General features: G+C 46.2%; 1 long non-coding RNA gene across 1 annotated transcript; it reads right to left on the reverse strand.

Annotated features, from left to right (window-relative positions):
• Window positions 1-18,450: 18,450 nt before the first annotated feature.
• Window positions 18,451-55,030, reverse strand: LOC144366329 (uncharacterized). Its single transcript, XR_013425358.1, has 5 exons — window positions 54,113-55,030; window positions 27,418-27,531; window positions 24,457-27,058; window positions 21,558-21,723; window positions 18,451-20,401 (listed from the first exon to the last, which is right to left on the reverse strand). It is a non-coding gene; the product is annotated as an uncharacterized LOC144366329 (long non-coding RNA).
• Between the last annotated feature and the right edge of the window lie 17,059 nt (window positions 55,031-72,089).

Consider the following 72,089-nt stretch of genomic DNA (forward strand, 5'->3'; position numbering starts at 1 on the left):
AGTATAGAACTGAAATATCTTTTTGAGAATGACAATGAATCTATAGGTCTACTTTGGAAAATTGACACTTCTATGTTGAGTCTTCCAATCAATGAACATGGTGGATCTCTCCTTTTATTTAGATCTTCAATTTATTGGTGCCTTGTAGTTTTTTCTTTGCATAAAGATCTTGTACATGTTTTGTTAGATGTATTCATGAATGTCTCATCTTTTGTGAGGCATTGTAAATATCATTTTTAGACAACTGATCTCAAATAATAGATTGCTGATGTATAGAAATGATGGAATTTTGCCCACACTTACTTTTAAGCCCAAAATATTTAGGTCGACTTACTTTTATAGAATATTTCCAAAGCATTTTATCTTGTATCCGTGGATATAAAAACTCTTGGTGTAATGTGTGATTAAATTGTGTTAATTGCTATAATATGTATGAGTGGCACAAACAGGTTCGGGAACCAACTTAATCAACTCTTGGGAAGCACACAAATCCACTGGTAAAGCAGAGGAACGGCAGGTATCATATCATCCTCTATGGTACTACGAAAGGATGGGCCATGCCCAATGGACAGAGTCAAGAGAGCCCATGATCCTGGAGAGTTAGGTAAGTGGTCCGTTGGGAGGTCTTCTACCGAAAGATCTACCTAAAAGAGACAAGAACAAGGTAGGAAGGCCCAGCTTCTGTGATTGTACTTGAACAAAAAAACACTAATGATATACCTTAAGAACACACCAAGTATATTTTTTCACTCTCCACCACACTTCTACGGAAGAAACATTTATAAAAAAGAAAGAGAACGATGATGAACATGTTTTTGAAGAATATTTGATGATAGTGGAAAAGATCTTAATTATAGTTAATAGTGAAAAAATTTAGACTATAAAATGTTATCTACATTGTGACCCCAGATATGTAAAAAAGTATATTTATTTATAGAAAAAAATGGGAAATACATCAGAATGTTTGTAATATTATATATGTATCTATTGAGAATGTGCCTGGTTTTTATTTATTTTCTCTTTACTTTTTGCACAATTTTTTTTTTGCAATTGTTACAATGGCTATGTATATGGAGAAGAAAGGTTACAATCATCAGAGAGGTTATTTTCTTTTTTTAAGGAGAGAAATTCTTTCCCTGCTTTATTGGCTTCATCCAAGTGTCTGAGAATACTTACATTGTTCTCTTGGGTTGCAATTTAAAAAAAAAAAAATTACGGGATTTTGGCATTTCCTACCAATTTCCTACGCCTTTTAAAGAAATAAGCAAGCTGCAGTGGTTTCTACCATTTGGTAAATTACATTAATGATGATGACAGCTGTAATTATACAGCCATTGCAAAGCTATTTCTTTAATAGAACCATTGCTATAGAGATTTTTATGGAATTACGAGTAAAGGTCAGGGCCAGCTTCACATTTATCCCCTCTGTAGTCACCCAGCCCCTCTGCTAAAGCTAAGGTCATGAGCCCCGTGTGGGGTGTCAAAGCACAGACCATGAAATACAGTCATTTCGCTCTCCTCCTCGTTTCCCTGGACAGACTACCCTTAGAGTTTGATGACAAGTGTCAGTGCTGCACATGAGATTCCATGGCCGTGACAGGGACATTAAAAAGAAGCTCCAAACCATCGGTTTCTAAGGCAACTCTCTCTCTCTCTCTCTCTCTCTCTCTCTCTCTCTCTCTCTCTCTCTCCTCTCTCTCGTGGCTGGTGGATCTTTTCCTTGTTAGTTCTGAACTTTCCCTGGATCATCAGATTGTCACTCACCAGCTACAGGAATTAAAATCTCCCTGAATTCTCCCACCGCCAAACGCTCCCTCCCTGCAATCTATCGGCCGTCACGTGGATTCTGCCACCTACATGTCCTTGGTGTTAGTCTCACTGTGGTCCTAGATCGGCTGCCTGTCCCCCATCTTCACTGTGCTAGTGGCTTCCAAACTGGTCTCCATCGTCCACGCATTTTCCTAAAAACAAACTCCATCGCGTCCTCCCTCACTTGGAGACCGTTCTGGGTGAAGTCCCCTTCCTTTATTTTCTGTGGTGCAGGGAACGTGATGGTGTTTTATCAGCTTACAATCTCACAGCCAGGCGGAGAAGGTCAAAGGAGAAGGCATTTCACCCACCAAGTGAGCCTGGCTGTTGATTCTCCCTCTCAGAGTAATGAGGGCTGGCTGGCGGCTGTATTTCCAAGAGAAGGATCATTTCAGGAAGTCATTCTGTGCCTCTCTAAGAATCACTTTCACCCGGGACAGATCTTTTGATCTACTCAGGATCAGAGCTCAGGTCCAGAGAAGTGAATCGTGGTGCTATGGGCTACATCTGTGAATGCACCAGGGCGCCCCAGCGGCTGTGTGGAAGGTAATCAATAACAAGCTCATTAGAGCAGGGTAAGCTCTGAGGAGCATGGCAGATGGTAAGAGAAAGGTGAAGGGAAGCTCATGTTTTTAACAATGGTTCTTGAGCTTCCCTGTACCTCAGAATCACCTGGGGAGTTTTGAGACAAGCCCATGCCCTGGCCCACCCAACCCAATTAGATCATGATCTCTGAGCTGGGACCAGGCATCTGCATCCTATTTAACACTCAGGTGATGGTAATGTGCAGCAGGTTTGAGAGCCAGTGTCTTAGAAAATTTAGGTTTGCCCAGAAGGTTTCCGGTTGGAGCCAGGGAACTGATCTCTTTATATATCATTAACCAAAAATTGCAGAAAGCTGTTATTTTGTACTAAACTCTTGCAGCAGGCTCCAACCAACCAGGTGTGTTAGTCAGCATTCCATTACTGTAACAAACACCTGAGATAACCAGCTTATAAAGCGAAAAGGTTTATTCTGGCTCATGGCTTTGAAGGTTCCAACTCATGATTATATTGGCCCCTTTGCTTTGGGCCTGTGACAAGGCAGCAACTCTTGGCAGGAACGGGTAATGGGGCAAATTTACCCAACTCATGGCCAGGATGCAAAGAAAAAAGAGGAAGGGCCTGTGGTCCCAGAATCCCCCTCAAGGGCACTACCCCAATGACCTGAGAACCTCCCACCAGGCCCCACCTCTCCAAGGTTCCACCATCTCCCAATAGCGCCCGCCCTGCAGACCAAGCCTTTAAGACCTGAACCTTTGGAGAAAGTTCAATGTCTAAACTATAGCACCAGGTTAAAAACCAAACTGGAGTCCCCCATGCTAACGTTTCATATCACCAACTTGAAACTAAGCTGATTATCTAATCACCCAAGAAATCATGATTGGAGACCAAATTTCCCAGGTCAGTTTCAATTGGGATGATAATGAAATCCCCTCTGTCTTTGTCTTAAAAAAAAAAGTACCAGAGCCGGGCATGGTGGTGCATGACTGTAATCCCAGAGGACTGGGAGGCTGAGGCAGGAGGATCTCTGGCTCAAGGCCAGTCCCAGTAAAAGCGAGGTGCTAAGCAACTCAGTGAGACCCTGTCCCTAAATAAAATACAAAATAGGGCTGGGGAGGTGGCTCAGGGGTCAGGTTCCCCTGAGTTCAATCCCTGGTGCCTTCCACCCCAAAAGTAACAGAAATGACCTGATGTTATTTTTCTATTGTTTTATCTTCCTGTCTCTGTCTTGCAAGAAAAAATAACTTTGCAGTGACCAAATCCACATATTTTTTTAACTTTGGTTTCTGTTTTCTTCAACCCTTATCTCTCCATAAAAGCAACCTCTTCGTCTCCTCTGCTCCGAGAAACACGCATTCTGTTTTATGAAATGAAGCATTGCCCAATTATAGAATTAGAAACTAAACCCAATTAAGATCTTTAAAGGAAGCCGTGGTAGTTTGGACCTCTGATAGCCCTACTGGGTGGGACGGGCAGATAAAGTCCCACACACCTTGGTCCTAGGTCTTTGGGTGATCTTTTTTTTTTTCTTTTGGTGATTTTTTTTTTTTTTTAAAAACAAAGGCTCTCATTGTTCCTCTCCCCGTTCAGCAGAAGCATTTTCGTTCATCTGCCCTTTGACACACATTACCTTTTGAAAAAAATCTGGTCTTATATCAGTTGTCAAGCAAATCTAGCTTCCTCTGTCACCAGGCAGTTGGGAGAGAAGGGAGAGCAGGCTGCCATCTCCCTGCCCCTTCCTCTTTAGCCCCCTGGAAGCAATCCCCAGCCCCCGGAGGCTGTTCTGAGCCGTCTCCGGTCACTTCCTTCCAGCTGCCCGCTGGGCAGGGCTGCCTGCCTTACTGCCCCTTATTTCCTGCCAGACCTCGGTGTGGGGTGACATGGTGGGGCAGGAAAGGGAGTGAGCATGCGAAATCAGGATCTCCCGCAGCCCCGATCCCCTCGGTGGCACCCCTTTTTGAGGAAGTGGCCCTGTGTCTACCCAGCAGCTGGTGCCAGGGCAGGGGTGTGGGCGGCAGCTATCATTGGCGTCCTTCCTGTTTCAGTACCTCCAACCCTGAGCAGGCTGCAAGGGAGGGTGTGATCTGTCTTCAGGGGGGAACACGGAATAGCAGGAAGTGTCGCCCCCAGCAGCACCTGCACCACACCAGCTTGGAAAGCTCTCATCTGGGATTCCAAGTCACATGGATGAACATGGTGTTGGGTGCAGAGCAGGCTGAACTGTGTTGTCTGTAGGGCAGGCTGAACAGATGTTGGCTGCAAGATAGCCCACGCACTCAAACCCCCCTGTCTGGTCCTTTATCACCTGTCTGCCTCAAGTCTGAACATTCAACCCCGCTCAAGGCTGAGCACTCAACCCCCCCTTGGACCAACAAGGCAGCTTGCAGACCCAGAGGCCCCATTAGATTTGGGCTATAAAAACTCCCTCCTGCCAGGCGCCTCTCTCTCTCTCTCTCTCTCTCTCTCTCTCTCTCTCTCTCTCTCTCGCTCTCTCTCTCTCGCTCTCTTTCTTGCTCTTTATCTTTCTTGTGCGCGCTTTCTGTCTCTCTCTTGCTCTTGCTCTTTCCCTGTTCATCTCTTCTTTCTCTCTCTTTCCTTCTTTCTTTTCTCTTTGTTGCACTGCTGAAATAAAGATTTTTTTGGTTGCTCCGAGTGTTGTGGTCACTTTCCTTTCACATGGCATGTCCAGGCAGTCCTCTTAGACCACCTGCTGCCCGTGAGAACCCAGGCTTTCTACACGAGAAGACCAGTCTCTGCGGCTCACCAGCCCTGGAAGGAGAACTCATGTCATCACAGGCATGCGTAGGAAAACCAGGAGAGCGGGCACAGTGGTGCACACCTGCAATCCCAGGGACTCGGGAGGCTCAGTCAGGAGGATCGCAAGTTCGAGGCCGGCCAGGGAAACCTGTCTCAAAATAAAAAATAAAAAGAATTGGGGTTGTAGCTCAGTGGCAAAGTGTCCCTGGGTTCAATCCCTAGTACCAGAAAGGGGGAGAAAAGAAAAAGGTGAGATGAATTGATTTTGGCTAGACTGGAGTCAAGGTTCTGAAAATATAAAATGCTTAGATTTCTGGGCCAACACTGACACTGGAGTTGATGTCCTGGGGATGTCATCCGACACTGATCATATTTCTTGGTGAGGACATAATGTTCTTGTTCATTTCTGTTTTCCTATGAACAAGACAGCGGTTACGCACATCTTAAAAAAATTACATTTGTTCTTTGTGATGAGAACATTTGTTCATTTTCTGACACAGAGCTCCTAAGACTCTTGTAATTTCCTAAGTGACAGGGGGACGTGAAGCCTCTGTTGTCCTAATATGTGGTCTTTGACCCAGTTCCTAGCACCGAACCATCTTTTGTTCTAACGGGGTTACTCTTGGAGTGTTCCTGGAAGGGATCAATCTCTGAGGATGGGCTGGAGGTTGAGATGACTATTTATCATGCTTATGTGATGAAGCTTCCATAAAATTTCCTAAAGTATAAGACTGGGCGAGCTTCCAGGTTCCTGGACACATCCACATGCCCAGAGGGTGGCACTTTTCAGCTCCCGCAGGGACAGAAGCTACTAAATTAAAAACCCTTCCAGGCCTCATCCTAGATACTTTTTCATGATTATTCATCAGTATCCTTTGCAATACCCTTTATTAATCAAACAACAGCTGTTCTAGAAATGCCCCAAAGGAGGGAATCATAGGAACTTCCAATTTGTAACTCAATCAGGCCAAAGAGGTGTGCATCCTAGAGATGGGCAACCCTTGAGATTAACGTGGGAAGTTAGGGGGGACTTTGAGGGACTCAGCTCTCAACACGTGGGGTCTGTGCTCACATCCAGTGGATAGCGTCAGAGTCGATTAGAATCATGGGGCATCTAGGTGGTGTCTGCAAAGAATCGGAGAATCGGCTGGTGTGGAACACTCCCATATTTGGTCCAAGAAGTGCTCTGGGTTGAGTGTGATTACAGGGAAGGAAACAAGAGTTTTACTTACAGGCTTAGAGTTCATGCATTATCTTTCCTGAAGAAAATAAAATGTCAGTGGAGTCAGAATGTATGGGTTAAACCACTTTCGAGTCAGGGTTTAAGTATCATTAAAATGGTGGCGTCTGAGGGTGGACCACCTGGGGCCGGTGTCCTTTGGCATCCAGGAGGCTGGGTTCTTCAGCTTAGAGCCAGCCACTGTGGACAGGTGACCTCAACTTCCATTCATCTAAAAGGGCAGGGACATCTCCCTGTTGGGGAGGCACTAAATGAGTCACAAGGAAACGAGGAGTCGGAAGCCTTTAGCCCACATCCAAGTGGGGAACTCGCGGCACTGCCTGGGAAATCTTCTCCAGCGCCGAGAGCCGCGGGCACCAGGAAGCTTCTTCTGTGACCCCTTCATGAGGGCTGAGAGGGGATTTTGCTCAGGCTAGCAATATACTCATGGGAAGACAAGAGAAAGGGAGAAAAGAAAGAAGGGATGAAAAGCAGGAGATAAAAAGGGATGATTCAAAGCCCTTGGAATTAGTATTTGTTAAATAAAAAAAAAAGGTGAAATGGAATATCTGCTAACAGATGCCAACGATATAAAGGAGTCAGTGAGCAAACACTGAGCTCTTCCTTTCTAACTGAGTGGCTCTGAGAAAGTTATTTAGCCCTGCTGAGTCTCAGTTTCCTCATCTATAAAATGAGTCTTTCTTCACGGGAATTTTCTGAGGATCAACCAAGTAGAGGTCTTGTCCATTTGGAATGATGCCAACAGCAAGCACCACATCACATTGATCAGCACTTTCTGGAGGGCTCTGTGGATGTGACCTCATGCCGTTATCACAAAAAGGCTACGAAGCAAGTTCCATCCCCGCTTGAAACAGAAGACAGGCAGCATGGCCACGTGGCTGAGGCCCTAAGTGACGGCTGGGATTTTTGCAGGGTCCCCTCTTGACTATTTTACCAGGAAGATGCTCATTCTGGCAATTTTTAAGATTTCAAGCCAGGATGAAGCAAAGTTTGGTTGACTAAATTAAGCTCTGGGTAATCTGGGAATGATCAGAGAATTGACTTTTTCAGGCTGAGTTCATTGTTAACCAACATAATTGAGATATATCCAGACCTTGTTAACCCAGCCTGACAAGTATAAAAATCAAACACACTAATCTATTTCAAAGTTCAAATGTTTTATTAGTAAACCAGGAAATAGAAACATCACAGTAAGGGGGCAAATTTCCAAGAACAAATAACTTAGTGTGGAAAATTGACTATTTAGGTCACCTCACTTTAACTCTTCAAGGAAGAACAATGCTACAAAATACACCATAATTTGTGATACGGAACAGCTTGGATCTATGATATTTTTTAAGCCAGTGTTTATATATAAAATCAACACACAAAAATCAATAGTTTTTTCTATACCCCAGTAAGAACCCACTGAGAAGAAATCAGGAAAACAATTTCATTCACGATAGCTTTTAAAAACACTTAGGAATAAATCTAACCAAGGAAGTGAAAGACTACTCTGAGAAAAATTGCAGAACACTGAAAGCCAAGTGTGGTGGTGCACACCTGTAATTCCAGTGGCTTGGGAGGCTGAGACAAGAGGATCACAAGTTCAAAGCCAGCCTCAGCAACTTAGCAAGGCCTTGAGCAACTTAGCAAGACCCTGTCTCAAAATAAAAAAATTAAAAAGGGCTGGGGATGTGTCTGGGTTTAATCACTGGTTATCCTGTATCAAGAAGAAGGAGGAGGAGAAGGAGGAGGAGGAGGAGGAGGAGGAGGAGGAGGAGGAGAAACTAAAAGATGGAAAGACTTCTCATGTCCATAGTCAGGCAAAATTAATTTTGTTAAAATGACCATATTACTAAAAGATCTATAGAGTCAGTGTAATTACCATCAACATTCCAGGACCTTCTTCACAGAACTAGAAGAAAACCCTAAAATTCATACAGAAGAACAAAAAACCCAGAACAGCCAAAACAGTCCTTAACAATAAGAGGAATGCTAGAGCTATCACCATACCCAACTTCAAATTATGCTGCAGAGCTACAGGAACAAAAACATCATGGTTACTAGCAAAAGGACAGCAGAGAGAGAAATGGAACAGAATAGCAGGTGAGGGACAAACCCACACAGCTACAATCATCTGATTCTTAACAAATGGGGCTAAATACATACCTTGGAGAAAAGCCAGCCTCTTTAACAAATGGTGCCGGGAAAACGGAATATTCATAGGTAAAAGAATGAACCTGGGTCCCTACCTCTCACATGGTACCAAAGTCAACTTGAAATGCATCAGAGACCTAGGTATAAAACCAAAGCTTGCAACTGCTAGAAGAAAACAGGGAAAACTCTCCAACATGTTGGCACAGGCAACAATGTGCTGAATAGGACTTCTACAGCTCAGAAAATCATACCAAGAATCAGTGAATGGATGGCTACAAATTAAAAAGCTTCTTTGCTTTCCAGAAGAGGAGACAATTACTGGAGTGAAGAGAAAGTCTACAGAATGGGAGAAAAACTTGGCCAGCTACTCTTCTGAAAGAAGATTAATATTCAGAATATAACAAGAACTAAAAAAAAAAAAAAAGCAACTCCAAAAAGCAAACCATTCAATAAACGACGAAATGAACTAAGCAGATACTTCTTAAAAGAACTGAAAATGAGCAAACGGAAAGTGAGCAACGTGACAAAGTGTTCAACATCTTTGGCCATCAGGGAAATGCAAATCCAAACCACACTGAGATTCTGTCTCACTCTAGTCAGAATGGCAATCATCGAGGATATAAATAAATGCTGGTGAGGAGGTGTGGGAACAGGAAACCTTATACACTGTGGGTGGGGAGGAAGATAGTTACAGCCACTGTGGGAAACAGCACAGAGGCTCCTCAAAAACCTAAAAATGGAATTACCATACAATCTAGCTATACCCAAAAGCATTAAGGACAACATATTTGAGAAATACGTGTATACCCATAAGATAGCACAATTCACAATAACCCATTTATGGACCAACTCAGGTGTTCATCAGCAGACGAATGGATAAATAAAACATGGCACATACACAATGGAGTTTCATTCAACCGCAAATGGAACAAAATCCTGCCATTTTCAGAAAAAAAAAATGGATGGAACTTGGAGAGCATTATGCTAAATGAAATAAGCCAGACTCAGAAAGACAAGTGTCACGTATTTTCTCTCATCTGTGAAAGCCAGAGGGAAAGGAAGGAGAAAAGGTGTCTCATGAAAGCAGAAAGGAGACCCATCAAAGTAGAGGAAGGGAGTTATTGGGAGGGAGGAGGCGAGAAAAAGGGGAGATACCTGGGAAACAGAATTGATCGAGTTACATTCTATGCATATATATGCCACAATGAAATCCACTGTCCTGTATAATTAATGTGCACCAATAAAGATGAAATAAAAACAAATCCTAACCTAAACATATATATAATCAATTCCTATGATGGGAACTGATAAAATCCTAAGGGGAAAGCAACCTTGAGGAATCTGGCCTCCTTGGATCCTGTCTGCTGTGATTGGTTTTCTAACATCAGGACGTTATGCAAATGAATGGATGCTGCATATTCTAGAAAGCAAAGTGGTTCACTGGAAACCTTTTGGCAATCACAGCTTCTTTCAGGTGCCTGCTCAAGAGTTATTTTCTCACATCGAGGATTTTCTTTTTTTTTTTTTTCCAACTAGGCTGAGATGGGAGAAGCCTGGACTTGTTTGGGAATAGGATCTCATCAGTTCTGTTCAGAGTGTCTCTCTAACCCCGGCCCCTTACAGTGCTCATGGAGAATTAATACCTCCAAGTTTCAGTATGTTAAAAATAGGAAGGTTTTAGGATCACACACGTGGAATGTAGCTTTATTTTCGGTATCTGCTAACTTGGGTTAAAATGGATCTGATGAGCGTAATCAAAAGTTCGGCCACTCTCAGCAGAGTATGTGTTTATCACTTGGGCTTCTGAACGTCTCTGGTCTCACGCAGAGTTTCGTTGCTTGTTCTCTCTGTCCCTCTTTCTCACGCACATATTCCCTCACAAGTTCAGATTGGCACCATCTTTTGCCGTTTGCTTGCTCTTGCCTTGCAACCCCAAGAAAACATTTTATTAGGTAGAATTTCTCCGGAATCAGTGTGGAGCTGAAAATTGACTTGAACATGAATCATGACAATGTGTCTTACTGTTTACGCAGCAATGAAGATTATCAAGATGAATGGAGAGGAGCCAGCTCCTCTCTTTATTCATCACAAACTCGCTCAGCCCTGTTATTTCTCATGCTGAGAGATTTATTGCTAATTATTGCAGCAGATAAGCTGTCTTGAAGGGAGAAAAAAAACTTTCAAGAATTGAGGTGCTTTGGGTTTAGAGGGAAACCAGGGTCTGTCTCAACTCTGATACTAATTTACATGGAAGAAATGCGAAAGACTCCCAGGAATTAAAACAAAACTAAAACAAAACAAAACAAAACAGTAATCAGTATGTGTTGATCATCTCCACCAGAATGTGGAGATGACTTCCACTACATATTCCAGGGTGATCTATATTTTCATGTTTCACATGATGGAAAAGTGTATTTCTAACAAGTGCATGTTAGAAAATGTGTTTGGCCTTCATTTCTTTTTAACCTTATAAATCCAGGGCATGTGTCCGCTCAGCACTCACACTTACTACCCTCAAAGTAGTTTCATTTTAATTTCTCTAATCCATCCAAAGATTTGGAAAAAAGACAAAGTGAACACTTTTGAGTTCAGGAGAGGTTTCTAATTTTTTTTCCTAAACATTTATATCAATGACTAGGTAACAGAGATCAATTTGCTAATGAAGACTGTCCAATAGAGTCATCCATCAGGTGTCTGGCTCAGAACTAGGACACAAGTCCTTCTATTCTCTGAACCTGTTTTCCCAGCAGACCTGCAGAGACCCAGACGGTATTCTTGGCCTGTCCCCTAAGTGTCCAATTAATAGAAGTCTATTAACGATCTATTATTTGACACTAATGGGCAAGCTGGGAATTTGGTGGGTAATTTCTGCCGGCCACGATGAATGATTTGTGACAAGAGAAGGCTGTGTTCAAGGAGAAAGTACTAAGGATACGTCCCGGAACAATTCACAGCATTTCACTTGGCTTCCAGCTTGAGGCTGAAACACAGTTTCCAAATCTCTCCCTCTTTCTGACCTAAAGCAAAAAATTTGGTCAAAGAGTAGGGTTCATTGGGCAAGAGGATTCCTCAGGAGTCTTCCACCCGGAGCTGTTTATCAATTGCCAAATTGGTGAAAGGCATATGTGCTTTGCACAATCAACTCAACCTGACGTTGAGAAGCAGGGACCAGAGGTTGACCTGGTGCCTGCCTATTTCGGGGTGCAAGCTGGCAGGAAGCAGCCTGCTGGGGGAAATGACCAAGTCTGAGAAATGATGGGAAAGGCGAGGGGTCTTCATGACACAGTGGGTTGCAAAGACCCTACTGAGAGGTCATTTTCCGTGATCTTAGATTATTTTAGACTCTTTCCTCCCCAAATGGAAAATTTCTGGAAAACGTGCTACTTCCAAATTCACCACCACGAGAAGACCTTGAGGCTACACTGAGCACAGATGTGAGTGTCGTGAGAGCGGGATTCTGGACTCAGTCGGCAATGACCTCCTCCAACACCAGCCATTTCCTGTGTCCTTGGATTTATTTCTTCAACTATAAAACGAGCAGGCTGGACTAGGATAACCGTGAGTTCTGCTTCGGCTCCAAGCTTCCAGCCTCCTCTACCTTCCAAATCGCTCTTGACATTCTTGACAAATCCCGTGCTCTGTGCACCCCCATCTCCAGCAGCTTTGTGCCTCCCCCCCCCCCCACCCCGGCAAACTTTGCCTTTTAAGCTTGAAGCAAGAATGCCAGATCAAAACACTGCAGGATCACCAGGCCTCTCTGTGGCTTCCTCACCGACTACAGAAAACATCTCCTCCCTGGTCAACCAATGTCCCCATGAGTTTGACCCACACCCAGCCTGCCAACTGTACGGCTTATCACTTATTCTACCAAACTGGGTTGCTCACGTCCCAAACACATCCCACCCATCCCTCTTCTCTGCGCCTTTCATTGCGCTACTCTCTGAACCCAGACTTCTCTTCCTTTCTTGACTCAGTGGAGCAGCACTCTGGGACCCAGCTCTTCCGGCTTCCAGCAGAATGGCTGGTGACTACTTCATCTCTTCATAAAAAAATCCAGATCCAGGTTTTACTCAAACAACAACAACAAAATTCAAGACAAAAAATTAATTTGCAATTCACTTAAAAGAATGGGCTCCTTTCTGGGAAATGCTACCTAAGAACCCAAAAGATCACTGATAGTTCCCAGGACCTTGTGCAAAAGGGGTGAGAAATCTCTGGGAGGACAAAGAGAGCCTGGTGCTGGGGAAATGGGTTTTGGAAAGCTCTGCAGTTCTGTCTCCCTCCACCTGCCCTCTGCTGTTCCCACTCCCTGGGTGTTTATCGCTCACGTCACAAGAAGTTCCTTCCCAACCCTTGTCCCTTCTCCTCATTCTTAAATTTAGGAAGAGTCACAAAAGCGACAGTCTTAACTCTTACTTGTTTACTGTTAGCGCTATTTGGGGTCTAATTTACGTAAAATAAGATCTACTTGTTTTAAGTGTTTAGTGAGTTTGACAAATGGCTACATTTGTGTAATTCTCCACACAATCAAGACACAGAACCAGGGTTCCACCTAAAAAAGTTCACCGGAGACTCATTATGAATGGGTCTTTCAGCTTGCTATAGTCTGGATAGTAGATGTTTTCTAAAAGCTCATGTGTGGAATAATAGGAGAAAGTTCAGAGGTGAAATGATTGGGTCATGAGAGCCTTAACCTAATCAGTGCATTGATCCACTGACTAACGGACTGAAGGCAGGTAGGGTATGGCTGCAGGAGGTGGGTCTTTGGGGACCTGAACTTAGTCTCTGTCTCTCTCTCTGTCTCTCTCTCTCTCTCTGTCCTTCCTGGTGCCAAGTCCTGAGCCACATTCCTCTGACACACCCTTCCTCCATGATACTCTGCCTTACCTCAGGCCCAGAGCAATGGAGTCGACCATCTATGGACTGAGACCTCTGATACCATGAGCCCCAAATAAACTTTTCCTCCTCTAATTGTTCTTGTCAGGTCTTTTAGTCACAGCAGAAAAAAAAAAAAGATGAATGAAACAATTGTGCATTCTTTTGTGTCTGGCTTCTTTTACTGAACATAATGCTTTTGAGATTCATCCAGTTATTGCATGCATCAGCAGCTGATTTCTCTGTTGCTGAGTGATATTACAATGTATGGATATAACAAAATTCACTTAACCAGTTGATGGATACTGAAGTTGCTTACTTTTGGGATTATTACAAGTAAAGTTGGCATAAGCACTCATGTATCATGTTTTTCTTTTTCTTGAGTAAATTCCTAGAAGTAAGAGTGCAGAGACATATGGAAATTTTAGGTTTAATGGTATAAGAAACTGCCAAACTGTTATCCAAAGTGACTGTACCACTTGGCAGTCCTAACAGTCATTTTGAGAGTTCTAATTGCTCCTTATCCTAGTCAACACTTGGTATGGTTAGATTTTTTTTTTAACTTCAGACATTCTAACATTGCATACTAAGTATTTTATCATGGTTTTAATTTGCATTTCTCTAAAGACTAATGATGTTGTGCATCTTTTTATGAGCCTTTATTTTTTCCTGCTGTATCTTTTATTCTTTCATTTGGTGAGGTATCTATTCAGATTTTTTTTCTATTTTTTTTTGTTATGTTGCCTGTTTTCTTGAGTTCTAAGAGTTCTTAAAGTATTTGGAATACAAGCACTTTATTTTGTTTATGTTACTCAGATATTTTCTCCTTATCTGTTGTATCCCTTCTTAAAATTATTTTTTTAGTAGCATCTTTCAAATCTTTGAAGTTTTCTCTTTTGACAGAGTTGAATTTTTCAGTTTTTTCTTTTTCTCTTTCTTTCTTTGAGAAGATGGGGTCATATCTCCGAAGGATCTGCCTATCAAGGTTCCAAAGATTTTCCAGGTATTTTCTTCTGGAAGATTTAGTTTTGTATTTTGTATGACCTATTTGGGGTTGTTTTTTTATGGGGTGTGAGATATGAATTGAAGCTCTTATTTTTTCCATATGGATATTTAGTTATTCTAGCACCATTTTTGAAAACGCTGTGCTCTTCCTTTTGAAATACCTTAGTGGTTTTGATTGTGTGTGGTCTATTCCTGTACTCCTTCTGTTCCACTGATCCCTATGTTTATCCTTACACAACTGCCACCCTGTCTTGATTATTACAGCTTTGTTGTAAGTCTTGACATTAAGTGGTGTTGAAAAAAAGAACAAATTTGTTCTTTTTCAAAATGTGTCTATTCTAGATATTTTACATTTCCAGGTGAATTTTAGAATTTATTTGAAAATTCATTTACATATTAAAAATCTTGCTGTAAACTTCATTGGAATTATAGTGAATCTATAGACCAGTTTTGGGGATAATTGGTATCATTATAACATTGAAGTCTTCCCAATGCATGATCATGATATGCCTCTCCCTTAAATGAGGTCTTCTTTAATTTCTGTCAGCAATGTATTATAGTTTTCCGCATATAGGTCTTAACATATTTTGTCAAATTCATCTCTCAATATTTCATATTTTAGATGCTACTACAGATATTTTTTGAGGTTTTTGATTACTAATTTTTTGTTGCTAGAAGATAGAAATAAAGGCAAATAACCACAAAGTTCCTGCTTTCAATGTTTGAAGGGTATTTTGAGTATTTTAGCACTTCATCTCTCTGAATTTCTTATGTATTGATCATATCCTGGTGTGGGAAATAGATTTAAATAAGACTCAAGCCTGCATGATTTCAGGAAAGGTTAGTTAATGCAAATTAAAAAGAAATTTTAAATATTGTACAGGAAGAATTTTAGCTAAGTGAAAACTGGATTTTGTTATATTCCTGTGAAGAGTGTTGGGCTGTGTTCATGCTGGTAAGTTACTTGCAGATCAGATTTATCCTTTCACATGGGTAAAGGCAGATCCAGAGCAACCTTTACATCAGCCTCACTAAGGTGTGGCTCTTCTCAAGGCTGCATCAAACTGTCCTCTCCATCCTGAGATCTCTCCCACTCCATGGGATTCCCAGTTCTCTGAGAACTCTTGGAACCATTCACCCTATTGTTTACCCATGGTTCTTTCCCCAGGCTGTGAAGTTCCCCTCCATGCATGCTTGAATCATACTCCATCCTCTTTGCAGATTCTGGCTGTTTTTCCTCCCCAAATTCTGATCTCTAGATTCTCCCTCAGGGAGACCCCTGGGTTTGTTTTGTTCCTGCCTCTTGCTCTGTAGCCTAGAAACTGCCTCCCGGCAGCAGGCTGGCACAATTACACAGCTCACTTGGGTCACGGTCTTGTGTTGCCCGTCGTCCGACGTCTGAAAACCGTCGTTTAATGTATTTTGTTTTCCAGTTTCCTAATTATTTAGGGTAGGAGGGCAATGACCAGCTTTGAGAGAGCCAAGGAAATATGAGCTCAGAGGAAAACAGAATGACACTCTTAGAGAGTGCAAATACCCATAAAGTCACCCAACACACTGAATAAATCACACGAGACAAATAAGAATTAATTGACCAAGCAGGGCAAAAAAATTATAGAAGTTTATACAGACTTTCAAGTAGCTAAGAAGTGATATTCAAAGTGTGTGTCAGTCGGGGGGAGGTAGAATAATTATTTCAGAGGAAGAACTGAGTGAAGCTATTGGGTTTGAAGAATAAAATACTGGGCAGCTTACAGTAGCATTGCAGACTAGACATGCTGCCAAACTTTCCCGCGGAAGACACCTCCATGCTGGACAGCTTTGATAATGTTTTAAAATATCATTCTGAATCCCAGAGCTGGTGAGACTAGCCTACACTCTCACTTTCCTCAACAGATAGAGGTGAAACAGGGTGCAGTCCATGTGGACGTGCAGCCTGCCCTCTTAGCCTGTCATCTTTATGAAACGGAAGTTTCTGATTGCTCTCCTGAATCCAGCCCCAGAACGAAGCCTGGAACACAGTCCGTGTTGAGTGCATGTATGTTGAATAAGTGGATGAGTGACCACTAGGGACCATTTCAAGAACAGAGAACTTTGAATGTTGATGGCTGATCAGGCAGGGATTGGGAGGCCACACTTGGGGCCCTGGAAGGCTTGTAGGAGCTGACCACTGTACCTCTTCCTATGAGGCCAAGTGTCAAAGTGACCATGTTGTTAGTGTATGGTTGGCTCAAAAAAAAAAAAAAAAAAAGAAATCCATCGTCCCAAAGCACAGAAGTCATTTAGGAAACACATTTTCCTCCAGCATGATGCTAGGGGGAAAGAAAGTCCAGCAATAATGCCCGGAGAATTTTCAGCTACACGCCTTTTTTTTCACTAGAGGCTGGTGTTGAATTTATACTTTTTGAATGATCAGAGAAGCATCCATCTATAATGAAATTAAAACGCTTCCAGTTTGTAGCAACCTAGGGATTACTGCAGAAGCAAACAGATTCTCTTTGGTGGAGAACATCCTAGAATCAAGCCCGTTAGGTCTCCCATGAATTAAACTCAGTCAAAGAAAAGCTCAAAATTTTTAAAAAAAGTATAGATATATATATATAAAACATGAGGAACCAAGCTTCTTTCTGAATGATTGAAAGAAAACCCAGAATAGATTTAGATTCCAAAGGCTTCAGGTCCTGGGGTTATCGGAAATAATGTACGCAATCACCAAGAATAATCTTTTTAAAATTAAAAGATTAAATGAAAAATAAGCAAAACTAGACCATGACATATAGTCAGAGAGATTTGAGGAAAGCAAACAGAGATTCTAAACATGAAAGCAAGGAACTTCAAATGTAGTGTTATATATAACTAAGATTTTTTTTTTAACACGAGGATAAAATAAAGATATTCTCAGTTGCACAAGTGTTTATGATTTTTAACACACAAGGGAAGAATTCTGCAAAGAAGTACATGTACCAGGAAGAAGTGAAACACAGGAAGAAAGGGTAAGTAAATAACTTAGAAAAAAAAAAACTATTTGGGGGATATACTGAGTTAAACAAAATGTACTCTCGGAATAAATTTCGCTTGGAGTTTTTGTTTGCTTGCTTTCCAATGTGGTTACGAAAAACGCAATAGGGCTAAGTCTAAAAGAAATATAATAATTAAAAGGGAAGAGACAACATGTTCACTATTTCCAGATGATCTGTACATAAAATCTACCAGACTCAATAAGCAAACTATCTACACATTAAGAAAGTTCAGCAAGCCAGTTGAATACAAGGTCAATTTATTTTTTTCCAATTTTTTTTGTATTGGTTCTTTTTAGTTATATGACAGTAGAATGTATTTTGACATATCACACATACATGGATTGTAACTTCCATTCTTGTGGTTGGACATGATGTGGAGTTACACTGGTCGTGTAGTTACATATGAACATAGGAAAGTTATGTCTGATTAATTCTACTGTCTTTCCCCACCATTCCCCCCTGTCCAATTGGATGAACCTCCATTTCTCCCTCCATGATGCCTATTGTGAGTTAGCATCTACATGTCAGAAAGAATATTCAGACTTTGGTGGTTTTTTTTGGGGGGGGGAATTGGCTTATTTCACTTACCATGATAGGCTCCAATTCCATCCATTTACAGGCATATGCCATATTTTCATTCTTCTTTATGGCTGAGTAATATTCCATTGTGTATATACATCACATTTTCTTTATCTATTCATTTATCGAAGGGCACCTAGTTTAGTTCCACAGCTTAGCTACAGTGAATGGAACTGCTATGAACATTGATGTGGCTGCATCACTGTAGTATGCTGATTTTAAGTCCTTTCAGTATAGAAGGAGGAGTGGGATAACTGGGTCAAGTGGTGGTTCCATTCCACGTTTCCTGAGGACATTTCATACTGCTTTCCAGAGGGGCTGTACCAATTTGCAGTTCCACCAATAATGTATGAGAGGACCTTTCTCCCTACATCCTCCCCAATATTTATTGTCACATGGATTCTTGATAATTGCCATTCTGACGGGAGTGAGATTAGACCTCAGTGTAGTTTTAATTTGCATTTCTCTAATTGCTAGTGATGTTTTAACATTTTTTTTCATATGTTTGTTGACCATATTTCTTTGGTGAAGTGCCCATTTATTGGTTGGGTTATTTATTTTTTTTTTGGCGTTAAGTTTTTTTGAGTTCTTTGCATATCCTGGAGATGAGTGCTCGACGTGAGGTACAGGTGGCAAAGATGTTCTCTACAAGGTCAATTTATACCTGCACTTAGATTAGATAGAACCATCTAGAAAATTTACTGGAAAGTGTGACACATTTTATGACGGCACCAAAAACAAGAAAATATTCAGACGATATGGAAGACACCATGGAGTATTTGAGTGTGGAGTTCAGAACAGGCAGGAGGTACATGTTAGAAAATCATCAATGACTAAGTGACCGTGGAGCCATTAGACCAGACGGGCTCCCAGAGAGGGTGAGTGTGACTGGGGAGTATCCAGGCGTCCAAGGATTGAGCCTTGGCTCTCTCCAGTATGGCCAGAGAGAGCGGCAGGAAAATGAGACAGAAAAACATGGAAACAACCTTTCACGGAGGGATCCATTATTTTACTTATTGATTTGTGTGTGTGTGTGTGGTGCTGGGGATTGAACCCAGGGCCTTGTGCATGTGAGGCCAGCATCCGGCCAACTGAGCTCTATCCCCAGCCCTGGGACCCATTATTTTAAATGATAAGTAAAATAAGGACTGAAACGGACCCTTGGATATGGGACTGGACCAAGAACTATTTATCAAATTCTAACATCTCGACTCTCAGTGCAGTTGGAGGCAAAAACATGGTTGGGGTGTGTTCAAAGGAGATTAAAGGAGAGAACAGGAGACGGCGAGGGGTATCTGCAGATGGGAGTCTTGATGGGTGGCTGCAGGTTTTAAAGGAGAACTAGCAACATGTGTGCAGTGTGGTAAGTCAGACCCAGCAGAGAGGGAGAAGGATGGATGGTGGGGGGAGCACTGGGTAGACCAGGAAGATGGGGCCAAAGGTTGGATTAACAGGAGACAATGAGAGGGCACAGACTCCGACTCAGACAGGTGGATAAACGTGGAGGCGAGTAATCCCAGCAGCTCTGGAGGCTGAGGCAGGAGGATCGTGAGTTCAAAACCAGTCTCAACAAATGCGAAGCACTAAGCAACTCAGTGAGACCTTGTCTCTGACTAAAATGCAAAATAGGGCTGGGGATGTGGGCTCTGTGGTCGAGTGACCCTGATTTTAATCCCCAGTACCCACCCAAAAAAACAAAAACATGGAGGTAGCCAGTTTCAGGACATTTTTTTTTTTATTATTATTTGCTTCTTTTTCATCTGTGAAGTAGGAAACATAATATGGGAAAGCGAATGGGGGAGGAAGGTCTGAGAGGAGACAGAAGGTATAAAATCTTCCAGACAAATGGGAACACGTCTCAAATTATACATGCAAATAAACAGGATAAGACTTAAATGCAAATTCCAACCCCATAGGTTCATGAAAGAAGATATAAGAGAAACATGCTGTCCCTTTGGGGCAGTATGGAGTTCTTAAATAAGATCTTGCTATCCTTTAGTTATGGTTTGTCACTCCCAAAACACATGCTGAGACTTGGCCCCCAGGGGCCAAGTGTTGAGAGGTGGGGCCTTTTAAGAGGTAATTGGGTCATGGGGCTCCACTCTCATGAAGAAATTTACTTAGTTCCTGAGCCACAGGGTCAGTTACTCTGAGAGTGGGTTGTTGTAAAATGATCCTTACACCTCCCCTCAGTCTGTCTCAGATGTGTGCCTCCTCTCTGCACATTCTGGCTTCTCCTTCCACTTCTTACCTTGTCGTGATGCATCTTGAGCCTTTTGCAAGAAGTCAGGCAGATGCCGCCTCCATGTTTTCAAATATCCCGTTCTCCAAAAAAACATGAGCCCAAGTAACCTCTTTTCTTTATAAAGTACCTGGCCTCAGGTATTTTGTTACAGCAACATAAAACGACTAAGACAGATCTCTAAAGTACCAGCTGTAAGAGGAAAAAAATGGATAGATGTCACTATAAAACTTCTTCAAAATTGTACTGTTTCTGTCTCTCTCTCCTTTACTGGGTTCCTAGAACACCATTAAAACTGAAATTCTTAAGGTCATTAATGCCCTCCATGGGTACAACTCTAATGGGTAATTCTCATCCAAATTTACCTCCACCTGGAATAGCTTTGGACACAATGGGACATGCTCTGCTTCCTCCATGAGTTTATGGAATCCCACACCCTCATGGGTTTTCCTCTTGTATCCTCAGCTTCTTTCGCTAGGCCCTCTCCCTTTCCAGACTTGAAAATGTTGAAGGTTCCCCTGTGACAGTCCTTAGATTCTCCAGCAGTGCTTACTTAAGTGATTTCATGTGGCTCCATCATTGTAAAAACGTCATCTTTACACTAATGAAATCCAAATTTATGACTCTGGTCAGAGTCTCGCCCCCGAATTCCAGATTCATAGACACAATTGCCTCTTTGACATCTCCGTTTCTATCTCCAGTTCACAAACTCACAGTGTTCCAAACCAAACTTTTTATTCCTCTCTCAAAACGGTTCCCGTCTTGAATGGGCCACATTTCATAAAATGAGGTCATGATTCAACAAACCTCTGTATGATCCTCTTCCTTACCCCGTTTCATATTGAAGGCTCCAGCAAACTTCATCGGCTCTACTTCTAAAATATATGGAGGTGGGAGCACGTATGAACATGCCCATCCCCACCGCCCTGGCCCAGACCCTGTGGCTGTCCTCTGCTCAGGGGACATTGTCTTCCTGGATCTCTTGGCTCCCATTCTTCTCTCCCCTTTCTGCATTTTTCCTCACAGAATCAGAATAGTTTAATACATAAACCAAATCCTACTCTGCTCCTGTTCAAAACCCTCCGATGCCTTCCTAGCATCTTTAAAGTAAGATCCAGCCTCCTTCCCTGGGTCTTTAGGGTCCTGCATGACGTGGTCCTTGGCCTAATTTCTCACACTCTACACCTCATTCCTTTACATCCTCTGGTCACTCTGACCTTGTCGCTCTTTCAGGTGCATCAGCTCGGCTCAGGGATTGATAAAGACTGGACTCCCTCTCTCATTCATCTCTCTGCTCAAATATCACACTCATCGGGAGAGAGGTCTCTCAGCCCACCGCCCTGCTTACCTAGCACCTCCTCTGTGTCTCTCTTTCTCTTGCTGGATTTTTCCTTACAGCTCCCATTTCTGCCTTTTTGTGTGCATGAATTTGTTTTTCTCCGTGTCCCAGGCTAGTTTATAAATCCCGTGAACACGGGGCCATCTTCTGGTTTCAACCATTGGATGTCAATTTCCTGAATGATCACATAAAAGAATGAATGAAAGTCTGAATAACAAAGGACTGAATGATCAGCGTGGTGTTACGTGAAAATTTAAGAGACATAATCTAAACGGTCACACAATCTTCTGGATGGGAATTATAAGCGTAAGCGTCCAAGAAGTTCAATGGGGAAAGGAAAACCTTTTCCACAAATGGTGCTGGAACAACAACTGGCTACACCTGGGTGAAGAAAAATGGACCTCAACATGTACCCTGTACCATATGTAAAAGTCAACCAGAGAGGGGCCGTGGAGCTAAACACAACAGGATCAACTATGAATCCTGCAGAAGATAATATAGAAGAATATCTTCATGAACTTAGTAGAATATAGGCAAAGATCTCCTGCCAAGTACAAAAAAGCACCAACTCACAAAATAAAAAACAAAAGCCCTGGTACAACACACTTCTCTAGGATTAAACCTGTCTGGCTTGGGGCTGGGGTACAGCTCAGGGGTACAGCACCTACCTAGCATTCATGAGGCAGGCCTGGTGCTCCATTCCCAGTATTTTAAAAAAATTCCAGATGATCAAAAGGTACCATTAAGATATATTGCTATATTGTGTGCAAGTTTGAGGATGTAACAACAAATCCCATCATCAGGTACAATTGTAATGCACCTCCCAGACATGGTCTGGGAGAAAAATATTTGTACTATATAAGCTTAAAATACATAAGGAATTTCTAAAAACCAGCAGTAAAACATAAACAATGCAGTTTTCTTTTTCATTAGAGCTTTATGGTTATACATAGTCGTTGGGTTCATCCCAACAACGATGCCGTTTTTTAAATGGGCAGGTGACCTAGATTCTAAGAGAAGACGACTCTCTGATAAGCACATGGAAATATAATCAAGACTCTAAGTCATGAGGGAAATTCCAGATAAAAATAATATCTTTGTACCCATCCCCGAGAATGGAAAGTTCATACATCACTGGTGGCGGCTGGACAGTGGGACAAAGACTTTGGAAAGCAGATTCCCAGTTTCTAATAAAGTTCAGCAAACACCTCCCTAAAGAACCAGCAACTCCATTTCTGTGTCTTTACCCCAGGGATCTGAAAACCTATATCCATGTAGAAACTTGTGCATAAATATTCACAGCAGCATTGTTCATGATAGTCAAGAAAAGTGGTGTCAAGCTAACAGTTCATCAACGGATGACGAGATACAGTATGTCCATTCATACAACGGCAAACAGCTCAGCAGCCACAGAAGCTACGTGGATGATTCTGGAAGACTTAGGGTGAAAGAAGCCAGACATAAAAGACTGCATGGTTCCTACTGAAGAACATGCAAACCCAGTGTCCCACTGCAGGGTGATAGAAATCTGAACAGTAGTTGCCACTGGAGAGAGATGGACCAGAGAGGGGCATCAGGAACTCGGCTGTGCCTTGGTGGCAGGAATAGACATTTGTCAAAGCAAATCAAACTGAACAACTTAGTAGCTAAGTTCTGTGCATTCAACAACAGCAAAAAAAATCGTATCTACAGAAAGATGCATGTAGGACGTCTCCCCGCATTTTCCAGGGACCATTGCTTATCTAAGAACATACAGTGAGCACCTTATAAAATGGGCCCTTTTGGCGGACGGGGGGTGGTCTGAGGCTGGCATATGGTATAACACATCCTAAAACAATAAAGTGAAAACAAGACTCTTGAACTGATGGAGAAGGTGGACCGTGAACTGAGGAGAGAGCCTCCAAGTCAAATTGGCACCTATGGTGACCAAGGAGCACAGATGGGCAGGCAGGAGGAGAGGCAGGGAGCCAGGAAAGCTGGCCAGAAGGGAGACAGGTAAGGTGGGAAGGAAAGGAAAATGGAAAAGGAGGTGAGTAGGGAGGAAGGGGGATGGAGAGGGGGAGGGGGAGAGGGGGAAATTAACTGAACACCATCCCTATTCTGCTTCTCTGTTCTAGACGTCCTCTCCCCTTAGCAGATCAGAAGCTCCTGGGAGGGAGGCAGGCAGGGAGGGAGGGAGGGAGGAAGGCAGGGAGTGAGGGACTGTCTTTAATAAACCCTTACACCTGCCAGGGGGCCGGCCCTGATGTCTGGCTGGCTGGTTCACAGGCGGCAAGAGACCAGAGACCGTATATCAAACGCCAGGTGTGAGTTTGGAGGCACAGACGGCCCTTTCATGGGGATTCTGGGGAGGAGAACCTGGTAGCATTTTATTGGAAACACTTTAAAGACGGGGCCTCTGTGACTCCGTGCAGCAAGGCGCCCACAGGCTGCAGGTGGCCTTTTAATGACTGGGAGGGGCTCCAGGCGGCCTCACTACAGGTGTGCGATGGCTGAGTTTTAAACACACAGGGCGGGCGTGTATGTCTTTGGTGGGACCCGTCACACTGAGCCACCACCTGGCTCTCGCCTTCACAGGCCTTCTCTGGGGGCCTGCTGGCCCTCTGCCCTGGGTGATCACAGTTGTCCCCTGAGTCTGGCAGCTCTGCGCTCCATTCCGGGCCTGTGAATTAGCTGGCCTGGGTCCGTTCAGGTCAGCCCGCTGAGGGGGCCCCTCCTGATGCAGCCCTGAGCCAGGTGCGGCAGGTAAGAGCTCAGGCCCAGAGTGGAAGACAGAACAGAATTCTGAAATGAGGCGACGAATGCTAAGGAGGAGAGTCCTAGGTGCACAGAATCAGACGCTGGACCCTGGCTGGGATCCCAGGACCGCCCTCCCAGACAGAAGGTCCCAGCGGAACCTCCAACTCACAGATTTCTCGACTCCCTTGGTGTAGTTCTGAACTCGCTCCGCGGCTCCTTGTCTCTAGACATCCTCGGCCTGCAGTGTGAGATCCGGCAGGGCCAGCAGAGGACCTCCTAGCCTGGCTGCCAACCCTGTCAGCCATCACAGAGAATCTAGTGTTCTGTTCCCCGCAAACTCCAGACCTCACATGGAGCAAAGCATGAGCTAGCACACACTTCAGGGCCTGAGAATTCAGGTTCAGGTTCCAGTGCCACTGTCCCCAGCTGGGTGACTTGTGACAAGATACTCGGCCTCTCTCAGCATGCATTTCCCCACCTCGGAAAGGAGTTGCTTGACCCTGTCCTCAGAGGTGATGGTCAGAGGATTAAGGAGGTGATATTTACAGCTCACAGCCCCCAGGGGCACGTGGAGTGTAGTAAACACCGTCTTCCTTTCTTCCTGAGCTTTACAGAGGTGACAGTGGCACCAACTAGCTGGCAGTGCCAGGGTATGTTCGAGGGGAGCGAGGCGTCCACATCTCATGAAAGTAATATATTCATCTTCTAAGCATCTGTGGAGACATTATTTATGAATCCAATTTCTCTTTTTATTCTATCTGCAAATTACATTCTTGTTATCACCCTGGAGAGGTGAATTTATTCCCAAACATAATCACAGATTACCAGAAATCAAAAAGTTAAGTATTGTTACCTATGGATAGGGAATTTATTACATTTGTTTTACAATGACCCAGATAAATGCAATGAGAGAGAGAGAGAGAGAGAGAGAGAGAGAGGTGTCAGATGATGCTGTTTTCCAAACTGCTGTGTCTACTACCTACGACCCTGGTACTTAGTCACATCCCTCACCTTCACAGACCTCGATTGGCATGCTTTCTAAAACCCTGGCTCCAGGATTCCAAAATATAAAAGCACTCTAGGTACTCCAGCTCTGGATTATTTACAGAAAATCAATTCACGGAAAGTCAGTTTATCAAAGGATCTGTTTCCATAATAACCAATTCATCAAATTTTCCAACTTATAAAATATGTATTAATTTCAACCGACTCTAAAGCTTATGGCGATTCATTACAGATGCATGAGCAGGACCAGGAGAGCCACAGGGGCCGGAACCTCAGGATCGTTGCCTGTCTCTCCTTTGTTCCACAGTCTCCTCCTCCATCTTCAGAACCAAATATTCCTAAGCGTAATGCCTTCAAATAACAACAAACACTCATTATCTCGCCTGGTTTCTGTGGCTCAGGGGTAGGTTAGCTGTTTTGGCCTGGCTTGAGTCTCTTGTAGGATTTATAGTTAAGATTCTCACCATTTGACACTGGGGCTGAAACACCCGTCTCCCAGACAGCTCGCTCACACGGCTGTGGGCAGGAGGCCTCAGTTCCCCCACCGTGTGCACCGTTTCCTCGGGTAGATTGAGTGTCCTCCCAACATGGTGTCTGGCTATGGGGGGGGGGGGCAAGTGGTCCAAGAGAGCACCAGCGGAAACTGCAATGTCATTTCTGCACCATCCTCTTGGGTACACAGAGCAGTCTTATCCACTGTGGGAGAGGCCTTCGCAGGAAGTGGGGAAGTGAGAGTGGGGCTCCTTAGAGGCGGGCCATGAAGCTTTCCCCACTCCTCATTAATTACCCTTTCCCTCTCTGACCCTTACACACAGCCTTGTTCTCCTCTCTCTTTGCCTCTCTTCCCTCCTCTCTGCTTCTCAGGCCCTCCCTTTTGCTGTCCTTCAGCGTCTGCCTTCTCCAGGAGGGGCAGCCTGGCAAGGCCTTGTGCTCATTCTGTCTCGGGAAATTGTTCCCCCTCTGCCCATCTCAGGGCCTCTTCCTGTCCTGCTCCCCTCCAGCGGCAGCTGACAACTGAGGCAGCAAACTGACATTCTTTACAGTAAAAAGCCCGTCAATTAAAACCTACTAGAAATCGCTGAATCGACTGAAGCCATTCTAAATCTATTGCTGGAGACTTAAAAAAAAGTTAAAGCAAACTTCCTTTGGGTCAATCAGTAAATCCAGAGAAACTGCGGAAAGAGTCATCAAAAGGCTAAAATGTTGACAAGACAGAAAATGCCTTTGACCAGGACTAGAAAGGAATCCGTGAACATGAAAACTTTCCTATGCAAATCCTTTGAAATTTTGGTACCAGGCCTAAGAGGAACAGTACATTCAAATTCACTGAGTAGGGCCGGGACCACTCTTCCTTTAATGCAATGCAAATAGGCCACATTTTTAAATTTGAGCAATAGTCATTTCAGGAATTAATCCCTCTGCAAGGCAGTTTTCAGAGAATTGGCCTGTTGGGAAAGGGCTTCTTCCCCTTATGGATGTGACAGGTGACTGTCACAGGACTCTGTAAGGGGAATCAAGGGGGATGCACCACCACCCCAGCCAGGGTTTCAGCTCCCGTCCTTTCCCCAACCCTCAAGTAAGCTGCAACCCTCCAACCCAGCTCTTGGCTTTCCTAAGTCAGTTCTAGCTCCCAGATAGAGCAATCCAGGGTTCACGGGTTCCACAGGTACCACGGAGCAGCTTTGGATTTCTCACAGCAGCACGGTTACAAGGCATTCTGCTTCCCACAGCTGCTGGGAGAGTTTGGGTGACATGTCACGCAGACCCTACAAGAAGAGACCATGTGAGAATTCAAATCTTGGTCTGTCTGACTCCAGCCCAGACCCGGCCATCTGGACTTTCCCTCCAGCCCTGCCTGAGCGTGGGAGAGCTGCTGCCTCTGCTCTGCCTGCGGTTGAGTCATGGGACTCTGGCTGCTGACCCTGGGTGGGTCTGGGCCCTGCTTTGAAAGGAGACCTCCTTACACCTTCCTCACCGTGAATGCTGTGGCTTGCAAGTGCCCAGGCTTGTCGCCTGCTGGCTACAGTTGTTGAGTGTGTGTGTGTGTGTGTGTGTGTGTGTGTGTGTGTGGAGCCCTTAGGGCCACCCAGAGCCCAGTGAGCCAAAGACAGCATGTTCTTCCCACCTGCTCAGGAGGCCTCTCTCCTGGGGCCAGACAGCCCAAGGCTCATGGGTTTGGGCTTTGTCTTCTCAGTTGCAACTGGGCCTGGGCGGATTGATTCATTATGTCAGCTGCTCTCTGGAGAGGAAAAAAGAATGAATCATTTTAAAGGAACTTTCCAGTCAGCAGAAAAAAAAAAAAGACAGAGAGAGAGAGAGAGAGAGAAAAAAAAAACCTTTTCCAATCTGCTCTCTTTTCCCATTCTCTATTTCACCTCTCCTTCCTTTCCCTCTCTCTCCCTCCCACTGTTTCTCTGTGTGTCTGTCCCTTTGTGTGGCTGTCTTCTCTATTTCTCTGTGACTTGGTTTTCTCTCTTGTCTAGGTTTCCCTTGACTCTCCTGTTGGGTCCTCAGGCCATTGCCTGACACCAGGGACCACCCTGGAGCTCACAGATGACAGAAGCTGCACAGCATGGTGTTGGGGGGGGAGGTCACGCATTCCACCCACCAAATAGGATGGGGTGGCATCTTTGGATCTGGTGCCATTGCTGCGCTGACCCTCAGCATAGTCTGGAACAGGGAACAGGGGATTTTGAGCCCTGGCTTTGGCTTTCCAGCAGGCTCCATGGTTCTACAGAACCTAATGGGGCTTTCCTAACACCACCTCCGCAGGCCACGGACGAACATGGTCATTGGGAGGTGGCCATCCAGTGGCTGCTGTCTGTTGATTGCACTCAGAGTGGACAGAGGAGACCCGGATGCCCCACAGGCATGTCCCAGGCTGCTCTGACCACCATCCGGGCCCTATAACCTGGGGACAGTGGGAGGCATGTGCTCTGAGCTCCTTTTGTGCACCGGCTCACTGAGGGGTGCCATGGCAACAAAGGGGCATCCTCGTCAGCATCCTTAGAAAGCAAAAGCACACGACAGGGGCGTTACAGGAGTGCATTGCTGATGCTCGTGGTTCCGAAACGTATTGAAAGCACTCAACTTTTATTTAAAATATATCACTAAAAATTATTTTCCTATTCATAAAGCTTTATCTTTCCTTCAGACAACAACTACCCTCTCTCAAATTCCCTGAAAGTCCCTGTGTGTGTATGTGTGTGTGTGTGTGTGTGTGTGTGTGTGTGTGTGGACAAAGGCAGTCATCAAATTTCCACTCTGGAGGTGATTTCTAGAGCCTGTCCTCTGCTTCCATAAAGATAATTTATTTCTTCCTAAAAGTGACTCTGGCTCCCTTTTATCTCTCTCTCTCTCTCTCTCTCTCTCTCTCTCTCTCTCTCTCTCTCTCTCTCTCTCTGTCTCTTCCTCTCTCCCTCTTTTTTTTTTTTTAAGGAAAAGCACCCAGCTAGCTCATTATCTCCATTTCTGCCCAATTAGGAGGGTCTACTGCACTTCTATTTTAGAGTGAAAGATTCTGTGGCAATGACTGCCACTGGGGTCGACCAGAGAGCAGGAGAGGTGGAGTCCTGGAAGAAATCAGAAGAAGAGGAAGTGATCTGTAGAAGATGAAATGGAATTAGCAGAACATTACTTTCAAACTCAATGGGCTGGGATCCATCGCGGGGCCAAAGCTAGCCCCAGGGCAACACTGTGAAGCAGCGAATTTTATTCTGAGCCTGGCTGCTCCTTTCTCTGAACAGCTCTTGCCCCATTTTGGCACTCCTTGGTTGCTTTATTCCTGAAGAAATGTTGAATATCTGCATTTTATGTGTTTGCAAGGCTTTAAAAAAAAAATAAAGTTCCGGTCTCCCTAGGGCGGTAAGTTGTCAAAGGCCTCTGTGGAGGTGTGTTCTGATGGGAGGGACCACGGGGTTCTTAGGGGCAGACGAGACTCCTATGTGCATAGAATCCCAGTCAACACCCAGAGTCGCCCCTTAACCACAAGGTAGCACCACCCCTGACAAAGCCTTCTGCACTCCCAGATGGAGGAGGCCCGTGCATCAGCCCGGCAGCGGCATTGAACATGACGCTCCCATCCGATGAGTCCATTGATAGGAGAAAGTTAATTTAATTCGACTGGACCATGCATCAATGCCATTGATGTGGTGACAGAATGTGCCATTACGGAAACCGCACTGCAAGGATGAATGAGGCGTCCTGCCAACCCTCAGGAGTTGCCTGCAGAAGGAGATAAAGCTGGTGTGTGTGGAAGATACAAGGTGTAAAATGGCAAGAGCCGTAGGAGTGGCCCAGAGGGCTGAGGGACTCAGAGGAAGGACAGATGATGAAAGGGAGGTTTTAAGGAGGTGGCGGCTTGATCCTTGAGGGATTAATGACATTCAGTGGACAGAGGGACCAGGTAATGGGTGACGACTCTGAATGGCAGACGGAGAGATTTGGCTGTATCTGACAGGACTTGAGAAGGAAGTCCACGTGCCACAGCTCTCCCACCATCCACCGACCCATTGCACAAAGCCAGGGAAATTCCAACGATTGACTGTGGCTCCCTTTTCTGGCTGAAGTACGACCTCAGATTCCAAATGCTTCTTGGTATATAAATGCAAAACCACACAGTATATCGTGGTTACCGTGGAAGGGCCCCCTGGAATCTCCCTGTAAGAGAACCTCTGTGGAATTCTCCAGCAGCTGATTGACACCCTCCAGTACTTGCACCTCTGGATCTATTGTGGCATCTACACCTGAATGTTCCCCGCAGACGATGGATCATGGCTGCGGTGCTAGAATGGGGCCAGTCTTGCCCTCTGGGGAATCCCTCCTATGCACAGCTTTGGCCTAAGGGTTCCCCGTCTGTCTGGCAGAGGCTTGCTCCGGACGGCTGGGAGGCTGCCCAGTCCTCCTTCCCTTCCTGCCTCCCTCCCTGCCACACTTTGACCTTTCCCATCTACCTTCCCACCTAAACCTCTTGCACCTTGAACTCTAGAGGACACACGTTTATTGCCGGTTGATTAAATTGCACTGAAATTACCAACTTTTTGCCATCCTATTCTTGAAAATGGGAAACCACGGGTAATTGTGAGGAGGGGGCCGGCTGGCTTAGCCTCATCTAGCAGCAGCGTGTGCAGAACTCATTCACCCAGAGTCAGAGAGACCAGCCGGGGGCTGTCGCAGTAACTCAGATGCTAAAGGCTTGGACGAGGGCAGTGGGAGTGGGAATGGAAAGTAAGGTTGGTACCAGTGACACTGCCACATATCTCAACTGATTGTCCTTGTCACTTCCATCTCTCCTATCAACACGGAAAACAAGGACAAATAGTGGGGTTTGAGGGGAAGAGCACTGAGGAGGAAGTCAGGAAGCCTGGGCTGGGCTCCAGCACTAGCTGGCTCTGCACCTCAGGAAATGACCGCAACTCTCTGACTTCACTTTCCGTCTCCTGGAAGTGGACAGGGTGGACAGGACAAGCTGACCTTGATACCCACTCCTGTTCCAGCATGCACCCCGCTGTTGACTTGCAGCATCATGCACGTAGCATAAAATTTGCCATCTTAAAATTTTGCATCTTTGTACCTTTCGGGGGCATTAAGTACATTGACAAGGTCATGCAGCCATCACCACCACCTCCAGAACCTTTCTGCCTTCCCAAACTGAAGCTCTGGACCCATTAAACACTAACTGTCCCCCATCCCCATCCCCATCCCCCAAGGTCTCCCCGCTCCCCAGACCTGGCCAACCACAATTCTACTTTCTGCCCCTATGAATTTGGCTGCTCTAGGTGCCTCAGGTGACTGGAATCATACACGACTTGTCCCTCTGGGTCTGGCTTATATCACTTAGCACCATGTCCTCAGGGTTCATCCATGATGTCCCAGGCGTCAGAATCTCCTTCCCTGTCGGGCTGGATAATATCGCGTTGTATGTATAACGGGCTTTGTTTACCCATTCATCTGCTGATGGACAGCACGTGGGTTGCTTCCACACTGTCGCTACTGTGAATCATGCCACCGTAACACGTGGGATGGTGGGATCCTAGGGTAACTTGCTCTGTCCTTAAAGCAGTGCCTTCCTGCATTTTCGCACAGAGGACCCATGACAGCCATTGTGAGTGAATTCAGGAATTGGTAATGGTCCAGAACTGGCCCACGTGCCATGGTCTACTTTACAAATTCAACCAAGTTTGGCATTTCTGTGCCATACTGTATCCTTATGGTGTTTTAAACTACATTCCCGTTAAGGGAGACTTTTACCCCCACAGAGTTCAGGAACAAGAACCCTGTTGGTCCTCGGACACCCCTGACTCCTCGGTGATGGTAGGACCCAGTCTCTCTGCACCCAGAACTGGGTGAGCTTTAGAATCCTGTGGAACTCCAACACTCTCTGACTCCAAGTACCACCCCCCCACCCACAGGGGGATCTTTATTTTAAAGAAAGATGAAGTGAGAGAAGGACTCTTAGGCCTGAGCCAGGAGGAATGAGTCACCAGCAATGGGAATTTCAGGCATTTGCATGTGCACAGATAGAGGCTGGAAAGAGGGCGGGACATTTCTGGAACTGAAATGTCGCAGAGGCACAGCCCCCCACCCCCACCCTGTGGGTCTGGCACAGGGCAGTGTTATATTAGGGAGGCTGAGCCCTCCTTGGGCTGGCTTCCCAGCTTCTGTAGCGCTGGAGAGTTCTGGAAGATTGGCCAGGCTGTTATTCATCCATACGTTACCATAACAGAGCAGGAGCCGGCCCTGGGGCAGGGGTTCCACGGAGAGTCCTTGAAGACGCCGTGTCCACTCAAGTGGGTTTTGTGTTGTCTGGATTCTCCTTTGGGACCGCTGACGGGCAGAGTGGAGAGATAGGTGGCAAAGGTACTGTCACGGGCTGCAAGAGTGTTTTTGTGACTTGGTAAGCACCATGCCAGGAGAGGTCCTAAGATGACACTGTGACTATCCACGGGGCCAACGCGAGGTTTTATCCAAGGAAACAGGAGCGAAAGGCTGTTGGAAATCAACTTGACCTAGATGGCAGCTGCCAGTTCCCTCCTGGCCAAGCCTCGGGTCACAGTCGGGGACAGTCGGCTGAGGCCTGGTTTGCACTTTCCTGTTCTCCCTCTCCCCTGACCGTCTGAAGGGGAAGCTTCACAGGTAGGGAGGGGGAGTCCAAGAGGAAGTGAAGGCAGACAGGAAAGCTCAGAAAATCCTCTCCAAAGGAGGAGTCAGCAGTCCTGAGATGAGCGAAGGGTCCCTTTCCCATGAACACACTCCCTCCACGGAGAAGAATGGGACGGAAATACAAACACGTGTTAATATTAATGCCACATTCCCGGACTGCCACACCTCCCTCCAACGTGAGGAGGATGCAAATGTCAGCACTTACCCAAGACCTGCCCGCAAGCGCTCTCCAGCTCGGGATTCCCCTCCCAGGTCCCTCTTCACAGCTGAAGGATTTACTGCCCCAGCTGCTGCCAGGGTCGCCAGCAGACAGCCTTCAGCTGCCAGCTCACTTCCAGAAATACAGCTGAGGAGCGCTGTTTGGCCCAAGGTCACGACCCCTTCCAGAAGCAGGAGGATGGTAGGAGCCAAAGAACTGGGGGTAACCATGGATGGCGTGGGAGTGCAGTCAAGGCAGAGGCTGGGCCCCAGGCTCTCAGGTCTCAGGACACTTCCTATGAAGCCAGGACAGGCAGTGGGACAGGAACCTGTCTCCAGAGAAGCAGGACCAATAGGACACACGTAGGTAGGGAGCTAGACGAGCAGGGTTTATCATGGGAGCCGGTTCTCGCATTTACGGAAGCGGAAAAGTCCTACAGCAGGTCCACACTTGGATGCTTGGGGGGGAGGAGAAAAGTTGCATATTTTTTATTTCAATGATAAAACATTACTGTCTTATTGAATAGAAAAAGAGAGATGGTTGGTGTCTGAGACCTCACCCACATTTACTCAAGGAGGTGCAGTTGGTGGAGAGCCCATCACCCCCTTGGCTTTCGACTTCAAGATGAGATCACCTGTTGGTTCATCCTGAAGATCACGGTGTACAGAATATAGCAATTGTTTTTTTTCCCCAGAATGAAAGAGGTCAGTTTTCTCTTTGCAAGTTTATGGATCGCCTCTTATTTAACCTGTGTGTATTGTGCTGGTTTCCGCCTTGACCCACTCCATGGTGAGCTGTCTGCCGCCCACACCAGCGCGTTTCAGCACTGCTACCAGGGCCCCTGCAGACCCGGACCACAGGGTGAGCCTCAGTGGCATCACTTTGTCCCCAGTGGCAAGGATGTTAGAAAGGGGCCAGAATAAAGGACTCTGGCAGAGGGGGCAGAGTGTAATCAGAAAGGACAAACCATCAGCTCGTGGCTTCCTTCCACACCACTTGCTGTAGGGGAGCTCAAGCAGAGGGAAGTTGATTCAGGCTGGGGTGTTGGCAGGGTGAACGCAGAGGGACAGGACGGGGGACAGATAAGGTTGAAAGGGTCCAGGGACCCAGCTATGAAAGGAATGGTTATGTCAGAACGAAAGAGCCTGGGTTAGTGAGGAGGAAGTGGGGGGGGGGGATGGGTGGAGAAGCACTTGGGGGTCACAGCTTTCAATTGTCAGGGTTTGGCTACCCCAGATCAGAGAGGCGAATTTCACAGATGAAGTAATGGGTTTTTTTAAGACGAAAAGTCAGCACATCAATATGTGCCTACGTTGACTCTTCCAGGCGTGTTCCGCCAGCGCCCACCTGTCTTTTCTGAGCTCTGGCGAGGTGCTGTTCATCCGAGTCCATCCCCAGGTCTGTTGGGAACCCACGGGGCCGAGCCAAAGTGTCACGGGCAGTGAGGTTACTGGAGAGCAAATCCTTTTGCTGATGTCCAAACCAGAGCTTCATCTGGATGAGATCCCAGCTCTGATAAAGGCCAGCAGCAGCAGCAGCAGAAGTAGCAGCAGCGGCCGGACAGTTCAAGGACAGGGCAGCCTCTCCTGGCCAACGGGAGTTTGCAGGCCTGTGTCCTTGTTATCCTCAGGCCTCCCCTGGCGGGGGAGGGTGGAGGCAGGGCACCCTCTGGGGACCTGCCCTAATTATAGGCCGAGAGAGGGCAAAGTCGGGTCATTTTGCATTGTGTTCCCTGAGACTCTGAAAATGCTGAGTCACCCTGGGTGCAGGGCCAGAGGAGGGACCCAGTGCCGCAAGCCAGTAGCAGCTGCCTGCTGAGAAAGTGTACTGGGAAGCCACTTCTGCTGACAGGAATGCGTGGGCGTGGGATGGGCCGGCTCTGAACCTCTGCCTTAGTCACAGGGGTCACCAGGTCAGCTGCAGCCTGCCGGGGAGGAGTGTCAAGGCCAGCTAGGTGGCAATCTGGGGGTGGAGGAGAGGGAAGGGAAGGAACATGCCTGTGTTTCTGATTTCCTCCTCAGCAACGGGGAACCTCAGCTTAGCCCTGCCCTTTCTCTTTATTCTTGAATATTCCATTCCCCCCACCACCAACAACAAATGGTTTTGTCGTCATAGGCTTCAATCTTTTTTTTTTTTTTTTTTTTTTTTTTTTTTTTTTTAAAGAGAGAGTGAGAGAGGAGAGAGAGAGAGAGAGAGAGAGAGAATTTTTTTAATATTTATTTTTCAGTTCTCGGCGGACACAACATCTTTGTTGGTATGTGGTGCTGAGGATCGAACCCGGGTCGCACGCATGCCAGGCGAGCGCGCTACCGCTTGAGCCACATCCCCAGCCCAGGCTTCAATCTTTATGGGGCCTTGTTACAAGATAACATTCCAGCCTCTAGCCTGGCATCAGGGGCCACCCAGGAATGCATTATGTGCTGGTAGGGCCATGGCTTGGGACAGAGCCCTGGGAGACCCACGGTCTTGGTTCCTCTTTCCCAGGACAGTCCTCTGCCGCTCCGTGGGCCAGCCCTTCTTCCTGCAGGTCGGCCCTCTCCTGTGCACCACGTCCCGTCCCAAGTCCAGGCTCAAAGTGCAACTGACGTCTCTCGTTTTTCCTTGACTCTTCCTAGACTGCCGGCCTCTGCCGTCTCTTTCCATTCAGAAACTTTCAATGAACTCATAACAAAACCAGGTGAAAAGAATGGAGACCTGCTGGTCTGGACTCAGTTCTAGAAAATTCTCCGGACTAGCTGTTAAGATCTTAGACAAGACCCCAAACTTCTTTGCCCTTGGACTTCTTCTTCTGTAACCATGGTCTCAGGTTCATGGGAGAAAGCAGACATCTGAGTGATGGGTGCAAAGTAAGGACTCAATAATGTTAGGAGCACCCCTTCTGCTCACCCCCCTGTTCATTTTCATCATTCCTTTAGCATCCGTTATATATATATATGTGGTTTCCTGGGGTTTTGTCTATTTGCTTTGTTTTGTTGAGATAAGGCCTCACTGTGTTGCCCAGGTGGGCTTTGAATTTCTGGGTTCCAGCCAGTCTCCTGCCCCAGCCCCCCGAGTAACCAGAGCTACAGGTACATATCGCCCTTCCTAACTTTTATATAAGCAGTCATCCCTCAGCACCCTCAGGTTCTGATTCATGGAGTCAACAAAACTACGGCTTGAAAGTATCCCGAAAATAAAACTGCATTTGTACTGAACACATAAGGCATTTTTTTGGTCATCATTATTCCCTAAGCAATACAGTGTAACAGCTAGTGAACATACCGTTGATGCTGTATTAGCTATCAGAAGCAATCTAGAGATGGTCTAATGTACACAGAAGGATGTACACAGGTGCTCTGTAAATCCTATACCATTTTATAGAAGGGACTTGAGCATCCACAGGTTTTGGTATCCTTGTGGGTCTTGGAGCCAGTTGCCATAGATACTGAGAGACAAATACACACACACACACACACATATATATATATATATTTATAATTGTTTCTTTATGCAAGTATCCAGACTCCTTCACTAAACTGTGTATTTTTTTCATTCCTTTTTTGAAAGACTTCTTTGTGGATGATCTTTCATGTTTCAAGCCCTTGAGCTGGGCACTAGGGATTCAGAGAGAAAACGGTACCGTTCCTAACAGGAAACCTTGTTTTGTATTTCATTGTAAAGTTAACATAAATATTTTCTTTTATAGATGGGTAGAGTAAAAATAAACAAAATACCTCCCCACATAGAGCTAAGCACAATCGATGCCAAATAAATACTTGTGGAATCCTTTGCTTTGGAGTTTGGGGTAAAAACTGTGAAATGCCTTCATGACATGAATTCATTTCTGAGCTTAACATATTCCACACGTGATCAAAGGGAAGAGCCTAGGCCTTCAAAACAGAATTGCTTGGAAATGACTGCTCATGACCTACAAGGCCTGCCAGGGGCTTCCTGTAAATGCCGCCAGCCTCAGAGGGCTGTGTGTGTGTGTGTGTGTGTGTGTGTGTGTGTGTGTGTGTGTGAGCACACATGAGTGTGTCCCATGTGATGCCGAGAAGGCTCTAATAATCCCCTCAAAGGCACAAATCAATCAAAAACCAATCGACCGCAGCTCTGGGATCCTAATGTCCATCAAAGAGGAGATAAGATTCAATTTATAAAAATTTGAATCACATGCAGAATTGAAGCCACACGTCTTCACTACAGTGGGGTACCTCAAACTGCTCAACCGCCTATTTCTGAACACTTTTTACCAGTGCATCATCCATTTCCTGTCCTTTAAAGTGTCGAATCGCTGTCTGCAAAGAAGATCCAGTAGCCAAAACCATGCCCTTCTTCCTTCATCCCTCAGGTGCCACATTTTCTCCCACTCCCTCAATGGAGTCCCCCAGTTCTCTGTCTTCCTGCGTCGATCCTCATGAGGTCTCCCCACAGTGAAACAGCCCTGTAGTCCCGTAGCATTCCCAGCTGCCGGGAGGGCTGCACATCTGTCGGGTAGAATTTGTGGGTCTGGATTCAGGGTTCTACTCCAGGTGTGCCCTGGTGGCTACTCACCCCACACTCCTGCGTCCACACCGATGGACCTGTGTTCTTGGCTCCACCTCTAGGATGGGCTGTCTCCTGGGGAGCAATTGGAGGCTACTGCATTGGCTTCTAGGATCTCCGGGACCCGCCTCTCTGCAACCATGTACACAGGGTGCCCCGTGTCACCTGTCACTGTCGTGTTGACAATAATACTCCCACGAAACTTTCCACTTCCAACGGTTCACAGCCCACAGAGGCCCTCCCATATGTGGTCTCTCCCGCTACACCTCTGCCGTGACATGTCCCTGTCCACCGTCCTTCAAGGGCTCCGCTGCCCACTGGGTGAAGGCCAGGCTCCCCGCCGTGGTGTGCGGGGCTTTCATCAGACACCCCGCTCTCTCCCTAACCTCCTTTGCTGGCTCCCCCCACCCCTGCCCACTTCAAATGGCTTCGTTTGCAGCGCGCGCACGCGCGCGCACACACACACAGACACACCACCTTCTCTCCTTCGTCAGCTGTTGGCTCTTGCTCATCGTTAGGCCTACGCGTCCTTCTCCATCGTGCCTCACAACGTCTGTCCCCCCTCCACCGTGGTCACATCACATTCCCACTAAGCTGGGCCTCTTCCTAGAGCTCGTGATGTCCTGTGCATAACCCACTGGTGACAGGGACTGCTCTGTGTGTGTGTGTGTGTGTGTGTGTGTGTGTGAGTGTGAGATTGGTCATTTTGGACATTTTTAAGGGTGCAGCTCAGTGACACGGAGCACATTCACGTTGTCATGAAGCCCTCGCCGCCATCCACCTCCAGACCTGTCTCCCTCTCCCACGTGTCAGCTCTAAACCCACTGTGTCACTGGGCCAGGGCGGCCACGACAGAAGATCACCGACGGGGCGGCTTCCACAGCAGGGACCCTCCTCACAGCTCTGGGGGCTGAAGTGCAGGGTCCAGTGCTGCCCTGGCTGGTTTCCGTGGCTTTGTGGTTCAGAGCTGGTCACCTCCTCAGCGGGTCCTCACATGACCTTTCTTCTGTGTGGAGGAGGAGATGTGTGTGTGAGGTGAGGTGAGCACTCTGGTGTCTTCTTACACACACAGTCATCTTGAATTCGGGCTCACCCTTGTCATCTTTAACCTGAGTTCTTCTCCAAAGGCCTGGTCTTCAAGTATAGTCAAAATGGCCGGGGTAAGGCTTCAACATATAATCTTCTTTTGGTGGGGAGGGAGTCACGATTCAGCTCATACACGGATAAAGAATAACTCCTCCTTCCTCCTCCTGGCCCCGTCTCCTGACAGCCATTATCTACTTTCTACCTCTAGACTTGACCGTTCTGGGGTCCCCCACACGAGTGGGATCATACAGAACTTGTCCTTTCATGACTGACTTCTTTCACTGAACGTAATGCCACGTCTTCAAGGTCCTCCGTGTAGTAAGTAGCATGTGACAGAATTTCCTTCCTGTTTAAAGCCGGGTAATATTCCGTTGCACGGATAGACCCCATTGTGTTCATCTGCACATCCAGGCATGGAACTGCTGTGTTTGATCAGTGTCTGTGTCTCTCCCCTGATGTTGGCCACTGTGCTGCTTCTCTGCATCTCCCCTGCCAAACACAGTGCCCCAAATATTGCAGTCTCAATAAATGTTGAGTGAATGAAGGAATGAGCCCATCAATTAACGCAGTGGCCATCACCACAGCACTCGGAGTGAAAAGGTTCCTTGATTCCCACTTCCATTTTCAGACGAAGAGCTCAGTCTTGGGAAGGTAAAGGGGTTTCCCATGACACTCCGTTGCCTTTTCCACCCTGCTTGTAAGTGTTCTGAGTTAGAAGTAGTTCGAGTTGGATCTCCCAAACATCACGCCCTATTTTACACATCAATCACGCGGTTTGACTTCTGATGGTGGCAAAACTTCTAGGGGAAGTCACAGTCTTAGAATAATGCAAAATAAGCCGGGAATGTTCTAGTGGGAAAGTCTGCCCTGGATCCATGATGATACAAGATACTAATACCGTGGTCCTTGACCAGGGTGATTTACGCCAGGGAACACTGACAATGTCTGGAGACACTTTGGGTTCTCGTGGCTGTAGGGTAGGTGCTCTCGGCATCTAGCGGGTAGAGGCCAGGGGTGCTGCTAAGCATCCTGCAGTGACCCGGACGTTCCCACAGCAAGGAGCTGTCTGGCTCAAAAGTCGGTAGTGCAGAGGCTGAGGAACCCTGTCCTAAAGGAGACTTTGGGAACTAAGAGTCTCCTTTAACAGGTTTGGCTTAACCGTTTTTTTGGTAGGTCCTAAAGATCTCAGGGTTTTTTTTATGACAAATATTAACATAATAGGAAAGTTTTCTTTGCAGTGGCTGTGATATCCTGTATTTGTTGCCTTCAGGGGCGAAATACAAAAATGATATATGTAAATGATGCCAAAACATATGTACACAGAAGAATATTGTGTATGCCAAATAATAATGAATGAAAAGGGAAAATGTAAGCTGCCGTGTGTATACTACTGTGTCTGTGTTCAAGCATGTTAGTGTACATGGACGATGATGGGGAAAATTTGAAATAATGTAGTGTATATTCAGTAATGATCTCTGTTGAACCTTTTACTTCTAAAGTGTTTTATGTAATTATCCACTTGGAAATTCAAAAGTCAGGCGTACAGCCTTCCTTTAGCTAAACAGCAACCATTTATTGAGATTAGATACTCAGCCAACCAGAGTGCTGAGTGCTCTTTGGGTATCAGTGCATGAAGTCCTAAACAGGTCAATGAGGCAGGCACTGTTGTGACCGTTTTGCAGATGAGAAACCTGAAGCTTAGGGACACAGTAATCCACCAAGGCCACAAAGCCAGCAAACGGGAGGGGGGGGGGCTGAGATGTCTACCAACTGCCCTGGGTCTGTTCCAGAGCATGGCTACCCCGTGCTGCCTGCAGGAGTTGGTGATCTCATACCGCGACTGGCGTTATCAACAAGTTACACGGAGTTCCCAGTATGACTCGCTCAGCAACTACCTGCCCGTATCAGCTGCCCTCTCCCAGGGAACAGAGAAAATAGGACAGATATATAGGTAGATACAGATAGACTTAGTTACACATCTCCTATATATGGTAAGTGTAAGATAGATGACATTATGCATAATCTATGTGAGATTTATTGCAAGAATTGACTCACATGATTATAGAGACCAAGAAGCCCCATGATCTGCCCTCTGCAAGCTGTAGACCCAAGAAAGCCAGTTCTGTGCTTCAGTCTGGGTCTGAAGCCCTGAGAATTGGGGTGGCCTATGGGGAAAGTCCCATTCAAAAGGCCCCAAAACCAGGAGTGCCAATGTCCAAGGGAAGGAGGAGAAGGATGCTTCAGCTCAAAGAGAAAGGATAACTTTGTCCTTCCTCCCCCTTTTTGTCCTATTTGGGCCCTTGGTGGATTGCATGATGTCAACTCACACTGGTGAGGATGGGTCTTTCTGGTCAGTCTACTGAGGCAGATGCTAATCCCTTCCAGAACACCCTCACAGACGCACTGAGAAATAAAGCCTTACCAGCTCCCTGGGTATCCCTTAGCTCAGTCAAGTTAACACATAAAATCGACCATCACATTTCTTGCTTTCCAATTTGGCAGCTATGCAAATTGTCGGCATTAATTTTTTTTGTTTTTCCCTGTGGTTTGATGACCCTTTAGATTTCAGTTTTCACATGATAAATTTGATAGTTTGATTTTAGTGCTCTGATATTATGACTTGCAGTGGGTCTCAATGATTTCATAAAATCAAAACAAGTTCTAAATGGTGTTTATAGCAACATTGAAAAAAAAGAAGAAGGAGTTGAATATGCCCTACCACCACTACCAAAATTATCTAGTCTTAACTACAGATCATTCAAATTTGTCTATGGCTGTGCCGTGTAGAAACGATTTATTTAAAAATATTTAGGGAATGATGAAATTTGACTCCTTTGGTTGCTTCTCATGGGTGACTTAATATTTCAGGTTTTCAAAATGTAAATGACAGTGTTATCATTTTATGGGGCTCTGATTGCAAAGTTAGGGCTCAAAGGTCATGCATTTCTCATGACGGATTATATGACTAGGCCTTCCTATGGGCCTGGGATCACAGAGATCGATTTGCTCTGAGGTTATCCTCTCAGGTCAGGGTCCCTGGACACAGGCCTGGGGCAAGGACTGGGTACATTTTATATATGGTGGGTTTGTTCCCCAGGAGGAGCTCTAAGGGTGTAAGGGACTCTGAACAGGGAGGGAGGAACCCAGTAGGGACGTTACTCTAGTCCACAGTCAGAAGCTCTGTAGCACAAACCTCATCCCACTTATCTTCCAGTTAGAGAAAAGGGGTGCCCTTTTGTACCCTCCTGTCAGCCAGACAGTCATGGGATGGGCTGACCTCCTTTGCCTGTGCAAGCGTAAGCCACCTATGAGCCAAGAACAATTAGCAGCCAAACTCTTAGCACCCAAAGGAGGGTTGGGAGAGAGGGCTGACCACACTGAGGCAGTGAAGGGATCAGTGTTGGGGACCAAGATTAACTAATAAAAATACTCCAGTAGACTAGAGGAAGGGGACCAGGTGGAGGGAGGGGGAGGGAAAAGAGAGGTCCTGGGGAATGGAATTGACCAGATTGTTATGTGCATGTATCAATATGCTGCAGTGGATCCCGCTACTATGCATCATCATAATACACCAATAAAAATTTTTAAAAAGAATATTTGCTAAAGTTCTCTTCTCTTTGTTATAATATAATTTGTTATATTCTCTTTGGATATCTGGTGTCCTCAAAAGTTCGTATGTGAGACAATGCAAGAATCCTTAGAGGTGAAATGATTAGATCACGAGAACTGTGGCCTAATCGGTGAATTAATCCACTTGAATGGATTAACTGGGTGGTGACTGAAGGCAGAAAGGGTGGTTGGAGAATGTGAGCTACTGGGAACGTGACTTGGGTTTATATTTTGTCTCTGGTGAATGGAACTCTTCCTGCCTCCTGCCTGACGTGAACCGAGCAGCTTTCCACCAACATACCTTTCTGCCATGTTTTCTGCCTCACCCTGGGCTCAGAGCTATGGAGTCAGCCAGCCGAGGACGGAACCTCTGAAACCATGAGCCAAAATCAACTTTTCCTCTACTAAGTTGTCCTGGGCAGGTCTTTAGTCACAGCAAAGAAAACCTAATTCAACATCATCTTCCTACTATCGAGTGTTTCTAAAGAACCCTGTACTACAAAAGATCCATGCGGACAGCAAGAATTTAGTAAAATGCACAGGCAAGTACCGTTAGATACTTTTCTCACTAGCCTTTCAATATTATGATTTATGTTTTTATCTTACTCCTCTTCATAACTCATAATCAGAACATAGTTTTGTAGATTTTTCTCCTTGTGAAATCCCAGTGCGTGGACAGGTATCTGGAGGCCCCACCACCATTTTGATAACTGCCTTAGAGAAGCCAGATGGCCCTGGTCTGGTCTCTTCCACTAGTGGTGTTTGGGTCTCTTGCCACTTAACTCAGTCTCTAGTCTCCCCAGTAGGAAGAAGCTTCCAGGGTAGGGCACAGCTAAAATCATAGCCTCTGCCTTAGCTTTTCCCACAAAGGCAGTAAATAAGAAGCTTAACCCCGTTGGTCTTTTCTACCCAACGGTGATTCCTCTTGGTTGTCTTCATCCATTACAGGAAGGCTCCTCCACGCCCCAATCACCTCCTCATCTGTACCTTTTCTATCCTATCTTGGTGGAGAAGATCACCACTGCCACCTGTTACCCCTGACCAAATCACAGTCAGATGCCATGTGATGATGTTTGGGTCAACAACAGACCACCTACACGATGGGAGTCCCATAAGATTATAATGGAGCTAAGAAATTCCTACCACCCTGGAATTGCGGAACTCAATGCCCAACTCCCATCTTTGTGGTGATGCAGGTGTGAACACATCAACCAGTCGCATAACCTGCCAGTTGTATGAAAGTATAGCCCACACGATTACGCACAGCATGCAAGACTTGATGATGTTTATACGCGACTATGTTCCTGGTTTATGTATTATTATACTAGACTTTTGATTATTTTTTAAGAGCGTACTCCTTCTGTTCTTAAAAAAAAAAAATGTGTACAGTAAAGCGACATGCCTGTGACCCTGGTAGCAGCCTCTGCACATCTTGTGTTTACTGCCCCTCCTGACCGCATCCAAAGGTCGTCCTGAGCGACTGACCTGGGCCGTCTGCGTTTGTGTAAGTACACTCCGTGACATTCACACAATGACAAAATCGCCTAACAGCACATTTCTCAGAACTCATCCTGTCGTGAAGCCGGTGCATGGCGGTGCGTGACTGTGGTAAGTCTACAGGAGGAAGAGAAGTTGGCTTTGCCCGTCCCCATAGCAACAAGCGCCCTAGAAGCCTCTCTTGTGACCCCAAGGGCTCTCAGTGCTCCCAAAACCCCGGTTTGTACCAGAACATTACTTTTTAAAAGGCATTCAGATAGGGTTTGAGGAGAATTTTCCCGAGCTATAAAGCAGTGATGTGTAAATATCTAAGGTTTATGATTAGGGTCCTTAATTTACCCCATAATCATCATCATCATCATCTTAACGATATGATGAATGACACGCAGCTCTGTCTCTGGGAAGATTTATATATTGAAGATGTAGAAACATTTAGAGAAAATGATACCGTGTGAAGGATCTTCGTGGGTAAAGGCTTGAAGGGTGAACTGGTGCGTCAGGCACTGAAGGATCAGTTTGGAATGGGCTCGTCTGTTCCCTGGGGCTGCGGTGTGATTCTTAAAGAGCCTGAGAAAGCTGCTGATGGACTCTTTTTTTCCTCTTCCTGGAAGACACAGCACTTTTTCTCAGGTAATGAGTCTCCATCATCCGCTCTTCTGCTTCAGGGCCGTCCAATTCCATGTGGACACCATCGCCATCGATCACCTTGGAGCTTAAAATGCACCTATCAGAGACAGCTCGTGGCTGAACCACGGGCCACAGCTGAGATCACCCAGGTTGCTTGGCAGAGGGAAACATCTGCACTGTCGGCCGCTCGTTCGGTGGAGCATTTCATTCACTTGGATAACCTATGGTTACTGCTGCGTCTCCCAAGTTTGCCCCCGGGAGATGCCATGAGGGAAGGCACTGAGTGACTGATTCCGTGCTTGGTAGGTGAGAGTTTGAGTCAATCTGCAGCCGCCGCATGAAGGATGGTCCTTCCGATGCTGGAGTCTTTTCATGTCCATGTGGACCATCAATAAAACTCACGGAGATAGACAGCAAGGCACATTTAATAAGGTGGAGCGCCTGCAAGCCAAGGAGGCTGGATTCCTGTCAAGACTCTAATCAGTTTAACTCCAAAGCCAACATTTGCATTTTCCCAATGCCCACATCGAATTAAACAGAAGGCTGATTCTCCTGTTGGGGTTCATGAAAGTTCAAGAGCGTGCTCGTCTTATACCCACCAAAGCAAGGGGGAGCCTCTGTCTTGTCCGGCATTTTCTGCAGGGACACTGGTAGCAGCAGAGAGAGGTCCTTTTCCCCAATGCTTGGAAAATGAGCACACGGATGAACTCCAGCATCCTGGGCTGGGAAACCAGAGCTGCACGTGGCTGCTCTAACCTCTCTCGGATCAAAACTTCCAAACCCGACATTTTCACAGAATTGTGAGGTGGGAGGATACATTTATCACAAAGAGCTTAATCCTCTCTCCTCCAGTCCTGGTGCCTACCCATCCCAGACAATATGCACTCAGACAACCATGTGTGTCAGATAGCCACAGACCTTAAAAGGAAAAAAAAATACCTTCCATGTCTTTATCTTCCAAGATAAAACATTTTTATCTCAAGAGTTTTCATCTGAGAAGGAAAGAGAATCAACAAAGAGTCATAATCTGCAAACATAGTACTGTAGTCATTTTAAAAGCAAAATAGGAAAGTATTTTTTTTTCCCCAAAACCATGGCTCTGGGTCTATTGCAAGACACGACTCCATTTCTGCGTTCGTATGAACAATGAACCTTGGGTTCCTAACCTGTGCTCAGAAAAGCCAAGTAACTCTTGTGGAGCTGGTGGAAGATGCTGGTAGCAAGAGCGGCTCTGAACTCTATGGATAGCCGTATAGAGCCTGGGGTGCTCCTGAAGTTCAGAATAAAGTCAGCCAAATAGACCAACCTAAGCCAAAGAGAGAAGAACAGGTCAGCTGGCCATTTCAGAAGTCACCAACACATAAAGAGAAGAATGTCTAGACCAAGGAGTCTGAAACTTAGCATGCATCCTCAGAATCATCTGGAAATTCTGTCAAAACATCATCTGTTGAGCCTTCTCTGGAATTTCTGAATCTGTAAGGGTGAGGTAGGGTTGGAGGATTTTGTGTTTCTAACAAGTTCCCAGGTGATGTGCTGGTCCATGTACGGCTCTTAGAAGCCATTGATCTAGACCTGCCAGCAACCTGCTTTGCACTTTCTGTCCTCTGGATAGCACAGGGGCTGCTAGGGGCAGGGAGGTATGGAGGCGGCAGAATGATGAATACATATTCGGATGCACATGGTACCAAGGTTTCACTTTCTTGTTCCATTTTAAATGGAAATTCACAGAGATAAACCATCCATCCGTTTTAAATGGGGCACTTTTCTGAGTAGCATGATGAAATCTTGTGTCATCCGGGTCCACCCTGCCCTGGACATGAAACGTGACTTTGTCCTGTGTATCCACACTGTATAGGCTACCTGCTCAGTTGTCACTTACTAGCTATCTCAATGATCCAAGTAACACCTGTATTCAAGGAACACCTATTGTACTTCATAATGGCCCCAGAGCACAACAGCGGAGATACTGGCAGTTCAGATGCACCGGAAAGAAGCCACAAGTGTTTCCTCTAAGTGAAAAGGAGGGTCTGTCATCGGAATGTAATATGTGGAAAACAACAGAGGGTAGATAGGATTCGGTAATACCTCCAGCTTCAAGCATCCCCTGGGGGGCGTAGACAGGGTCCTCCTGCTGAGAGGGGGACTGATGTACTGTGAATTATTCACGCCATCTTCTCAGCAGTCCTGTATGATAGGAATGGTTTCCCAGCTTTCTGATGAGCAAAGTTGCTCAGGGAGACTATTTCTCAAGTCCACACGGTTAGATTGTATTGGCGTCTGATTTAGTTGACCTGGGTGGGGGGCTGAGTATCAGATTTTTATAGCTTCAGGATGACTGTAATATACAGTGAAGATAGAAAGTCATTAATTTGGAATTTTCACATTTTGAATGAGCAGCCCAAACAAGAGACCATGGACGGCATCCCATGAGGACTCTTCCCCAGGATCTGCAGAGGACTGGGAGGGGTACCAAAGTCGTCTTTTCATGTTCTGGGCTTAGAGGATTTGTAAGGGAGGAGATACTAGTGGGCAAAGATATCAATGTTGTTTTTGAGATGGAAAATTTAGATATTCTTTCAGGCTACTGATTTCTTCCAGCTCTGTTGACGTAGTAGATTCAGATTCTAGAACTATCAACAGAATCCTGATTACCTGTCATACCTCCTACTCAGGTGCCAACTCCTCCCTTTGTTATGACTCATCTGGTCCTCACTGTATCAGCCACGGTCCCTGCAGGAAACCAATGGCCCACTCAGAGGGTGACAATCCAAGAGTTCTCCCACAAAGAGGCTACTCAGAAAGTCAGGGGACAACTGGGAAACCACAAGAAACAGCATTAGTTCCATAAGGAGAAAAATGTAGATATGTCTATTTAGAGAAGAAAAGTGACCTTTGGTTAAGGTCCACCTGAAGCTGTTGGTTCCATAAGCAGGAAGCTAAGAGTGTAGAAGTCCCAACACAGCAGTAGGTATTGGTCAATGGCCCAGAGCTGAATCTCTGGAAAAAAAAATTGTAGCATTCTTTTGGTGTAAATAGTCTTCCCATGACCTATTTAAAGCTACCAAGATGAGGTCACTAGATGCCGAATTGACAACCGATGTGCACCATCAGCTGTCACAAGCTGGTCTGAGCAGTCTCCAGCTACCCCACCCTCACTTGTCCTCCCTCATTTCAATCTCCGTCTGGATCTGCCCCCTGAGCACACCATCTGAAAGCCAAAGGGGAAGGGAAACCACTGAGGTGGTACAGGTGGACAGGATCTCAGCCTCCAGGAGCAGGAGCATCAACAAGAGGAAGAGGGAAGAAGAATTTCACCAAGACTCCCTAGAAGAAATGATTTAGCCTTTTCCTTCGGGTTCCTTGGGCTTCGATGATCCCTCTACCTTCCCGGTCCAAGCCTTTTCCTGGTTGTGCCCTGAGATGCTTGTGTGATGCTTAAATGGCCCGTGTTATACTGCCAACAGCATCCAGACGGGTTGAAATTTGAAAAATACGAGGACGTTCTCCTCAAAGACGTGAACATCCTGTTGTTTTTGTTTTTATTTTTATTTTTATTTTTCACATAATGAAAAGAATAAGTAAAGGCAATCTGGTTGTAGGGTTGAAAAACACACAGTGACTGAGCCTCATGTGAGTTAGAAACCGCAACCTAGGCCACTTGCCCCTGGTCCATTGGATAAGCGTTCACTGGGTCCCTGCTGTGTGCAAAGCAGTGTGCAAGGGCTGACCGAAGCTGTTGCCTCTAGTAGCATTGAGCTGTTCCCTTCTTCCTTATTCTTTCCCAGTCAGGAAATGAGAACATTCTAGGTCTTTCAAACTGAGGGGATTTAATTCAGGGAATTTATGACAGAGGAATGGAAGAGCTGGAAAGCAAACAGGGGACAGGTTAGAGACAAAGCAAGCAGCTGCTACTCCTAGAACTTGGGGAGCAATGGGAGAAAATGTGGTTGCCAGAGTCTGAAAGTTCAGTGGGGGATACCACACACAAAAAAAGATGCAGCTGTTTAGAAAAAAAAATCTACCAGGCGAATACTCTGGGTCTCCCTCCTCTCACCCTCTCTTCTCTCACTTATTCTCATTGGCCAAACCTACCCAGATGCATGGAAATGTAGTTCTGTCTGTAAGGAGCAGAGGAAGAAGAGATGCCTGTGAGCACAAACAGGCCCTTGACTAGCATAATCCTTGTGGTGCAACGGTACACGTTACCCACACCAAGCAGATAACGTTCTTTGGTCAAGGAATCCAAGGAAATGAATTAGTCGCTATTGTATGGAGCAGTCAGAATGAGCTCCGTCAGTCCAAATTCTAGGCACCTGTGCCATCAGCCTCTTACAGTTAGGTAAGTGTTAGGGTTCTCCAGTGAAACAGAACCAACTGGGAGGTCAAGAGACAAACGGAGATAGTTGATAGGTAGGTAGATGGATGCAGGTCTAAAACAGGGAGTATATTATTGGAATTGGCTCACATGATTATAGAGGCCAGAAAGTTCCATGATCTGCATCTGCAAGCCAGGGAACCAGGAAAGCTGCTGGTGTCATCTAGCCCAAGTCCTAAGGCCTGAGAAACAGAGGCACCTCTATCTAAAGCAGAAGGAGATGGATGTTCCAGCCCAATCAGGCAATAAAATCACTCTTCCCCTGTCTTGATTCTAACTTGTACCTCAACAGATTGGATGCTGCCCACCCACAATGGTGAGGGTGGTCTTACTTAGTCTACTGATTCAAATTCCAATCACTCCCAGAATACCCTCACAAACACACCCAGAAATCATGCTTTACTAGCTCTCTGGATATCCTTCAGACTAGTCAAGCCGACACAGAAGTTAACCATCAACTTATGACATCTTTTCACCCTCTTTCTTATAAGTTCCTCCTCATCCCCTTCCATTCCTGATTGCACCACGCCTTTCCTTATGCAGGACACAAACCACCAAGTAACTTCTGATAATCAGCTGGTGGACTTCCAAATTTGGCTCTGATAGGTGACCTCACATAAGCAGACTGTTTAATGCAATGCCCCTTATTCTCTAAACTCTCTGTTACATTCAGTGAGTGTTGATATCTCTGCTTCGCTGGAGTGAAAACTGACCCATAGTGAGTTGTTGACTTGCTTAAGGTCACGGAACGCATTAACAGGAGTTCCACAATTGGAACCTGAAGCTCCTGAGTCATGGTCCAGGGACCAGTCTGGTTGCACCGTGTGGCCCTTTGTGGCTATGAAAAGATCCATCTCTGGAGAAGGCCTCCTTCAAGGTTAGCTGAGATGAGTTGGGCATTTGCACTGTGCTTTGTGCCTTGCTGGGCAGCATGCCACCTGTCCCTTGTTGGGTGAAGTGACTCTTCAGGGGACAAGAGAGTCACTCTCTCCCCTGAGAACAGCTCAAGGAGGACTTGAAAAAGGAGCCTTGGATGCCACGTACTCAGATCAACATATGACACAGCTATTGTGTCTACACTGTAGCCTGATCTGCCACAAGTTGAGAAAAATATTTTTTTTTCAAATGTATGACTATTTGTAGGGTTTGTCAATTTTCTTTGGATGTTAAATGTTCTTCTGCGATGTCCTATTTCCAGCTACCAGCAGGAGGTCACTGGACATGGAATTGGGAAGACGTGTACAATTTGTACTCAGGGTCTGGTTAAGGCAGGCTCCAGTTCACCCTGCCCTAACCTTATTCTCCCCTACCCACTGCCTAATACCCCACCTCCAGGTAAGGGTTACCAGTTCATACCGATCACACATTTTTCCACCCAGAGCTCATCATGTGTGATGCCCATCTAGATGAAGTAATATGCTGATGTCCTGGTGTACGAAGTGGTCTTGGATGCTATCTTGGTTAAGTTATGCCTGGCAATAAACAGACCCGTCCCCACCACTTCTCAATAGCACCATGGACTAGGACCAAGCCTTTAATACACGGGTCTTTAGGGACATTCAAGATCCAAACTACAAGCAGTTACAATTGTTTGGCGGATGTAAAACACTTTTAAAAATGCCCGTAGCCCTTGATAAATGTTCAATGTCATCACTGTGACGTGCTGACAGTTCAAAGGTGGATGGTCCATAAAACACCTACAGAATGACAGACTCATTTCAGCCACAGACTGCTGAGGGCATTTAAGTCAAGTTCACCCCCCAGTGGGTGAATCTCTTCTTCTGCACCAATTTTTGCTTGAGCACCTCCAGTAGCAGGTGTCTCATTGCTTCCCCAAGGTGCTATTCCATGTTCAGCCCTCTCGGATTTGCAGGTGGGTTCCCTTCCCCCGTTGCTGAACCCAAATCATCCTCCCAGCAAGGCAAAGCTCATAGATCTGAGTTGGACCTTCCGGAGCCACATGGAAAAGCTTGCTTTTCCTGAAGAGAATCATTCGGAATTCTGGGCTTGTCAGCAGCAATCACAAACTCTGTGGACCGACTCTCGGCGCAAGCTACGTGCTTGCTACAAGAAAGGAAGCTTGGAGCTCTGAGGAGCTAAACACCTGGGACCCACCAGATGGTCAGATCCAATCCCGCTCTCTCTTACCATCACTCATTCTGCTCACCACTAGGATTTGCATAGACGAGGTCGAAGGGCCCAGCTCAGTTCTCATACCACCTGTCTTAGAGAGAGGAGTGCACCTTTATTGGCAATCCAACCAGAATTGCACACAGCAAGCATAAAGGAGGTCTCAAAAATAAATAAATAAATAAATAAATAAATAAATAAATAAATAAATAAATAAATAAATAGACCGACCAACCCTACCTCCAAAGTAAGGTGGTAGCAGGGTCATGTCTTTAAGACAATCTTCATGAAGACACTGCCCCGTCCGTGGACGGTACTCCTCCACAGGCTAAACATTCCAAATGGCTTCTTTGGAATATACTAGCGAGCATTTGTGGTGAGGTGCGGCTCGAGTATCAAACTGGGTTCAAATCCTTGGATTCCCCACTTGTGGTCTGTGTGACTTGGGGCAAGTCATTTAGCTTCTGAGGCTCATTTTATCAAGTATTAGGGTGGGATAATAATAGTTAATAATACCTTATAGAGCCATTGGAAAAATGAAATGGATGTGTTTAGAACGGTGTTGCGTTCCAAGAGGAAATATCCCCAACATCCTGTCCTCATGGGGCTCACATTCTGTCCACAGACCCGAGTGTCACCTCTACCCTGTGCTTGCTGAACACATGTGCTACAGGTATATGCCTGTGTGCATTTGGCCTGTCTAGCTCTAGACACCTTACCTTGCTCACCACTGTGTTCTGACGCCTGAGGCATGCCAGGTGTTCCGTAAACACTGAACAAATCAGTGAATAAACCCTCATATTCACCACATTGCTTGCATCTCATGTGCAGTGTTAGATTTTCTAAGGTGAAATCCTCCCCTACGTTTGAGCCATAAAATGGTTGCGTTGAAGTGTCAAGAAATCCACCCCCAATTGTTCTTCCTTCTGCAAACATGCGGAGAAGAGGAGCAATGCTATTCTCTCGGATGACAGAGTCGTGTGGATAGTAATTTCTCTAAACAGTCCGGTAAGAAGCAGCCCAGGGACACTCTGGTAGAGACACTGCCCGGGCATCAGGCAGGCCCATCTCATGCTGCAAAGAACCCAAGAGTTTCTGCCAGTACGTCCTCCCCAAGCACGAGAGCTCAGGACACACACCGCTCACTCTTCCTGCGTCTGTTCCTCGCTCTCCCTAGGGTGGACCAGGAAAATGGACCTTGACAATGACCTTGATGTGCCCCATCATTACATTTTCAGAGGATTTCTTTCCATGAATTCTTCTTATTTAAAAGCAAGTCCAAAGCGTGGCACTGACGTGAGAAAGATTTCCAAGAGTTGAGGCAACCGTCACTCAAATTTCTCAGGCAAGAAAAAAAAATTATTTAAAAACAGAAGAACCTTTCACATGGCAGATCTTGGGAACGGAAGCAAGAGAAGTTTTATGTTTTTCCCCATCGTCTCCATTCAGCCCAGTTCTGGGAACATTGGCCGCACACCCTCCAAGTCCCTAGCACCAGGACAACCACACTCCGCCATGAAGGGGGTAGCCACAGGACTGGCCGGGGTCGGCTCTCTCCCTCCTGCTCACTCTGAGACAGAAACCCGGGCCCCTGACCTGAATTCTCCCCTGGCCACCTGCTCATCCCACCTGGGCTGTGTGCTAACTGTCACTTAGATGGAGTGTCGTCAAATACTGTCTGCCACCTACTTAATTTAACATCTCCACCTTCCCTGCAGACCTCCTTCTGGCTGTGCTCAGGCACTGTGTCACAGATGGCTCGCCAGGAGGGACTCTCCCGCGCCAGCTGTTGGACTCCGGGAGGCTGAGGGAGCCCCGTTCCGTGAGGGCTCCACCTGAGGAGTTGCCCTAGCAAGAGTCGGCCCGTGTCACCTGTGCCTGTGCCCTCAGGCCGCTGGCTGCTGTGAACATGGCCAGCCCACGAGCAGCGGCCATTACAGGGGTGACCTGAGGCTGCCAGCAGCTGTGAAGCTTCTAGATTCCTGGCTCCTCCTTGGCATTCTGCAGGACTCGGTCCTTGCCCACCTCTTTGCATTCTTATTAGAGACAAGGTCTCATGGAGTTGCTTAGCGCCTTGCTTTTGCTGAGGCTGGCTTTGAACTCGAGATCCTCCTGTCTCAGCCTCCTGAGTTGCTGGGACTACAGGAGTGCACTACCATGTCCAGCTCCACCCTTTCCTTTAGTGAGCTTATTCTCTTCCTTATCATCAATTACAAACCCCTAAACCTACATCTGTGGTCCCCTCTCCTGCCTCCACATCTGCATGTCCACAGTCCCTCACTGGCCACCTGCACCCAGCAGTAGCAGACACCTTGTGACCCTTAGGCATCCCACAGACACCTTCTCTCCCAAGACACTTAAGGCTTTGCTCACCTGAAACAGGGTGCCAGAGTCCCCAACCCTCCTCGGAGGCTTCCCCACAGCCATCTGGTCACCAAGTCCTTCTAAATCTCCTTAATAGTTTCAGCTTTTCTGATTCCAGCTGCTTCGCCTTATGGTCCTCTTGCACATAGAAGGATATAATAACTTTCTCTGACAATTTCTCTGTGTTTAGCCTTAGCACTCTTGCCCCGATCCTTTCTCCAATACACTAGCAGAGAGCAACTATTAAACGTGGGTTCAATCCTGACATTCCCTGTGCTGGGCCGAGCGAGCCCCAGCACCTGGAAACCAGGACCACCACCTTCTTTCTGCTCTTGCTGGTGCCAGGCCTCCTTCAGGGCAGCCTACGGTACCTCATCCAGCCCTCACACTTCCCAAGAGTCAAGTTCTACTCTTGTCCCCTTTTAGAGATGAATAAGCCAAGGCATGGAGAGGCTCCTCAGCTCTGAAGTGGTTCCTGCCTCCTGTGCCGACTCAAGCTGCTATTTCCTTTAGCAGAAGGCTCTGTTGATCTTCCAACAGCATCTCGCATGCAGTCCTAGAACTGAGCGTGAAACGGATGCAAATGAAGCTCTCGGGATTAAGAGGGGTGGGGGCACGGGACCCAGACCACGCCCATGTCGTGGGTGCCCTCCCTTTTATGGTCCCTTCTTGGAACGGCAGGGCTCTTGGGAGACCTATTTGAAAACAGCAGACCCCAGGCTAGAATCTGGCTTTGCCGATCCCACAGACCTGGGTTCTGGGTCTGCGTTCTAGAGGCTGTGGTTGGCAAAGGGTTAAAGAGCCGCCAAGGAGGGCAAATGTGCTCACAGTCAGCTCGGAAGGGTGAAGATCAGTGCCAGGGAGTGATGGGGGGTGAGGAGGCTGGGAGCCCATAGGGAAATAACAGTCAGAATAGCAGATGCAAGAAAGCCAGGCTCCTGGGGTGGGGACAGGGCCCCGGGTCACATGGTTCACTATAGCAAGTGAGGATGTGTGCAGCGGCCCAGGTGGCAGTACCTGCAGGTTGAACTGACTCCCATCCACCAATCCTGCGGCTCTCGGCTCCCTCCCCGGAGCCCGTACACCTGCCCCTTCTGTCTCCTGCCCTCCCTTCCTGCTCTGCTGGGCTGGGGCCAGACTTTGTGTTGCCATTTCTAGGCTGAGTTCGCTTCCCCTCCTCTGGGTTTCCTGAAACACTGCAAACACACACACCTGATGGGGCGCCTCGCCTTTTCTTTATGGACTCACCTCTGTCCAGAGCCCCCAGGTCCCTCTCATCAGAATCCTGGAGGAGAGCGTCCGCATCCTTCTCTCTCCAAACTCCTGAGGCGGAGAATCTCAGTATATGAGAGTGGTCAGCTCCAGGCCTGGGGAATGCATCGTCTCCTGCTGTCCCTCCTGGGCAGGGTCTGACCCAAATAGGAGTCTGCCGAGGGAACCCTTCTGAAGCTGCCTGATAATGTCCACACCACTGCCCTCGAATTAACCCAGTTTCCCCGTCTCCTTCCCTTCCGTCCTGCTGACTCCCAGTCCATCTGCCCGAGGTCAGTAGAAACCCCTGACTGTCAGAGCCCGGCCAGGCCTTAGACATCTCCTGTCATCACCCACCTGCGGCAGGTACAGGTATCTCGTTCATCGTGGCTCGACCTTCCTCTGTCTGCTCAGGCTCTGCTCTTGACTGGCCCCTCCAAAGGAACTCAGTCCACTCTGGTCTTCCTGCCTCAGGAAGCAGCAGGCTGGGGGCCAGGGGTGTGGCGTTTGGACCCCCCCCCGTTTAATCCCATGAAGCCCTCTTTCTCTACACCCCGAATTCCTACCTGTAAAAAAGCAGGGAGTAACGTTCCCTCCCAGGATGTCACCTCCGTGATTCCCAGGGGCTTCGTGCATTTCACTTAGAACATAAAGATGTCTTAAAAGAGTCACTGAAGAATGGCCGAGGAAATGAGAGAAGGCAGGGCGTGGGAAGGGCCCGGCATCGCCACGCAGTAGTAGTTGGTTTAAGTGTCAGGTTAACAAGTGTGAAATCGCAGCCGACACCATGGCCCCTTCTCCTCCCTTTGTCCTTCCTCATCAGCCCCACTCCCTGGGCTCCTGGCCCCAGGGAAGGAATGAGATGGAGCAGAAAGTGAAAAACAGCATGTGACTCTCTCTTCTGGCTTTGATTTCCAAAAGCCCTGGTGGAAAGTCCCTGGCACTGGGGTAAGTACAACGTGGTGAGCGGCGGAATTTGGGGAGAGTGGGATTTTTTCCAGAATCAGAAGCAGCCAGGGGCACAGGGACGAACACAGAGGTTGCTGGGTCTGCAGGGAGAGACCGGCGCGAAGCTCCCTGGGGGATGAAGGGCTTCTGAAAAGAGCCAGCGTGGGGGCCACGGAGGAGCCAAGGCCAAGTTCAGCATCCTCTGACGGCTTCGCTTCATGGGGAGCACTGTCACCACCACCAGCTAGGAGCCCTACGGGGATCAGCAAGGCTCAGGGGACAGGCGGGGGGCTGGGTTGCTGCCTCACTTTTTACTGATCACAGTGTTCACTGTCTGCTGCCCACAGGGACCGAGCCAGCACCTTGCCTGCAGGGTCCTCGGGATGTTCTGTGCAGCAGCCGAACTGGCAATGAGGGGGCGCCTCTCTGTGCCCCCAGACAAAGCTTGTCTGACAGCTTCTTACCAAATCTCAGGAACCCCATAAACCCAAGAGAAGGACATGGGTGACCATGGGGACATAAAGCACTGAGGGGTGCCCAATCAGTCCAGTAGCCGCCCCCTTCTAGGCAAATGCACCACTGTGAAGCCCAGCCCGTTCCTACCGATTTTACTCTCTTTGCAAAATTCTTTCTCCTAAATTTGCTTCAATATCAACGATAAACCAAAGGTCACCACTCCAACTTAAATAGTGACTCCAAACCAGCTCCTATCTGTGGGTGACTGTGTACCCCAAGACTCGTCGTGTGTGTGTATGTGTGTGTGTGTGTGTCCACGCGTGTGTGCATGGCGAGACCCAGCTGCCTCAATGGAAGGAAGAGCCACAGAGTCTCCCCTCCTTTGCCCACATCCACAATTCATGGTCCAGTTTATTATGTCTCTTAAAACGTTGAGTTCCAACTGATAGTGAAGCTGCCATCTCTTCCCCAACCACCTCTCCCAAGTCCAGCCACAGCTGGGTGACTGTTGACTCCAACCCTCCTCCAAGGCCACGCCCCCAGGGGAGGGAGCCACCCACGCGTCACAATGGCAACTGTCCATCAAACACTCTGATCCTCAGTAAAGGCAAAGTCCCAAGCTTCATTGGCTGAGCGTGAGTAACTCTTATATTTAAGACCAAAAAAAAAAAAAATGACTTCTATGGGATGGAACCCAGCGCCTTACACATGCTAAGCAAGCGCTCTACCATTGAGCTGCGATCCCAGCCCCAAACCAAGTTTTGTGAAATAGTATTTGCTCTTGTCGTGTACAGTGCACTGGAATAGTTTCAGTCTGTTAAATTACAAAGATTGCTGCTGGTGACTAACTTGATTTCATAACTTTCCAGTGAACTGCAGCTCATGTTTTAAAAGATTGATACAGTGGGTATGATATGGTAATAATAAAATGATCTGGTCTGGTGAAAAAATAAAACCACTTCTATGAAGACTAGATGCAACCGTACATGCTTCCATAAACATCCACAAGACATTTTTGTTTTGTACAGTTTGGGGTTTTCCTTCCTTCTTTCTCTCTTTCTTTCTTTTATTTCTAAGAAAATTCTTAGGGCACAGTCATAATTATTACAACTATAAAATGTTACTGTCTTTGGTGAACATCTACTATATACTCTGCATGAAACACCACTTGTACTCAAACCTGCTCAATCTCAATGCCTCTGCAGCCATCTGTCTGATGCGCTACCAAAGAGAAGGGTGCGCTTGATTCTGTTATCTACAAATTGTCCATTGATAAGATTGGGTATCCAGAGATCCAAAATGTCACGGTGCTGGCTCAGGTTTAGCCAAACCAAAGACTAAATGGATCCTTGGGTGGAATGAGAAATATCTGAGGAAAATCCATTCACTTGATAACTGAGGCAAGGGAGCGGGGTGAAGACCCAGTCATTGGACAAGGGGTTTCTGGGAACCTCCTGGTGTTGTGGAATCGGCCCAGCATTTCCAGAATGACTAGTCATGGGACAGATTGGGAAAGGGGAATATAAACCTGCACCCATTGAGAGGCATCCCCCATCCGTCTCCGCTGGGTGTTTAAATGTATGCAGTGGAGGGCCCTCAGAGGGAGGCAGAGGTTAAAGTAATTACGGCTGATTGTAAATGGGAAAAGGTACCCCCACCTTCTGGTTTGCAGTGTTTTGTGTTCTCAGAAGTGTTCTTGTGGGTTTTCCCCACTTGAGCCTAACAGGGATGAGCCCATTACATGGATGAGGAAAACCGAGGCTCAGAGAGTGCATGTGAGCTGCACACACACTGAGACCCCTGAGGCTCAGCTGCAGGTTTTCTGACTCCAAATTCAGAGCGGGCACCGCCTCTCAGAAGACAAGGAATAACTACTGTGATCTGACTCATCCATTATTCCTTTAATCCACTTACCATCCCACACAGCAACCACGAACGTGTCCAATTTGAAGAGGAAAGCAAGGCCAGCCTTCAGCCATTTGGCCAAGAAGAAAACCATGGAAAGTTGGGGTTCAACGCACATCTGTCAGCCTCCGAGGCCAAAGTTCCCCTCCTCTCTGTGGATCGAGTCCTTTCACATTAGATAGAAGAAAATAAAGACCCGAGAGGTTAAGTGACTTTTGGGGATCACACACAAAGAGCTGAGCCTGCGACCTGACCGTGACAGCTAGGGAGGTGGGTCTGGGTTAGGTCTCATCACTGCAGCCCGGAAATCAAACGAGGCTGTAATGAGGTGCGTGGGAGCGCTTTGTCGGCAGCATCAATATTTAGCAGAACAAAGTGCCGAAGGAGCCCTGGGATCTCAAAATGCCCAAAGGAATGTGCCCAAGCCTGCAGCCAGGGGCAGTTGGTGGCTGATCCTATACATAGATAGAATTGTTTGCGCTCGGTGGTGACACCTGGGAGTGTCTCTTGTCTGCAGATGGTACAGCTGAGACCGTGCCACAAGTAAAGGTGCAGCGACCAGACAGCAGCCTCCTGAATGGCGGGCACATGGCCCGAGTGGAAACCAGAGCTGGCCTCTGTCACTGAGACCCCAAGCCCACGAGAGCCGTGGAGGGTAACAGAGATGCAGAAGCTATTTCCACTGGAAGCCCCTTTAGCAGTGACAAAAGGAGACACAGATGGAGAGGGAGCTGTGGCAGATGGTCTTCAACCAGGGAGGAGCAGAGAGGGACTGATGTCAAGAAGAAGCAGGGCTGTGACCCTGGTGATGGCTCTATTTCCTGTTCCAGGCTCCTGGGCAAGGAATTGGGGGGGGGGACACTCACTGTGGGAACTTCCTGCCCTCCACTCTTCATATTGGTAGGAACATTTGAAGAAAAGGGAGGTTCTTACAACTAGGAGAAAACATTTTGCTTGGCCACTGATTGGAGTTCAGTTGCCGCTGTGCATGGAGTTCTGGTAACATCTCTCTCTGTTATAATTAGTACCCTGGAGGAGGGAAAAGGAAAAAAAAAATCAAACTCTTGAGCCTCTTGAGAAGCAAGGATTGGAAGGCAGTTCTGATGCACTAGGCCATATTGCAGGGAGGACAGCAGAACTCAATAAAGCACTCAGGACCACTGTAGGCAGTTGTGCAGGTTGTGCACTGAACAACATTGGGGACACCAATTAATTCTTTATCTCTTTTTAGATCTGTGCAGTGGAAAACATGCCAACTATCTGTGATGTAGTTCCAAGCATAAAGGTTAGAAAAGGGAATTGATTCTAGGGATAGCATATGGCTAACAGCAGAAACCACTCTGATCCAGCCACCCTGCTTGCCTGGTGTATATGGAGGAAGAAGGCTTCAGATTTGTCTCAATGGATGGAACTCTAATACGATTTTTGAATGGGCCACATTTTTACCCTCAGCTCTCCAGGGCCAGGTGGATTAAGAAAGGTTTCCCTAGAGATCGGCAGAAGCAGATGGCTAACTAGAGCCACCCCCCCGCAGGATGGTGGGAGGCTGTCCATCAAGCCCCAGAGCAGCTGAAAGCGTCACCAGTGTGGTCCACAAATCTCCCTGGTGAGGGGTGGCAGCAGCCCTGGTGTCCCCAATGTTGTTCAGTGCACAACCTGCACACCCTCTGCCATCTCCATCAGCGGTGAGCTAGGCGCAGCGTCAGAGCCTGGCTCCCGGCAGCTGCACCCGGTAGGTTTGGATTTGAATGATGTGACATTTCCAGGAACTGTCAGGGGGCCAGCCTCTGTGGCTGTTGAGGTTCCGGGGGCCGACAGAGGTCACACTTGGCTGTCCACAGGGGAGGGCTGGCACTAGTTCAGGAGTCCATGAAGGCGATTCGGGGGACGTCGTAAGGGTTTGGAAAGGAGGGGGTCTGGGAAAGATGCATGGGGCGCTGCCGAGGAGAGTCTGGGGTCCACAGAATGAGGCCTCCCCTAGACTCAGACTGTGGGAGCTCAACAGGCTGACCACACAGATGGTCCCTCCATGCAGAAGCAGGGAGAGCACCCTGGGGCGCTGCATCCCTTGTCCCCAGAGTCGGAGGGCCACAGACTGCAGAGCCGCGCTGCAGAGCCAGTGGGTTGAGGGAGCTGTGTCGGAAGGGAGTGGGGGGACGCCCGAGGTCCCATCGGCCATCACATCTGGACCCAGGGTGGGGCTTGTCACTGTCTACAAGAGGACTTAGGGTCCTTGTCCTGAGCTTTCATCACCAAGATCAAGATATCCAGCAAGAAGAGCTCAGAGGAAGAGGGGATTATTTTGGCCCCTGGTTTCAGAGGATGCAGTCAGGGCCGGCTGTCTCCAGGGCAGAGCATCATCGCGGCAGAAAAGCATGGGGTGGCGGAGCTGCCTGGGTCATGGCGGCTGAGAAGCAGAGAGAGAGATGGGGGGTGGGTGGGAGGGGACAGACAGACAGGAAGGAGCCAGAGTCAGGTAGAATCCCCAAGGCCACAACCCTAGTGACCTACCTCTTCCCACCAGGCCCCACCGGCCTGCAGTCACAGCTGCCTACAGCAGTCCATCCAGATTATCAATCCACCAAGTGGTTTAATCCACTTAGTTCCAGCCCTCGTGATCCAAGCCTCTCACCCCGGGACACTCCTGCGCTGGGCTTGTGGGGACATTCCGTACCCAAACCCTCACAGACCTGTGGGTCTTTTCTGAAGCTACTCTTCGGTGTGGTGTAGCTCCAACCAGGAAGAGAATGAGACCTCCCCGGTGGGACGTGTCACACTCAGGAAGCCTGGCGGGGCTGACGGGGTGGTCCCTGCACGGAGTGGACGTCTTCCAGGTTCTCGACAAGCTCCAAGCAGAGGGATCGAAGCCCATCGAAATGACGGACAGCCTTGGATGGGGGGAGAGACTGAAGAGTCCTCCTCTGTGCAGAATAATGCAGACGGAAAGGGGAAAAGCATGCCCTCTGTCAGAGTCAGCTGGAGGAAGAGACAGAGGGGCCAAGTATCTGGGTGCAGCAAGAAGAAAACTCACAGCAGCTTTGGGACGAATGGTGTCCTGGACGTTGGGAATTGCAGTTCTGTCGCTGAGGACAGTCAGAAAGCTCCGCAGTACCGCGGCCAGCCACAAGGCGTTCTCTGAAAGTACTGTTGCAAGAGGTGTGCACCTCACGCTGCTATGGTTTGGAGATGGCTTATGATGAAGGTAGTTCTCATGGGACCCTGAGTTAGTTCTTGTGAGAGGGTCATTGTGAAAGAACGGGACTAGCCCTTACCATTTTCTGGCTTCCAGTCTGGTGATGGGACCTCTCTCTACTTCTACCCACCTGGAAGTCCTCACCAGAATTGATGCCAGCACCTTGCCCTTGAACCTCCAGAACTATATTAAATAAACCTCTTTTCTTTCTAAGTTCACCCAGCCTCAGGCATTTCATGACAGTATTAGAAAAAAATGGACTAATCGATGCCCACTTCAGGGCTCTGTTTTGTTTTAATGTGATTTGGAGAATGTATGGGCACTTGAAAGAATTCTGGAGACACAATAAGGCAGGGGATATTTGCTGCGAGTTCCATACTGACATGCAAACTCTGAAAGTTATATGATATTGAAAAGAAAAATCATAGCAAACTGTACCCAGAAAGCAGTGGTCATTTAAGGTCTGTGTTTCCCAGGAGCTTCTGGGGGTGGCATATCTGAACCAGACAAGGAAAATAAAGAAAAGCAAACTATTTTTTTTGCTGGTCATGTTTACTGGGTCATAAAGATTCTGATGCCATTTGTAATTAAGAAATTAATTTTAATTTGGTTTAAGACATGGGAGACGACCAGTGCTCCCCACGTATTGCCTTAACGATTAAAGTGACAGTTGGTCAGTTGGTCACTCTCAACTTATTTTCTTTTATTGCCTCAAATAATTCATTCCTGTCCTGTGAGTTAAAAACTCTGGGCAGGGCTTCCCATCCTCTTGTGCAACACACACCATCGATGGATTTAGGAAATACTTCTCACATCTTAACAGACGCTATAATTTTTCATTTGGGGAACTAATGGGATTAATAAAAATACAAATCTTATAGAAAGCAGGATTGAAAGTCATTTAGTCACTTTGTATTTTTCTCAAAGAACAGATGATAATTAAATGCAAATCCTATTATAAATTTATTTAGTTTCAACTCTAGTTGAAAGACAATACTGTCTGTTATTCTTCTCTAAGTGCAAAAATAATGGCTTCTTCTTATCTGACATTTTTTCATCCATTATGTGCCCGGCAGCTTGTGAGGGGAAACCCTTCCCAGGAAGCCTCTCAGTGAATCTTGGTGACCCCCTTATAAAGTGGAATTTCAGTCAGAACATCATGGCGGCAGGGCATGGTGGAAGAAAGCATGCGGGAACAGAGAGAGAGCTCTGCTCAACAAGAACCAAATGTGTACCCTGTATGCCCGGCCCCAGGGTCCCACCTCCTGCAGCCACACCCCGCCTGCCAACTGTCACCACCCAGTTAATGCCCATCAGAGGGTTAATTCACTGATTATGTTAAGGCTCTCGTAACCCAGTTATTTAGTTATTTTGCCTCAAAACTTTCTTGCATTGTCTCAAACGTGAGCTTTTGGAGGTCACCACATATCGGAACCACAACAAGAATTTTTGTGACCCCATTTGACCGGTAAAGAGACCTACTACCTGTAGCCGCAGAGTCAGACCATGAGACCAGATCGACCTGTATTTTAGTTACCCCACACAACTTCCTCAGGTGCCTTATCAGAAAGTGTAGAAACTGGAGAGCATCAAGTGGCACGTCTCCTGTAACCCTGCTGTTCAGCCCAGGGGATGACATTTTAGATATCGTCATTTGGGTCACATTTTTATGCACTTTTCCTCCACTAAAGTGGTTTCTTGCAGCACATTTTTTTGTTTTGTAGTTTCATGAATTATCTACATATAACACAATGTTTTTCTCTAGTATTATCCATCATCTACGGCGTGATGAAACTATGCTTTATCTGATCCCAATTTTTGGACATTTAGGTGGTTTCCAGCGTTTCTTACAATAAATGGCATTGGGTGGTGGATTGCAAAATCTGTCTGCACAGGATTCTCCTTTCCTGAAGAAGTGGAGTCCAATCAGGGACCCAGGGTACATGCCAGTAATCAATGCCAGCTCATCAGATGGCCGAGACAGGAGGATTGCAAGCTCAAGGCTAGCCTGGGCACCTCAGCCTGTGCTTGCCCTCAGTGACGTCCAGCTGGCAGCCGGAGGAGGAGAACTATGTGGCTCAGTGGCCCGTGTCACCCCTGCTGGCAGCTTGCCAACCACCAGACGTGGGAGGAGGGAGGTGTCCTGGATCCTGCAGCCGCCGGCTGGTTCCCCAGCCCAGGAAGTACACTTGAAAAGCCCAGCAGGGACTGGCTAAGCTGGCCCAGGTCGGAAGGACCACCCGGCCCACCTAGGGAACAGGGAACCAAGAAATGGCTGCGGGGAGGCTTGGGGGGGGGGCGGTGCTATCCAGCAAAGGCCGAGGCAGACAAGGTGACGAGAGGCAGTTAGGGTGCAGCGGGAGAGGCAGAGAGAGGTCTGGCAATGGGATGGGGTTCAGGAAGGAAGTGGGGGGCTCTGGGAGGAGGAGAAGCCCAGGAAGGGGGTCAAGGCATAAGGAGAGTTTAGGGCCAAGACAGGAGGCTCTAGAAGCAGCGAGGACACGAGGAGCATTTACTTAACACATTTCAAAATCTGAACATTTATTCATTTGCATATTAGGCTGCACCCAAATGCTGTTTCCAGAGAGCGCACCCCCCCCACACCTACTCGGGGACCACACGTGTAGCTCTTTTTGCTCTTTGCCAACGTGGGGACAGTGGTGTCGGTGGGTCTCTATTCTGCTGTATGTGGTGTCTGAGGGGCCGACTCAGAGGCCACTGTCCTTTGTTTTTGCTATTTTGCTGGTTCCTAGTTTGTCTATTAGTGATTTGCAGAGAGCTTTAAAGACCTGCCTTATGTGTTCTGAAACGCAGCGTCCAAACCGTGAAGCTTGATGCCTCCAGAGTCCCCGCCAAGGAAACCGAGGTGCCTCGCCCCAGAAAATCCCTTCTGCGGTCAATTTCCACTTCACTCCTGTCCCAGGGAACCACCAATCTGCTTTTTCTATCATTAGAGGCTAAAATCATCTAGGCTTTTTGATATATAAAACTTATTTTAAGCTTTTAATGTGTCAAGTCTAAATTTTTTTCCTTTAATCATGTTTAAAAGATTTGTCCCATGCCACAAGTTAAAGATTCACCTATATATTTTTTTCTATTTGTTTTTATATAAACCTTTAATTCACTCGAGATTTACTTTAATGTGTTCCATGAAACATCTATCCTTATTATTTTCCAAGATTTTATCATTTATCCAATATTATTTCACTGATTCTCTCTCTCTCTCTCTCTCTCTTTCTCTCTCTCTCTCTCTCTCTCTCTCTCTCTCACACACACACACACACACACACTGTCGCTGGCTTCTATCATTGCAAAGGTTTTGCAGTGCTATTGAATAACAGGTAATGCATGCACCCTGCCCAACCCACACCTATTCTCTTCAATATTTTCTTGGCAGTTCTTGCTCATTTATTCTTTCCAGTGAACTTCAGAATCACTTTATTAGGTTCTAAACAAGAAAAAAAAAAAGGAATTGGGGCCCTAGCGCCAGACTCAGCTCCTTGCTCATCCTGCCCCTGGTGACAGTGACATTGCACAAATGAAGATTAGGGCCAACTTTATCTTCTATTAGATGCAGAGTCTCTGATCTGATTCCTAGCTCCTTGATCCATTTTGAGTTGACTTTTGTGCATGGTGAGAGAAAGGGATTCAATTTCATTTTGTTGCATATGGATTTCCAGTTCTCCCAGCACCATTTGTTGAAGATGCTATCCTTCCTCCATTGCATGCTTTTAGCACCTTTTTTAAATATAAGGTAGTTGCAATTTTGTGGGTTGGTCTCTGTGTCCTCTAATCTGTACCATTGGTTTACCTGCCTGTTTTGGTACCAGTACCACGCTGTTTTTGTTACTATTGCTCTGTAGTATAGTTTAAAGTCTGGTATCGAGACACCACTAGTTTCATTCTTCCTGCTTAGAATTACTTTAGCTATTCTGGGTCTCTTATTTTTCCAGATGAATTTCATGATTGCTTTTCCTATTTCTGCAAGAAACGCCATTGGGATTTTGATGGGAATTGCATTGAATCTGTAAAGTGCTTTTGGTAATATGGCCATTTTAATAATATTAATTCTGCCTATCCATGAGCAAGGTAAATCCTTCCATCTTCTAAGGTCTTCTTCTATTTCTTTCTTTAGGGTTCTGTAGTTTTCATTGTATAGATCTTTCACCTCTTTTGTTAGGTTGATTCCCAGGTATTTTATTTTGGCATTTATAGGGAAATGGATGGCATTAGAGCAGATTATGCTAAGTGAAGTTAGCCAATCCCTGAAAAACAAATGCTGAATGTCTTCTCTGATATAAGGGATCTGACTCAAAATGGGATAGGGAGGAAGAGCATGAGAAGAAGATCACCACTAAATAGGGAAGAGAGGTGGGAGGGAAAAGGAGGGAGAAGGGGAGTTGCACGGAAGATGGAAGGAGAACCTCATCGTTATACAGAATACATGAATGATGATGTGAGGAGAAAAAAAAGTGTGGAACATTAAATTGGGTAGAGAGAAGTGATGGGAGGGGAAGGGAGAGGAAGGAGGGATAGGAAGGGCAGCAGAATAGAATAGCCATTATGATTGATGTATATATATGGGTGACTGTATGACCCATGTGATTCTGCAACCTGTACAGTCAGAAAGATGAGAAATTATACCCCATTTGATTCAAATGTATGAATTGCCAAGATCATTGTGCTGTCATGTGTAGCTAATAAAAAAAAAGATCAACCAGTTTTAATAAAAAGTTATTCAAGAATGACTTGTGGGGCTGGGCTTGTGATTCAGTGGTAGAGTGCTCGCCTAGTATGTGTGAAACACTGGATTTGAACCTCAACACCAGATAAAAATAATAAATAAACAAAATTTAAAAGAAAAAAGAAAAAAAAAGGTCTGGGAAAAGAAAATACAGTCGTTAATTATTATTTGCATTTTTATTCCCCTAAATTTTGTCTGCGGACTCCCTAAGGATGACAACAGCCATGGCTTAAGATACATCTTTGTCACCGGGAGCAATGGCACTCACCCGTAATCCCAGCAGCTCAGGAAGCTGAGGCAGAAGGATGGCAAGTTCAAGGTCAGCCTCAGCAATTTAGCAAGGCCCTACACAATTTAATGTCTCTAAATAAATAAATAAATAAATAGAGCTGGAGACATGGCTCATAGGTTAAGCACCTGCATTCAACCCCTGGTACACCCCCCACACACAATGCCTGATACGTCTTTGTCATCTCTACACTGCCTGACACATAGAAGATGCCTAATAGATGTGTGTTGACATAAAGCCACCAGACGCCTTTGTGAAAATAAACATTTTTAAACTACCTATCAAAAGAAAGACACAGGACGGCATCCTACATACTGAATATCAATAGGTCTTCTCAACAAACCAGATGGGATAGTTTTAAAAATTGAGACCCATCAACATTTAACTGATTCAACACAAAATAAATTAATAGATCAAACCTGAATTAAAATAACAAAATGTCTGAAGTCTTTTTCTGTACTTGGATTGTATTGCTATGTTGAATATTTCTATGTCAAAGTAAGCCACGAGTCAGACTCTGTATTCTATTACAATTCCTGTGTGTGTTGGCGATGAAACTTAGTAAGATTGGCTTTTATTATAGGAATGCCCTCTTATACATTTTTTTTTGAACCAGGAATTAAACTCAGGAGGGCTTAACCACTGAGCCACATCCCCAGTTCTTTTTTGTATTTTATTTAGAGACAGGGTCTCGCTGAGTTACTTAGGACCCCACTGAGTTGCTGAGGCTGGCTTTGAACCCACAGTCCTCCTGCCTCAGCCTCCTGAGTCACTGGGATTGCAGGCGAGTGCCACTGCACCTAGCATCCTTTGCATTTTCTAAAAAACAAAATCTTAAGAAAAGTGAACTAAATCTGCTTGGGTGATCCATAGCCCTGACTTCTTAGCCTTGAGTGTATTCATTTGTTAGAAGATTCTACAGGGTTAGACCTGAAAGTGGCCCCCCCAGAGCCAGTTCCTTCACTTAGCGGAGACTGGGAAAGGAAGGCCACACGGTGAGTGAACGGCAGAACTAGCGCCAGACTCAGCTCCTTGCTCATCCTGCCCCTGGTGACAGTGACATTGCACTGGACTCTGAGGGCCCAGACTTGGTACCTTTCCCTCAAGGCCCAATTAATTTGAAGCTGCTCTTTGAGAAGCAAGCTCTCTAAAGCCTTTGCCCTTGGTTTTGGGGGACAAGGGTGTCACGCTCTCAAACAACGAACATCAAGGGTCCTAGAGTTCTCCATGTAAGGTGAGTTTTTGCTTAAAGGGAGATCTGGGCTTTCTAACATGAGCGAGATCACTTTCAAATCCAAATGGCAGCCCAATAAAGCTCCCCAGGATTATGTATCACAGGCATAAAAAGTGAAGAGGACGAGAGATTCAGAAAATGTACCACTCGATGTCAAGGGAGAAGTGACTTTGAACAGACACTCTAATGGCCCAATCCATCAGGCTAATAAAGAAGGTGCCCCGTAAGAAGGGGAAGCTGCTGGAGAAACGTTGGGGGACCGAGCTGAAGGAGAAAGATTGGCAAATAACGAGAGCAGCTCTGCACGTCTCCGGGTTTCACAAGTGGCTTCAGCAGCTGAGACAGGCACTGGGTGAGCCGTAGATCAGAGGCGCCTCTATTTATGCAGAAGACAGCTTTATGACCCAGAGAGCACACAAGCTAACCTGAGAAGTGTCCCCGCCACAGGCAAGGCTGCCAGATGGCTGTCACACCAGAACCCATCCACTGTCCTCAGCCAGGGAAAGGGAGCCACCCAAGATGAATGAGGGGCAAGTGACCCATCGCTCTCTATATTGAGTAGAGCAAGACAGGAGTACACCTTAAAGGGAAGTGCTTAGGTTCACTCTTGCTTTTAGGAAAATAAATAACAAAAACGGTGCAAGACAGAGGGGTGCATCCAGCTCATAAAGATAAATTCCAGGAAGCTCCCGAAACCGTGAGTCTCACACACACCGTTTCCTCACACTCGCACTGTTGTCCAGGAAATGAGACTGATCTTATTTGGCTTTATTTTTTCTACAGATGAGGTTAAAAAGAGTCTTCTTTTCTCACAGGGACCCAACAAGCCAACGCACACAGAGGTTATTACCTGCAAGCCACCCTTCTCTGGAATGTCTAAATTATTTAGCTTGATACATGGCAATGAAGGGTCTTTGTAAAAGCAAAGCAAAATCAATTTCAGATAGGATTGCAGATTTAAATGTGAATGGTCAAACAACAACGCTTCCAGGAAATCAAAAAGGAAAATATCTTCGTGGCTCTCAGGGCCGACAAATATCTCTCAAGCAAGGCACACAAAAAGCACTGACTACCAAGGAAAGATGCCCATTCAAATGCATTAACATCCAGGGAAACAATCCAGAGAACTAGAGAAGATATTTGTGATTCATTTATCCAACGTAAGTCCTGTGTCCAGAATATATAAAGAACTCTTACAAATCAATAAGAAAAGGACACTGCTTCTTGTTGTGAAATTTGGTTCTATTTAAGGAAACATCCCACACAGATTATTGTAACATCGGGAATTTTTACTATTTGTAAAAATAGTCCTTCTTTTATTTGGTCAGGGTTCACTGGTTTACAATATATTTTATGTCACCTTTTATATTTATACCATTTGCATTTCTGTGGTGCTGATTATTGTATTTTGCTTTTGCATTTATGCATTTACTTTACTTATTTTTTATTTTTAATTGACATAGTGTTTGTACTTATTTGCAGGATGCAGTATTCTTACTCCACACAGGTGTACAAAAACATTTTGTACGTAATGGTAGACGATTTTGTAAGAATGAAAAAAGAATTTGTTGGAATTCGCCCAACTAGAACATTAGAATATTATTAGTTCAGGGCTCTGGTTATAGAGGATGTCTATATGTCATCTCATATAAAATATGCTGAAAAAATCTGAGTTGCATTTAGTATTTTAAATTATAACTAGCATTTATAATCTCATCTAAAAAAGCACTTGGGGCCTCATTTAAAAAAAAAAAAGAGGTAAAAGACTCGAACAGATGTTTGTATCCAGATTGCCGGAAACCTATGAGAAAGTATGCAACCCATTGCTCATCTGGGGAATGCAGATTAAAATTCTAGAGAGATTTTACTGGTCCCCTACCAGAATGGCTAACGCGAACAGGGCCAACTATACCAACTGTTAGTAAGGATGCAAAATCACTGGAGCCCTGGTGTGCTTGCGTTGCTGGTGCGAATGTGGAATTGCTCTGCCAATATCTTGTTCAGCTTCGGCTGCTATAGCAGATTATGACAGAGTGGCCTCTTTTTTGAGGGTACTCATTTCATTCCTGAGGGCTCCACCTCCAAGATTTAACCATCTCCCAAAGGTACCATCTTTTAAGATTTTAAAATACAAAAGTTTGGGAAGACACAAACATTGAGTCAGTAGCAGCCAGTAGCTGTTAAACTTGAATGCCAATATATACTGTGACCCAGCAATTCCACTTTCAGATTTGTATTTCATATGTGTACCAAAGGACATCTACAGAAATGCTTTAGAAGCATTCGTCGCACTAATAATGAATATTATTCATTGTGGCTCCAAATGGAAAGCTAGCCAAATGTCCATCAACAGCCGAATGGATAAATAAATTGTGGTAGATTCATACAATGGAATATCACACAGCAATGAAAAGGAGCAAACTGCTATTACCATGACATTGAGGAATCTCTTGAACATGAAATTGAATAAAAGGGAAAAAATAGTAAACAGTATATGTCTTAGCGAGCTTTTCACTGCTGTGGCCAAAAGACTTGATAAGAACAATGGAGAGGAGAAAAAGGTTATGTGGGATCCCAGTTTCAGATGTTCAGTCTAAGGTTGTCTGAATCCTTAGGTGAGGTAGAACATCATGGCAGCAGGCTGTGGACAAGAAGCAGCTCAGGACATGATAACCAAGAAGCAGAGAGCTCTGCTCACCAGGGACAAAATATAAACCTCAGTGACCTACTTCCTCCAGCCACACCCCACCTGCCCACAGTTACCACCCAGTCAATCTGTATCAGTGGATCAGATCAATCCGCTGATCACGTGAAAGCTCTCATGATCTAGTCATTTCACCTCTGAACTGTCTTGCGTTGTCTCACACGTGAGTTTTGGGGGAAACCTCATACGTAAACAATAACAATATCCTAATAATTTGATTGATATAAATTCCGAAAACAGGCAAAATTGCCTCTGTGGTGACAGAATTACGGATCATGGTGGCCTTTTGCTGTGGGTGGGTAGTGACTGGGTTCCTGGGGTACAGGTAATATTCTATTTTCTGATCTGGGTTGTATTACACAGTGATGCTCGCTTGGTAAGATTTGTGGAGTTTTGTATTTGTGCCCTTTTCTGTGGTAGTTATACTTCCGTTAAAATCTCTTTAAAATCGATGGCACCACCACGTGAGTGAACCTAACACTACTGAACTAGACTCCCCAAAGGCTTAAAATACTCCATTTTATGTTGTTTTAGCCAGCTGTTTGCTGCTGTGACTAAAGGATCTGAGCAGAAGGAGGAAAAGTTCATTTGAGGGTTTCAGAGGTCTTAGTCCATAGAAGGCCGGCTCCATTCCTCAGGGCTCAGCGTGAGGCTGGGCATCATGGCGGGAGAAGGTGGTGGAGGGAAGCAGCTCACATCATGGTGATCAGAAGCAGAGAGAGAGACTCCACGCTCCAGATACAAAAACATACCCAAAGCCACACCCCAGTGCCACCTCCTCCAGCCACACCCCAGGACTTCAGTTAGCACTCAGTTAGTCCCTATCAGGGGATTAATTCACTGATTGGGTTAAGATTCTCACAAGCCAATCTTTCTCCTCTGAATCTTCTTGCTCTGTCTCAGTTGTGAGCTTTTGGGAGACACCTCACATCCAAACCATAGCATCTGTTATGCATATTTTACCACAATTAAGCTTTTTTGTTGGATTTTTGCTTTGTTTTGTTTTTTTTTTTTAAAGAAGGAATCAATCTTGCCATCACCTTGATTTTACACTGCTAGTCCCCAGAACTGGTAAACGGCGTCAGATCCCATGCCATTGCCGAATGTCATGATGAAACCATCACCATGGTGTTCCTCAGATAACGAAAACCAGATCTACCATATGACCTAACACTTCTGGGTATATATCCAAAGGAAATGAAATCACCACATCAGAGAGACACCTGCAGGCCTCTAGTTATGGAAGCACAGTTGACAGGCTACGGAATCACCTTGTGTCTGTCCGTGGAGATGGGATGAAGAAAATGTGACATATGATCGTCTCAACGAATTAATATTCAATCTTTAAAAAAAAAATGAAATCACCATCATGTGCGGCAGAACGGCTGGAACAGGTTGAAATTACGTTAAGTGAAATACGCCAGATACAGAAAGAAAAAAAAAAAACTCATGTTCTCTCAGATGCTAAAAATGTTGATTTCAAAATAGAAGAAGTAGAATTATAATTTACCAGAAGCTAGAAAGAGAAGCAGGAGTAGGGACGTGAGGGGGGTTTGGATAATGGGTACTGATTCACAGAGTGGGGGGAAAGCTCTCGTGGTCCACAACACAGTGGGTGACCACAGTTCACAGAGGCTTATTGCGTGTTTTATGAATAACTGCAGAAGAGGAGTTTGGAGTCTCCAAACGTGAAAACAATGATAAGAAATGCTAACTACCCTGATTCGATCAGAACACATTGTATGCCGGCATCGAAATACCACATCAGACTCTGTAAACAGGCATAATTATTAACTATAAAGAAAAAAAATCAAAACTAAAGAAGAAGAAAGAAAGCAAGGGTCACTATGACATGGTGTCTTAGTTCCAGAGAGGACTCAAATCACTGATTTCTAAACTCAAGGTGGTTTCTTATATTTTTTTAACACATGACCCCCAAATATTTTCTAATGTAAAAAAAAAAATCTAAATTTAAATAAGGGAGTGTTGCTCCATACATTAAAGTCAAGAGAAAAGACATATGGCGCCCGTCAGAGCTCACCTCACCCTATAATTAGGTTTAGCCTCCCAGACAGTCAGGTCAAGCATACAGACTTAAAAGCTCTCGGGACTCCCTTCATCTGTGCCCACAGGCCACCCAAGGGGACAGGGCCCCCTGTTGCCTCCTGAGGCAGAGCACTTGGCCGCCATTGCTCCGTCCCCCTCCTGGGCAGGGTTGAGCTGATGCCAGGGCTGACCCTGCAGCTGTCCCTCTGCTGCTCCACAAGGGGTGGGACCAGGTGGCAGTCCACTAGGCCCCAGTCCCATCCCCACGGGGGCCTGACCTAGAGCATCCTTTGGAACACACGTCATTTTTGCAAGAAGTCCAGATGGAGACTCGTGGAACTGCGTCCCACAGCCCACCCCGTCACACACCCACCCGTCCCTGAGGTCTGAGGGCCAAGGAGGAGCCTCTTGGTGCTGGCTAGGAAGAAGCTCTAGGCTCCATGGATTCCATCTGA

This window comes from Ictidomys tridecemlineatus, chromosome 8 (genome assembly GCF_052094955.1).
Source record: "Ictidomys tridecemlineatus isolate mIctTri1 chromosome 8, mIctTri1.hap1, whole genome shotgun sequence".
Lineage (NCBI taxonomy): Eukaryota > Metazoa > Chordata > Mammalia > Rodentia > Sciuridae > Ictidomys > Ictidomys tridecemlineatus.